The sequence below is a fragment of the Chenopodium album genome, chromosome 21, assembly GCF_948465745.1.
Source record: "Chenopodium album chromosome 21, dcCheAlbu1.1, whole genome shotgun sequence".
Classification (NCBI taxonomy): Eukaryota; Viridiplantae; Streptophyta; class Magnoliopsida; order Caryophyllales; family Amaranthaceae; genus Chenopodium; species Chenopodium album.
Window position 1 is genome coordinate 37,243,496 of NC_137854.1, and position 60,948 is coordinate 37,304,443.

The 60,948-nt window shown below is 33.6% G+C and overlaps 5 protein-coding genes and 1 non-coding gene across 7 annotated transcripts; 3 read left to right on the forward strand and 3 right to left on the reverse strand.

The window, feature by feature from the left end:
• Positions 1–6,135: 6,135 nt before the first annotated feature.
• Positions 6,136–9,387, reverse strand: LOC145600772 (protein terminal ear1-like). The gene is made up of 5 exons (XM_081656637.1): positions 8,715–9,387; positions 7,899–8,592; positions 7,662–7,784; positions 7,412–7,553; positions 6,136–6,582 (listed from the first exon to the last, which is right to left on the reverse strand). The coding sequence occupies exons 1-5, from the start codon at positions 9,385–9,387 to the stop codon at positions 6,136–6,138; spliced, it is 2,079 nt and encodes a 692-aa protein (XP_081512763.1).
• A 10,652-nt stretch (positions 9,388–20,039) lies between these two features.
• TRNAR-UCU (transfer RNA arginine (anticodon UCU)) lies at positions 20,040–20,112 on the forward strand. Its single transcript has one exon. It is a non-coding gene; the product is annotated as a tRNA-Arg (tRNA).
• Positions 20,113–21,358: 1,246 nt separating this feature from the next.
• LOC145602152 (D-cysteine desulfhydrase 2, mitochondrial-like) lies at positions 21,359–25,447 on the reverse strand. Its single transcript, XM_081658319.1, has 8 exons — positions 25,337–25,447; positions 25,045–25,182; positions 24,323–24,649; positions 23,932–23,974; positions 23,469–23,810; positions 22,315–22,444; positions 22,071–22,238; positions 21,359–21,844 (listed from the first exon to the last, which is right to left on the reverse strand). Exons 2-8 carry the CDS (start codon positions 25,135–25,137, stop codon positions 21,601–21,603), a joined length of 1,347 nt encoding a protein of 448 aa, XP_081514445.1. The 5' UTR covers positions 25,138–25,182; positions 25,337–25,447; the 3' UTR covers positions 21,359–21,600.
• A 745-nt stretch (positions 25,448–26,192) lies between these two features.
• LOC145600086 (oxysterol-binding protein-related protein 1D-like) lies at positions 26,193–35,114 on the reverse strand. Its single transcript, XM_081655936.1, has 8 exons — positions 34,102–35,114; positions 32,239–32,592; positions 31,433–31,520; positions 30,357–30,814; positions 29,656–29,811; positions 29,101–29,409; positions 27,440–27,784; positions 26,193–26,868 (listed from the first exon to the last, which is right to left on the reverse strand). Exons 1-8 carry the CDS (start codon positions 34,753–34,755, stop codon positions 26,683–26,685), a joined length of 2,550 nt encoding a protein of 849 aa, XP_081512062.1. The 5' UTR covers positions 34,756–35,114; the 3' UTR covers positions 26,193–26,682.
• Positions 35,115–39,857: 4,743 nt separating this feature from the next.
• On the forward strand, positions 39,858–48,979 carry LOC145601160 (actin-related protein 3). The gene is made up of 9 exons (XM_081657111.1): positions 39,858–40,358; positions 41,322–41,784; positions 43,150–43,296; positions 44,696–44,788; positions 44,879–44,998; positions 47,529–47,639; positions 47,822–47,947; positions 48,023–48,121; positions 48,590–48,979. The coding sequence occupies exons 1-9, from the start codon at positions 40,309–40,311 to the stop codon at positions 48,668–48,670; spliced, it is 1,290 nt and encodes a 429-aa protein (XP_081513237.1). The 5' UTR covers positions 39,858–40,308; the 3' UTR covers positions 48,671–48,979.
• A 7,390-nt stretch (positions 48,980–56,369) lies between these two features.
• LOC145600993 (uncharacterized) lies at positions 56,370–60,651 on the forward strand. Of its 2 annotated transcripts, XR_014104337.1 has the most exons (3): positions 56,370–56,541; positions 57,533–59,633; positions 60,232–60,651. XR_014104337.1 is itself a non-coding variant. In XM_081656891.1 (2 exons), exon 2 carries the CDS (start codon positions 57,578–57,580, stop codon positions 59,477–59,479), a length of 1,902 nt encoding a protein of 633 aa, XP_081513017.1. In that variant the 5' UTR covers positions 56,370–56,541; positions 57,533–57,577; the 3' UTR covers positions 59,480–59,856. The 2 variants fall into 2 exon arrangements, 1 of the variants encoding a protein (XP_081513017.1); XM_081656891.1 differs by lacking the exon at positions 60,232–60,651 and having other exon boundaries at positions 57,533–59,856.
• Positions 60,652–60,948: the final 297 nt, after the last annotated feature.

The window sequence follows — 60,948 nt, forward strand, 5'->3', positions numbered from 1 at the left end:
GCGCAAGCACAAACCCAACTTGATCAATAGGAATGTTAGGAACATCCTGGAAGGTCTTGGCATTACGCCACTTCCATAGCCACCAGCAGCTAATCGCAAAAATCTTAGGCCATTCACTTCCCATATCTGCTTTCTTGGCATCAAGATTGAGGAGCATCCATTCCTCGAGAGATAAATCGTCGAGCATATTGCTAGCTTTAATACCCAGCTTTGCCCATAACAAACTTTAATACTAAATTGTCGGTTAATAACATGTCACGATCAACTTTTGTGGTAGAATCTTGTCTAAGGCTAAACAAACTTTATGCAAATAAAACCCCTATTACTCTATGAATACGTACATTTTATTACCCTATCGGCCGATTTGGTACCCGGTTGTAAATAGGGGTAATAAGATTGAATTTTAAGTATAAATTAAAAAGAAAAATAAAATTGTACCCGTAATCCCCATGGTAATGCAAATTCATCAAGCATGTGTTTTCTTCACAAAAAATTTCCTTATCGTCTATTACCACTTGAGAGTTGAGAGAAAAGGTATTAAGGCTCTGTTTAGTTCACCTTATTTTTACTTATTTCAAGAAAAAATAAGTTCAGATCAGATCAGAAAAAATAAGTTCAAATCAGATCATCGTTTTATGTGCAGTTTTTTATCAAATATCTATAATTTCGTAATGAAAAAAATTATGAAAATTACATATTAATAAAATACATATTATTACGAATCTAACAAGATTCCACTAGATATATTTTTTCTTTATAGATTATCGTACACTTAAGGTCAAAGTTTGTTCAAATCAAACAATCAGATCAGGTTAGATCAGACCAAATCAGATAAGTTCAGATAAGCAAATATAAGGCGAACTAAACATGACCTAAATGGGAATAAAATTTATAAAGAGAAATGGACAATTTGGGGTGGTGAACAGTGAACTATGGGGTTCTTTCCTTTTCGGTCGCCAAATAAAGGAAAAAAAATTAAAATTTTGGGGTGAACTACCATTGCCATAGACTCATAGGAATAAAACCTTTATATTTCTTACAAATTTACTTACAAGCAAATTCTCATTACCATCATCTACAAACAAGACGTATGAGTACAATATTATACAAATGAATAAATAAATAAATCAATAATTCCTAAAAATAATAACTGACCCTGACCCCTACAACTAAACTAAATTATGGTAATAATATAGGATTATAGGTTAAACTCTTTAAATTAAAGATAAATGGAAAGGATAAGGATTCATCGTCAAAGAACCATAATACTCAACTTAATTTAATTCTCCAACTTCCAAGTTCCTAGTCAAGAGAGATGATCAATGAATGATGATAAAGTAGTATTCCATCCGTCCCATAATATAATTCTTGTTTTTCTATTTTGGAGATTTAAAATGTTATTCTTGTTTCCATTTTTGAATAGTATGTAAAGACTATTATGCCTTCATTTTTTTAACTATACTCATTGTACTTTCTAAATCACCCTTGAATTTTTCACATGTCTTATACTTTTTTTCACTTTATTTCCTTACCTTTTGTCTATAATTGTATTTTTCACTTTTATTAATGTACTTCATCCACTTTTTTTCTTCTTATTTCTTAAATATCGTGAAAAAAACACAAACAGGAACAACTCTGTATATTATATGGGACGGAGGGAGTATATATCTAATACGGTAGCTTTTGTTGCAACAACACCAATATACGTTTGTAATGATGTACCTCGAATACTTCGTATGAAACAAATAGGCCTAGGATTGATTTTCTCATGGCCCAAGCTCATCCATGACCATGTAAGTTCCGACAATAAGGAAATTAAATTAGTGTGGTAAGTTTTTTTTTATAATAATTCATCTATCAAGGTAAAACTAACCTAGGATGTATAGTACTCCAACTAAAGTAAGTTCAGTATTAAAGGAAGGGAAACATAAAAGCAACAAGGAAATTAATCAACTAACTTACGTGTAATTTTTTTTTTTTTTTTTTTTTTTTTGGACAACATAGTAAGCTAAACAAGATACAAAGAGTCAGAGACTACCACTTATCTGTAGCACATATGATAAACGCGGGTCTGGGCCGCACCCGCAAACCAAAAGAGAGAGTTCACTTCACAATTCCAAGGAGGTTCCATCCCAAAACCATATGGCGATAGGAGGAGTAGCCCCTTAGCCTTATAAAGTGTTTAATTCTCCCTTCTTCAACCAATGTGGGACACTTACATGTGGTGACACTTGAGAGGTTTATTCTTCAACACTCCCCCTCACATGTAAGGTCCCTTTAACTCAAGGATCACTTGATCCAATTTAATTTGGCCCTGAATACTTAATGTCATTAAATGTCCCAAATTTTGGGCCTGGCAATATACTCAAACCATTAGAGGTCCCATACCGTGAACCTGGCTCTTATATCATGATAAACGCGTGTCTGGGCCACACCCGCAAACCAAAAGAGAGAGTTCACTTCACAAGTCCAAGGAGGTTCCATCCCAAAACCATATGGCGATAGGAGGAGTAGCCCCTTAGCCTTATAAAATGTTTAATTCTCCCTTCTTCAACCAATGTGGGACACTTACATGTGGTGACACTTGAGAGGTTTATTCTTCAACAACATATGATAACCAAAAATCAGCCTAGATCAAGCTACTATTATTAAGCTAAATAGATAAATATGTAGATGAAATCCAACCCCAAACATTTAAAAGAACACACTACAAATATGTACATATGTACTACATCCGCTAATTATAATATGCAACTTTTGGGTATTATTTGTGAAATATAAAAAATTTAAAAGTTGTACATAATAGTGAATAATGAAGGTAATATTTAAAATTGGTTAACTAATTGAAAAAAAATAGAAAAGATTATATCTTTCAACCTTGAAATCGGGGTTTAATCTTCACTAGAGAAACTTTGAGGGTAGATAATTAGGAATCTATTACCCTTTCCTCTCATTTTCAGAATGTCTGACTCGTTGATAATTTAGAACAAAAAAACTTGTGTGTTGAAGTTTATTTATGATTTTCTCTTTACCATTAAAAAAACAAAATTACAAATTAGAAAAATCTTATTCAAATACTCCGTAGAGAGAGAAAAAAATTTGACAAGTAACATCCAAAAGAAAAACAGACAGTGTCATTCTAATACATAATTTGTGTTCAAATGTCCAAAATAAATTGCAAACCATTGGTCGACACAATTTATTAAATATAGGTCTAGGCCGCACCCTCATCAAGAGAGAGAGTCCTCTTTACAAAATCAAAAATGAGGTTTAATTTCAAAACCATATGACAATAAAAGGATTATCCCTTAGCCTTATAAAGTTGAATTTTATGTACATTTTACATGTGTTTGTTGGAAACTCTATTTCAAAAACACTTTTTATTTTGTATCCAATAAATGCATGTTGGTGTTGGCCGGACACGGGTACTCTTGCTATTTGAGCGCTTGTTCGTGTTTTAACTCAGTTATACACTGTGAATTATGTTATTATTACAATTTACAAATAACATTCAACCCTAAGTTATAATATTTAACGAACTAAACTAGTTAACGGAAAATAAAGACGATGATGGCAATAATGCAAGTGGGAATTAACAATAATATGAGGACAATAAAATGGAGATGCAAGTTGTGATGAAAAACCCTAGACAAAAACCAAGAAGAAGAAGAAGAAAAAGGTGAAAGCGAAGCGGTGGAAGGAGAGAAAAAGGAGGAGGCAATGCGCTTGAAATATGGATAGGCAAGCCATTTGTGCGCCAAAGAAAGGCCAGTTTAGGTTGGCTAAGTCTTTTAGCTTCTTTGTTTTCCTGTAACACCCCTTTACCTAGCCTACTACTATCAACTGTCTTTCTGTCTTTTCGAATGTTTCAACTTCTGTTTTTATTAATCTATTTATCCAAATTAAATGATTAGAAACTACTCTCCTCTCAATTAGATATTCTACAAGTATATAAAATCCTTTTTACTATTCATTCTAGATTCTTCAACTGTTTCCAACGCACATTTTTAGATTTTACCCGCTTTCCGGTTTTTATGCTTTGGATTTCCATCTACTGCTACCGTCACTTTTCTATACTTACATGACCTATTTTATTTTAAGACACTTGACAAAATATTTTTATATTAATAGGAAAATGTTATACATGTCTACATATAAACATTAAATTTACACTAAAAAATCGTAAAAAGTTAGGAATTCATGAAAATATAAACACTAATTTCACTGATTTACGAGTGTTTTTGTCATGTATTCCTAATTTTATACAATTTCCAAGAGTGTATTTAATGCTTCTATATAGCCCTTAGGGCTACATATAGCATTATCCATATTAATAATATACCCATATTTTATATTATGTGTAATAAATAACAGGGTATATTCTGATTTACTGATCTGAACTGAACTGAATTGAGCTGAAATGAATTGTTTATGAGAGAGGAAAGTTAGGAACTGAACTGAACTGAAATTAAGCTGAAAAGAACAAACCCAGATGGACTTTTTAAGTAAAATTTATGAGTTTTAAATAAAAAGAAAAAATATAGATACATATGATGAGAGAAGATGGGGAAAAAAAATAATTTGTGATTTCTTATTTTGTAAAGAAAAAAAAAGTTTTTCATCATTGAGATGTAAGAGTGTATTTTTGTTTTACATAAGTAAGTCAAAGAAAGTATACCATAAATAAATAAACCCTCCATTTCGTCTAGCCAGGCAACCCATTATAAATTTATAAAAGCCTCAAAATGTCCTATATTCCAAGTTAAATGCGAAATTTAAAATTGGACTTATCTAAAAGAAAATTGATTTTTGACTTGGAATTATACTCATTTCCCCTTTCATTTTCACTCGTAAATTCAAAGCTCGACTTAATTTCATACGGAGTAATTTCCAAATAGTGATCACCATTTCCCTATTTCCTACTCTCCTTCACTTCACTTCACTTGCATTGCTAGCTAGGGGTCGGCCCTACTATTAGATTCAATGTACTTAAAATAAATATAACATTCAATATACTTTTACTTCAACACTAAATTACTTCCATAAATATCCAACTTCCTTATTTGACTTTCTATTTCATCAATTTACAGCTATAGCAAACTTAATTCCTACGTGTTATATATGGAAACCTAGTCTATCAAACACATGCATCTTCATCAACCCTAATTAATCACTAGAAACACTAATATAATATAATCACATTATATATGAACGATAAGTAGTTGTTCAGAAATAATGGCGAGAGCGCGTATAATTTTATTTGGACCGCCTCTATCATTAGTGTCCAATTTGGCAAACGCTAATTCAATGTACAAAATCAGCCGAATTAATGATTAAACAGCAAGAATAAACTTATTAAACGAGGGCACTCGATGTAATAGATACTCCCTTCGTTTTTAAATACTTGCTCCATTTCTATTTTTTGCACTATTCATTTGTCCTACTTTGACTAATGTTTATGATTTATACATAAGAAAAAATATAGTCTTGTGGGTACTTGTTGGAATCATTTCAATGAATAATGGCCAAGGCGCGTATAATCTAATTTGGACAGTCTCCATCATTAGACTTCCAATTTGGCAAACACTAATTTAATGTACAAAATCGGTAAAATAAATAATTAAACAGCAAGAACCAACTTATTACAAACTTATAAAAGGAGGGCAATCCATATAATAAATCATCAAAAACAAATCTGACTATAAGTAATAACAACAGAGATCGATCATATACTTGTTAAAAAATAAATAAACCTTTAAAGCTTAATCAAAAGTTACAATTAAATTAATTAATTTCTTTTCCTAGGACAAATCATAACTAAAAACTACCCTAATTTAACACAATTACAACACAGTAACACTACTACAAGACAAGATTATACTTCATTAACAACAACAGAACATTAACATTAAAAAAGAAAAAATACAATAATAAATTATTTAAAACGCAAAATGAAAACAAAAAATTAGAGAGTTGAGTAAAGTATAGGAGGTGGCGTGCATGCGGATATAGGAGGCGGCGGTGCACTGCAAAACATGCAACCATTTCTCTATCCAGTCAACTCACTCAACACATTGTGATTTGTGAGTAAGATTTTTGGATTAGACAACTACACCTAAAAACCAGGGTTCAGTTTTAATCAGCTGTACTAGTACTACTCCCCATCATCATGCTACTATTGCTACTACCTCCTCCGCCGCCGTTTGATGACGACGAACAACTACGTTCGTCATCATCATTGTTGTCATTGTCATTGTCACACTCTACAATAGTAGATGGTAGGATGATGTGCTCTACACCGTCGATATGATCATATAGCTCGTCAGGGTGTGTGAGTGTTGTTGGGGAGGTTGTTGTAGTAGTACATGTTGATGTGGTTGTTGTGGAGGTAAAATCCGAGGCGTCGATGTCGGTGCTGAGGTGTTGATGGGTGGATGTTGTGGCGGTGTTGGAGAAGACGATGGGGAGCGGATCGGTCAAGTTCCGCCCGTCTCGAGGCGGGGTGAATACCACGGGAAGATACTCGTCGTTCTCGCACGCGAATTTTGAGTTCTTGAAATGCTCCTTCAATGCTTCCAAACCCTTGTTTTAAAAATTTTAATTTTTACATTTTCCAAAAATTAGAAAAATAATAATAGTGTTAGTGTGGAAATTAAATTAATTAATTATATGTACTATATTTCGCTGTCTTCAAAAAGACAGTAGAAAAAGATGTTTTTATGCTGGCTTTTTTCTTAATTTTTTTGTTTTTTTCTTTTTATGTGAAAATGTTCACGAAACACTAGGGGAGTTGAGATGTTGGAAAGAGTAGTAAATTGTGAATACCCAAGGAAAAAAATTAAATTAAATAGTTTTAAATGAATTTGTTAACAAGTACAGCAAAAGAATTCAACTTAAAATCTTTATGTACCCTACTCATTAAGCAAAATTAGCTAGCTAATTGGCCAATTGATACTATGACCAACCTATCACCATTCCATATTAGGCAAAATTAGCTAGCAAAAAGAAGATACACTCACATGAAATGTACGATAATCAAGTTCAATATATTCCCTCCGTTTCAAAATAAGACGCTCCAAAATAAGACGCTAGTGTTTTTGTACATTTGTTAGATTTTGAAAAGTAATTTTATAATGGTACTACCCCCACAACCAACCATGAATTAACCAAAAATGTGAATAAAAACTACGGCTTTATCTTTTTTTATCCACCAATGGGTTGTAGTCAAATATTGCAATTATTCACCAATACGTGAGCAGAAATTGTTTGTACGCAAAAAAAAGCAAAAGAACAAAAAATAAAGGAGAGAATATATGATTATTGATTAATAATACTCCCTCCTTCCTAGTCTCAATAGGATAAATCACGGTTTAAACAGGAAGAACTTTTAAATACGACTAAATATTAGTACCTGAACTCGAGCATAAGTGACTTCACAAATCTTGCGAGAATTGAAAACTTCCCAATGTTGATGATGAAATGACTTGTATAACCTCAAAGTAGCTTCTGGGGAGGTCATGTTTACAAACCCATATCCAACATTGCATTTGTTGCTGCATTTCAATTTTCTTATTTTAATACAATTCAATTCCTTTTTATTAATTAATTAAAAAACTGACAAGAAATAATTATGAATCACAGAGTAAAGAAGAAAATAATACTTGAAATCGATTGGAAGATAGACGAAATCGTAAGATGACAAGGGCTGATTATCTCCAGCAACTGCAATCTGCTCATTGCAGTGTATACAGTGGTTGTCTAACATATTCAACACCAGCTTCTGACTGCCACCAATCCATATACATATTCATTCATCAATATTATGTTAATTTTATAATTTTATTATCGGAAAATAATTTCATTAATAATAATAATAATAATAATATTGTATTACCTACCTATATTTGTTGGGAATGTTCTTGATCATAATAGTGGTCCTAGTATCTTTACATCCACTTTCATCGTCAACAATTGCCTCTTCTTTTATCAGAAACCTCGGATCAAAGTTCTTTTGTCTCCCTTTCCACGGCTTCGTCTTCGACCCACCCGTGGAAGATTGCCCTTGTTGGGGTTGTTGCTTAGTAGTGCTTGTTGTCGAACTCGAACAATTCCCATTCGAATTCCCATTTTTGCCTCCTTTTCTTATAGCACCACTATTACTGCTACTACCATTGGGTTTAGTATCACCCCCATTGCCCCGCAATGTAAGGCCAGTGATTGCAACATCGAGTGAATCCTCGCTGCTCATTGGGGAGCTTCTCCACCGACGAACATTCTGTTTAGGGGATGTTCGGCGGTTACGGAGAGGAAAAACAGACGATGGTGGTGGAGAAGGGATTGGTTTGATAATGTGTTGTTGTTGTTGTTGGTAATTGAGATTAGGAGATTGATTAAAATGGTGATTAAAATGGTGATTATTGAATTTCTTGTTTGAATGTCCACCAGGTCTACTGAATTCAATCATGACACTTCGACCGTTGATTTCTTTGCCATTCATCTCAATCAACGCTCTAGATGCATCTCGAACGTCGTAGAACTCCACGAATCTCTGCTGCCTCTTCATTGGCGTCTCCCTTAATTCCTTCACTGCCCCTACATTTATTACACACCATCATTTATTTATTTTTCTCAATTCATAATTTAACTCAATCTAATTTCACAAATAAATTAAATTAAAAACAAAAAAAAAAAAAAAAATTAAAATTTATACGTACCAAAAGATTGGAAGATGTTTTTGAGAGTGAGAGCAGAAACAGTGGGGTTGAGATTGAAAACGACGAGAGTGCCTTGATTTTGACCATCAGGGAAGGCGTTGGTGGCAGGGATAGTGAACTGGGCCCAGACGGCCCGGCCCGAGATGAGCCCAGGAGAGGGAGGTGGGGTCGGAGGTGGGCCCACAAAGGGCCCGGAGTTGGTTCGCGCCAAAATAGACGAGTAATAGAGTCGGAGGCGATTCTGATGCTGCATGTGCTGCTCACGTACGGCGTCGAGGGCTGCATGCGCAGCCCTCAGATCATAAAAATGGACGGTCACAATTCCTTCCGAGACTCGCCCCATCTGAACGGCTCTTACGTCACCGAATATCTCAAGCTCACGTCGTACGATTGATTCGCTGACGTCAGGGGGGACGGCGGTCAGGAGGAGGGCCCTCGTCGGAGTTGACGCCGGCGGTGGGATTGACGGCGGGAGTAACGCCGGTGTCATGTATGACATCGGCGGATGTTGCGGCGGCGGAGGAGGTGAGTAAAGAAACTCCGGGAAGAACGGCGGTTGTTGCGGCGGAGGTGGAGGAGGTGAGAAGGGGAAGTGGGGTATAAAAGTGGGGCGGAACTCTTGAGCAGAAGGGTCTAAATTACCGGGGAATCGAACGACGTCGTTTTCTGCCATTAGAAGGAAGTGATAGTAAAGTTGCCGGAAATTGTTAATTGAGGGGTTTAAGACGGTGGTTTTCCGGCGAGAGGAGGGGGGTTTATGCAGCCATGTACGACGGTGAGGAAGAAAAGAAGAGAGAGAAAATGAGTGAGAGAGGGAATGGAAGGGGGTGTTGTTTTTAGTGTTTTACACCTCTTTTTGAAGTCCAAAACATTACCAAAAATGCAAAATCCTATCTAATCTTTAGGTAACTTTTTGGTGAAGTGATTTTACGGAATTACCCCTTGAGAGGAGAAAAGGGAGTTAAGAGCCGTCACGTGGCATTGGGGCGAATGTTGGTCCTTTGGTTTGGGTTGGTTTTTCTTGTTTAAAAGGGTGATGCTCATGTTAAATTTACTGCTTTACTTGTACTATTGTTATGCCCTATCTTAATAAGTTACAGAGTACCTAATTAAGGTTGTGGTTTATTTGAGTTACTCTGTATCTTAAAATAAAATTAATGTTAGATGTAAAGATAAAAATAATAATAATAATAATAAACTAGGAACGATTTGCCCAATTGGTGTTAAAAAATAAATAAATTACAAAAATAGTGTTCACTTAAAAATATTTCTCAAAGTAGTGTTCATGTAGGTTCGGAAATTACAAAGCTAGGAATTAAAAAATAATGGCTAATATAATCCAAATATATATATGTATACCATTAAATCCTTTACGGTAATGTATATGAGTATATCTTTACGGTGTACTACTTAATCTTATCCCTGACAAAGACTTTTTAACAGATCAAATGGAGCTTCCAACTCTACTTCTTGGCCAACATGACTCTTCAAATTTTCATTTGAAGCATGAGCACACATCAGTACTTTGAAGGTTGTTCGATCATCATCTCCAAATTCATATAAAATGGTGCTAAATTGAATTTTTTATTTAGCTAGTATGACATGTTTTGAGCTATTTTGTAATAAAGTAATACCATCTCCGATCCAAATTGATTGCATTGTAGAACTAGCAGTTGGTTTCAAGAATGGTGATTGAGTTCCCTTTGATAATTTAAATCCGTCTAAATAATGCATTATATATCATGTTATATATAAGTTTTTTGACAAGGTTATGTCCATAACAAAAATGCTAGAATTTTTAAACATTTATATTACTTCGAAATTCATAATCCATACTCTGGTCAAGATACCGTAAGCGTTAAAAATAAAGAATTTAATGGTATACATATATATATTTGGATTGTATTAGCCATTAATTTTTAATTCCTAGCTTTGTAATTTCCGAACCTACATAAACACTACTTTGAGAAATATTTTTAAGTGAACACTATTTTAGAATTTATTTATTTTTTAACACCAATTGGGCAAATCATTCATAAACTAGTTGAGTAAGTAAAATTTAGTAAAATTTTACGGATAACAAAGTCTATTTAAAATTATAATGTGTTAACAAGGTGAGAAAAAGCCTTGTAATAGTCGATATCCTAATTGAGGAAAATTAAGATAAAGACTTCTAAATAATCCAAATCTGAGTTGCAACTTAAAGTGGGATGAATCAAAGAGTAATAAGATTAGCATTCTTAGTAAAAGTACTTTTGTAAATATCCAAACACATAATGACTTTGACCATTGAGATGGTAACTAAACAATGAAGGATATATAATTAACTAATTATGCTCAAGGTAAATAAATTTTCTTCAATTGGATTTTTTTTTTATTATTATAATTATATATATATTTATTTAAATTTAGTGGCATTTTTAATATTTTGATTTGACTATGTTCTAGGGTCTGTTCTTATTGACTGAACTGAGCTGAGCTGAACTGAACTGAAATGAATATTTTATAAGAGAAGGAAATTAGGAGCTAAACTAAATTGAATTGAACTGAGCTAAACTAAACTGAATTTCAACGTATGAGAATAGGCCCTAAGAGATAATTTTTTGGGGTAAGATTTGTCTATCTCCTATACTCGAATTGGTTAATACCCCATTCGTTTTTAAATACTTGCTTCATATTTCATTTTCGGTCGTTTTTAAATACTTTGCTTCATATATTTTTTTTTTTTCATTTTTGGCCGTTTTTAAATACCTGATTCATTTTCCTATTGAATAGGTTTTACAATATCTAATTCATTTCTCTCAAGTGTCAAGTAGTGGGCCTAACATAAATCATATTTATTACCAGTAATTTCATATTCTCTTTCATCTAACTCTCTTAATTACTTTTGTTTTTAGGAAAATGCTATACGTAGCCCTAAAGGCTCCACATAAGCATTTAATTTACTCTTGAAAATTGTTTAAATTTATAAAATCAGGATAAAAACACACTAATTACACTTATTTGAGCGTGTTTTTGTCATGAATTCTCAGCTTTATACATTTTTCAAGAGTGAATTCAATGCTTATATATATCCCTAAGGGCTATGTATAGCATTACCCTTGTTTTTAATACAAGTAATTTTTAATTTTTCCACCTACACCATTACCTCCATATTTTATTATCTACTCTAATTTCTTTAAAAACTTCGCGCATGGAGAAATGAAGCAAATATTTAAAAACGGAGGGAGTCTTTCATAATTCTGACTCTATATTCTAAAATATCATGAATTTCATAATTTGTGATAACAAAATTATTTGTGATATATTGTCTAACATGCTTATAATATATTATATTTAATAAAAAAATATAAAAAATAAAAATTAAAATAAAAAACAAAAACCTAAAAACAATGAAGGGTTTGCAAGAAAGTCAATAGAGACCAAGCTGGTAGAACAAATGAAGCAACATAAACACTAGTGACGAGATCAACAAGCTAAGATCGCCAATGACATTAGAGCATCTTCACATAAAGAACGACGAGATCAAGATTAGAAATGACGAGCAGAATACGAGGAAGTTGTATGAATAAGTTTACTTGCACATATGATACGAGTATATCTTACCATCCTCACATAAACAAAATCTTCTCCACATTAAAAGATTGGAGTAAACATAGTGGTGTCATTGGTGTAGACGTGTGGTAATATTAAAACTATATGCAATAATTGGGTATTCTTTGTAATGCTCTACATTTAAATTCAACTACTCCTATTATAAATAATTTAAAATAGATGTAGTATTATTAATTTTGATACAGAGTAGTGTATTAGGGTCTGTTATCTTACGTTGAAATTCAATTCAATTCAGTTCAGTTCAGTTCAGCTCAATTCAGTTCAGTTCAGTTCAGCTCCCAATTTCCTTCTCTTATAAAATATTCATTTCAGTTCAGTTCAGCTGAGTTCAGTTCAGTCAATGAGAACAGTCCCTTACTCTACATTCACAAATCACGATTGTAATATTAACAATAACAACCCAGTAATATTGGTAAAATAACAACCCAAGTAATAGTATAAGTGTATAACAAGGTAATACTAGGTGTGGTGAGTGTGGATAACAAAATGTAAAAAATTGGTAAATAAGGTAAGATTAATTAAGAAAAATAGGAGTATAATTAATTAAGAAAAGAGCGTGGAGTTCAATGGTCAAGTCCAACATGAAGTTTCCAACGTCACAAAAAACCACCATAACCAAGGTACAAGTACTGCCTTCTGGCGTAGTTAATTTTTATTAATCTCACCGTATCTTTTCTTTGTTGCTTTACATGCTCTATTTAGTACAGTACGAAGTATTTACTAATGCTGTTACATTACATACGTTTTTCATTCCTTTTAGCTTCTTATTTATTCCCATTTATTCCTACTACCATTTCTTCTCTTCCAACTTCCAAGCACCATTGTCCATTTATACGCACATAGCTTGACCATTACTGTACTTGCTGAAAAAAAATTGGAACAAGAAGAGTAAATAGGGGCGAAGGGAGTACCTCTTTTAAATACCGTTTTATTTATTGCACGTGACCTTATACAAGATGTTACTCTTAATCATACAAAAAATATTGTTAAGTCATGATATTTTCATTTGGTTCAAATAATATCGATAAGAAAAAAGTTTAGTTTAGTAAAAGTAAGTACATAAAATTCATCAGAATCACTTCAATTTAGTAAAAATGTGTGTTTTTAATCTATATAAAAAAATAATTTAAGTTAAGCAATTTCGCTTCTCAACTATCAATGCGATTATTAATTTTAGATGAAGGGTGTAAATCATTTCCCTTCTCAACTTTTGTCCACCAATTTGCCAATAGGGCAATAGGTAAGGGTTATTATAATTTAGTTCAGAATAAAAAAACACCTCCAAAACCAAACCCATACCCTTTCCCTTTCTATAAATTAAACCCTCAAATGAAGATAATCAAGGTATATATGCATAATTTACAAACCAATACCTCAACAGCTCAACTCCATATATTTCAAAACGAATAGATTGAGTATCTTAAGACTTAAGTAGTTGAAATATTTGTAATTTGGCATATGGTAGCTAGCACAAACTTAAGATTAAATATTGCCTATATTACGCCGTATTACATACTAGTAGTAAGGGCCTATTCACTTCAGCTTAATTCAATCAAGTTCAGTTCATTTCAGTTCAGTTCAGTTCAGTTCAGTTAAGCTCCAATCAGTTCAGTTAAGATCACTTCAGTTCCAATCAGTTTAGTTCGACTCAGCTCCTAATTTCCTTCTCTCATAAATTCATTTCGATTCAGCTCCTAATTTCCTTCTCTCATAAAATCATTTCAGTTCAGTTCAATTCAGTTTAGTTCAGTTCAGCTCCAATTAATTCAGTTTAGTTCATTTCAGCTCCAATCTGTTCAGTTCAGTTCAGCTCAATTCAGTAGATATGAACATGCTCTAACTGTTTTTACAAAAAAATAAAATTTAAATGAAGAAAGGGAAAAGAGCATGCATAATAATAATACAGTGACAACTTTCCAGTTTCCATCTGTGTTTTGGCGTATCATTAGGGGTGCGGGATGGGTGGTCCTTCCTAAGAACACACGTGTGTTCCAATTTGTTAATGAGTTCCCAAAATATTGATCAGGATAATTGCATTATTTTAATTTTAATTTGTACATATTTTATGCCACTAAGGTTACATGTCCAAGAGACATGCGAAGTAGTACATTACTATATTATATCCATAATTTTTTGTTTAAAAATGTATACTAGTATATGAATATAATATGTATGGTTCAACTTACATCATTATACACAACTACATAAGATTTATAGGAAAAAAATTTATGTTATCTCCTTGATAAACAACCGGTGATTGTTAAATGATAAAGCTGTAAATTAAATCAATGCGTAATATTTGCATTGTTCATAGGCAAAATCACTAGCTAGATAAGATAGCGAGTTTGCCCTAAAAGGCTAAAATCAATTAATCATGATAGATTTACCTCAAAATTGCTACTTGATATTATGATTTTGTCTCTTAATAAAAGAAATATGTTTATCAAGGATTTAAATTAGGGCTCCCTCTTTTATACAGTGCAACCCTATTGTTGCAATTAATTAAATCTAGTGTTTCTTCATTTCTAACTCATGTCTATGGACCATTTAATTTCTTGTTAGTTCATGTTATATTCTCTAATTTTTTCTATTACCTCATTGATCTATTCAAGAAGCGTTAATTAAAAGCACAATGAAATACGAGATAGTTATTTTGGATTAGAGAAGTAAATTATAATGCTAAAATTATCCATCTAAGCCTCTAAATAGTTATATATATTACATGCATGATAAACTACTTGTCTCAAGAAGCGTTAAAGCACAATGAAATGGAATAATGGACAAATTAACTTACAATAGTCCAATTAATTGGTGGGAAAACCACCTTTCAAAAAATTGGTAGGAAAACCAATGAAAAACAATATGTATAGGTTCTTGATAATCGAATAAATGCATTGAAATCAGAATATTTCGGGCACAAATTGAATCAAAGGTTCCATAGGATTCTTTAGGTGCTCAATATAAGTGATCATATATTATAAATTTTATACTCCATAACAATTATACGATTATTAATGTTGAAGATTATTGGAACATGCTAGTATGGAGAACCAAATTGCAAGGAAGAAAGCAAAAACTTGCTTGGAACCATGTGCTTCTTCTCATAATCAATCATATTTGGACTTTTTGGAGAACACATTCTCAAATTCGGGTGAGTGGCAATAAAAAAAACAAGTAATTTAAGTAAGTAAAAAAAAAAAAAATCAAAAATTGCAATGGAATAAATTTTGTCTCTTTTGTCTACTTCTGGGAGTTGAGGCAAAAAATTATTGGCTAGCATATAGATATATCTCTTAATTTTATGAAACCATAAATTAATTTGTTGAAAGTCACATGTATTTATTTGAATCTTACTAATACATGCATGTTACTAGTAAACTAAATCAAAAATAATTTGCCTAGCAATGCAACTAGCAATAGTTATTTTGTACTCCGTCCCTTTGTTTTTCTGAGTTCTACTCAAATATTAAAGCTACGAAAATATAAATGGATAGTGTAGACGGTTTTATTTATATAAATAAACCCTACAAAGTAGTGTTGTGTATATATGAAAAAAGATCAAAAAAAAAGTTGTTATAAAAGGAATAAAGTAAACTTGAGTAGAACTTAAAAAAAAATGAATAAAACAAAAATTGAGTAGAAAGTATATCAATTTCTATTTTTCTTGTTATTTTTATCGTCAAAAGGTTTTGTGTGACACCGGACTCACGTGAGACCGGGATCAAAAATCCAATAAAAAGGTGCGGGCTAACTAAACCCGATCGCGAGGCCCGCAACACCAAAAATATGATAGTGGACTCACGTGAGTCCGTCTCACCCAAAACTTTACCTTTTACCGTTGTTAGTACAACATTCGTGAAGGGCTCTACTGATAGGTATAACAGTAGGAACTCGAAAATTGATTTCGATTTGGTTTAAGTTATCATTAAAGGAAAGTTAATACTTCGTATATGTTTTCGTAGGGACACTTAATCAACAACATGGACAAACACAAACCACACTCAGAGTCATAGTTTATTAGCTTCACAGTACAGGTAATAAATTATTATTTAAATTTAATGAATTAAATAGGTACTCGTATATCTAACTTAGGCTAATACTTTTAATTAAGTCCCAATTGAGAAAGAAGGGAAGGGAAATAATTTGAAGGGAAAGAATTTGTTTATGGCTTTCCATATTTTAGCTAATTATACTACTCCAAATAAGATGCATGATTTTTGAAATAATTTTATTTAGAATACATGAACATAAAATTGAGACGTCAACGTAGTAACCTTATTTATAAGTTGGTTTTTTCAAATAAAAAAATAAAAATTATAAGTTGGTTTAAACGATCACACCTCAGTTAATGATGGATTTGTTCACATAAACACTAGAGATCTTCACCTTTATAGTCTTCTAGTAAGCAGTAGTTGCAGGAAACAATGATTTATGAACAGTCAATCCTTTGTAACTAAGCTCCACAGTTCACTTAGCTAGTTGGCATTAAATTATATGCTCCACTTCTTCAGTAACATTGAAAACACGTTCATCTCATGACTTCTTCAAACTGTATGTATGTATGTTGTTGTACCTCTTATGACAAGCATTTATGGTAAATGCCTTATAGTTCTATTACGGAGTAGTAAATTTCTTGATCTCTAAAGTTAATTACTCCATATATAGGTCATTGGTATATGATTATTGATACTCCGTAATGAGATGATTAATTTTACAAATATAATATATCCATGTATATTTGTGTTCATGTCTCCATCAGAAAAGTATTCGTTAATACAAAATTAGCTAGAGTCTCTCGTATTGGATCAATGGATCAAAAGACATAAGTCACGACACAAAATCTTGGGCATGAAGAGAATACTGATAGTATATATATATATATATTCCGTTGATGTCCTATATATATTTATAAATAGGACATTTTGTGAAAAACTACCTTATAAAACATTTTTTTTTGCGAGAAACTACCTAATAAAAAAAATGTTGTAAGAAACTACCTTATAAAAGGGTAAATGTTGTAAGAGACTACCCATGGTCAAAAAGTCATCATTGACTTTTATTTTCCGGCTTTGATCACGTGACGTGCCAATTAAGAAAAAAGGAGGGAAAGGGTGAATTAAAAGTCACGTGATGTGGTCAACGCCGGAAAATGAAAGTCAACGGTGACTTTCTGACCAATGGTAGTCTCTTACAACATTTACTCTTTTATAAGGTAGTTTCTTACAACAGTTTTTTTATTAGGTAGTTTCTCGCAAAAAAGTGCTTTATAAGGTAGTTTTTCACAAAATGTCCTTATAAATATAATATACTGTGTATATCCTCTATCAAATACGATTACGTACTCTATACTCTATTAGCCACCTCCATTCAATCAATTTAAAGGCATGACATTATTGCCTTACAACAGAATGTTTTACTAAGCTAGGTATCGGTGCATGCATGAAAAAACTACGTGCTTAAAGATTGGTGGACCATATAAGTAATCTAAAGTGATTGATATGATAAACGTACTAATCATGTTCCTAATTACTTGTTCATTTCCTGCACTTTGATCATTCTATGATAATTAAATTAGACCAGGAAGCAATATTATATGTTACAAGATTATAATACTTCATAATTTCATATATACTAAACCTAGTTGATTAAATTGATGAGCAAAAAGAAGAATTTGCATTAAATTTGTCCCCACTAATTGGAAGTGTTATTATTTCTCAAAATAGGGATTTAGGGTATACTGTTTAACTTATGTGAAGTCTCTTTAATTTATATATTATGGAGCATGAATCTATATAATATGATCAGTGGATTACTTTTTGGGAGGCATAAGGATAGCTTAGGTTAACTTTATGGTGGACAACTTACAAGTATCCGACCCCTTATATATTGGACTATTGATGATAGAAAGGAATGATTTTCAATTCTCTTTTTTTGAGGTGAAACTTTACACTATTGTTTGGAGTTTAGAGATTTACTATTGTTTTTGATTTTTTACGATACTTAAATAATAAAAAAAAAAAAAATCATTTAGCTGTAATCTAACCACATCAAAAGTGATCGAGTATGGAATAATAGATGATCGTCTTTCACAAGTGTTCTATCAAATTTTCAATATGTGATCAGATTGATAACTCATTACATTAATTTAAATGCTATCCGAATCAAATTGAATGACTCATCACTCAAATATGACCTAAACCAAACTGAATATGGTTTATTATATATCCAAACATGACGTGAGCTAAAGTTATCCGATACGACTGACTTGTCTGGTTGTTTGTTACCTCTAATTAAGAGTTAACATTTGAATTTGATAACTACTAGATTAGCAAGCTAATACATGAACAAAAAGGTGATAGTGGAGAAAGCATGCAATAATACAAACATAATATGTATACAAGCATGGACAAAATATAAATGGGGGACCATCCTTTATTGCCTCACCCTTGTTATCAGGAATGTTGCCAATTGCCAACTCTTTTGTTCTTCGTTTTTATTTGTAGTTTAAAAGTTATAAAATCTGCCTACTTTTTTTTTTCTTTTCAAAACGCAATATTCTTATTTTAAATATATTAATAAAAGTTATAATAATAAGAAGTGATATATTATTTGATATGGTCCATACTATACTCCCAGCATTGTGGCGAATCGTTTTTCATCTTCTACTTACATTATACTGTGTGTTGGGACTGGGGAACTGCCTCAATTCTGATCAAATTATATTCATTATTTATAAAGATATAAACAATATTTATGTATAATAATATAGTAGCATATATTATAAAATATAATAAGGTGGTATAATGTTAAAAAGGATGGCAATAATTGTGGTTTTTGTTTAGTTTTGGCAGTTAGAAAAGTACGAGAACTACTCTATGACCAAGAATTATGTTTGATGTTATGTTATAAAATTAGTTGCGGTTATTAAGCCCAATGTAGTGATTATTGTTTCACTTTTGTACTTCCTATATATTCCCATCTCCACTTCTAGCTTGGTGCACGTCCACTTTGCTTCTCTTTCGCTAGGATTTGTGTGTACAACTTTTCTCCATCATTCATAGTCTAGTCTCGAGTTTTTACCATTGATTGGAATATTTAAAGTGGATTTAACTTGTAATTTGAATTGTACAATTAATAAAAACGTCTTAATTATAGAACACTTTGGATATTCTTATTTAATATACATTTTTTATGTCATATATATTTGTGATCTATATTGTGGAAGAAATATAAGCTAAATATTATAACATGTATAATGAAATGGTGAAAATAATTTCTGCCGTAGCCTGTTTATGAGCCTCAAACTTAATTAGCTCAGATGTGATCGACTCATGAAATCCCAATCAATCATGTAACACTCACAAGCTTATTAGGGGTGCGATAAAGCGATTGATAATGATGATGAAGATGTGGAAATGATAACGTATAACATAACACATATTCCATTAATAGAGAGTATCATCTCTTCAAATTTCATACTAGTAATAATCTCTTAATAATTTTTTGCATGCTACGGTAATTTTTGCAATAGTCTAAAGCTAAAGGATCAATAATAATGTCTATAGTACGATTATCAAACCATTGATAGAAAAATACGTAGTAGCCATGTCATACGTCTTACAACTTACAAGGAAATGTTCTCTCTTGCAAAAAAGGGAAAAACAGGTTATAAATTATATAAACTAAAAAAGAGTAAGCCTTTCACAAGAAGCGCTCGTGGCCTAATGGATAAGGCATTTGACTTCTAATCAAAGGATTGTGGGTTCGAGTCCCACCGAGCGTGTGTTTTTTTTTTTTTAATTTTTTTTTGGTTGGTGGTTTTCAGTGTTTGCACCTTTTTATGTTTTAACTTTTAACCAACTATCTCCATTACCTCCCCTCCCTTTGCCAGTAACTTTTTTCTAGTCAATGCCAAAATTAAAAACTTTAGTTAATTAATTATCTTCTCTAATATCTCAGTTTCATTACAAGATCAAAGATAAGTGCTTGTTGGTTAACATATACAAATACATGGAAGTTAATTTTCCAAGGAAATAGATATGACATGAGCTCTTATTTGAATGACACTAATATGAGAAGTGAAACTTTTTAAGAATCCCTACTTCCTATAAAATAAAAGAATTTACTCATCATAACAAGCCATAAAAATAGAAATTCCCATGCCTAATTAAACAAAATTTGATGTAACCTAAAAAATAAAAATTAACGAACTTCAGAATATGCTAAAAAGAAATACTTTTTACATCTAACCAAACAAGCACTAAGTCATCAGCAAACCGTCTAAAGAGGGAATCGATGTAACTTTTTTATCTAAAAATTTTGACCCACATTCCTATTGCCAGTTTGCATGATAAATTTTGTAAAAAGACCCTGCAAAATATAGGTGGTGGAAAAAAAATGCAGGTGTACAATTAGAGTAGAGAGTAGTAGTAAGAGTAGCTAAGCAATAGACCCCAGCTGAAGCCTTTGAATGCCGTCAGGCTTAAGTCTTGTCCAAGTGTCGGTTTAGTGGTTCAAAAGATTGGCTTCCACTATTCAAATTCACTAATTAGCTCACCCCTGACATCTTCTGTAAAAAGAAACTGCCCCATCTTATTTACTGAAAATCCTTTCTTTTTTTAGTATTGCCAAATTACTGAGCAGTGGTGATCCACCATCAACTACAGCTTCAACATAAAAGAGAATTGAATTGGCCTACTAATTCTTAACTGTCCCTGGAACTAGGTGTACCCATGACTGTTTTTTATACATACGGCTCATTTTATCAGTTTTGCTCATTCAAAATAACCGCGCTTAGTCACTTACACCGAACTCTAACCACTCAGATGAAGGTGCTGAAGTAGTAAAATTGAGTCCCCCGGAACAAGGTAGAGGTGCTGAAACAGTGTAATAGATTCCCTGGGAACAAAATAGAGGTGCTGAAATATTGAAATAGATCCCCCTCTGGGCCCTGTCTCTAAAAATAAAAAAAAATAAAAAAAATTGTCATGCAACTCTGACCATTCAAACTTCAACCTGGGGACTACATGTACAGAAAAACCTGTATTCTTCTTGGCAAAATTTGAAATCAATTCAGGTCATAAATGAAGTGTCATTCTTAAAGTGAATGACTGTGAAATTGTCAATGAGGATCCTTTTTTCTGAGTGTTTGATATATATGCATAAAACAATGTACATACAGGCAGCACCTAGATGAACAAACACAGGTAGAGTAGAGTGTCGCACTGTCGTGCCATTCTACGAGCATCTAGCAAGTATCATGACGAGAGAATTATTGGGGCGGTCCGTCTTTCAGCGTACTAAAGTAGGATTTGTATCTTTGTGCTAGTCCAAACATGCCAAGGGTGCCCCCTGTATGCAGCATCACTACCTTTTCTTCTTTGTCTGATTGCTTCTGGCTTAACTGAACAGCTAGCTCCCATGCTGCCAATGTGTATATTGGATCAATAGGTACCCCTGTTTGATTAGCTACTTGTTGACATGCCTTTATTTCTCCCTCCAGGACATTGCCAAATCTGCAATGAGTGAGCCTCGTGGCTTAGCCAGCTAACAAATGTTGATAGTCGCGACAAGAAAGAGAGTGTAAAAAAGAGGGGACAAAAGTATGGAGGAGGGAATTATGAGAATGATACGGCTTTCACACTAATCAACAGAGAAAAGATGAGCAAAAATTAAATAGTGATGAAAAACTACTCAATTTGAGTAACTATTCACCAGAGTACTTGAATACTTGTAACTCACTTTCTCGGAGTTTCACGATTGACCCACTGAACAAGGTCATCCTTCAACTCATAATTGCTAAGATCGGCTGGTGCATATCTTTTAAAATCTGAAATTAGACGATTCTCCTGATTCTTGTATCCATCATAGGAATCAGCCAGCATTACAGCAGTTACCTTCCACGGCAGCCTGATTATTATCAGCATGATTCACATGTTTCTACAAGAAACAATGCAGTATCTTAAAACAGAAATTTGAACCATACCCAAGAATTAAGGCTCCAAGGGCAAAACCAATTGCTGTTGTCCCAGTACCCGCATCAATCACAAAGTTATATGGCCTCGTTTTCCCTAGTATATGGCTTTGGGATAAGTACCTCAGTAGGCGAATGATCCCTGCAAGAATCAAAATTTAAACAGATATAAGCAATCCTTATATCACTATTATCAAAAGGGAAAAAAAAAATGGACAATGACATTTTCATTCAAACAGATCAAGGTTCAAGTAGAAGGGTGACAAACATCGAGATGAGATTCATATAAATCATCCCGACTGAGTGCATGCTACAACTATACAATTTTTTCTTTAATATCTATGTTACCCAGACTTTGCACTTAACCTCAATTATCCCATGTTGGATCATCAACACTGCGACATGACTATGGACACTTAGCACTTTATTTTGGACCAAGAGCATGGATAATTTTCATCAATTAACAGAGTTTGACACTAAGACACACGAGTGGCGTGAAGGTTCATGGTCACTTGGAGTTGGAAGGATATTATCTCAAGCAGTGAGAAGATACGAACATACTCATTAGTCATTACATAGTATTAATCAACGGCAACAACTATAGTAGGCCAAATAAGGATCTGATAATTTAAGCTGTGCACAATAATTATACAGTTATGGCATGCCTGGATTGAGGGTAATATATTAAGGGAGTAAAAAAAGTCAAACCAAAGAAGATGAACATTGATTCAAGTAGTTGTGAGGAAAAATGAGGTAGTGATGGTGTGATTACAAGGATCATGATATACTGATATAGTGATGGTGAGATAATAAGGGAGGGGGGTGAAACTATTACCATCATTATGGGGGTATTTGTTATCCTAGTGTGGTGGTGGGTAACTATTACCTTATCATGAGGGTAATTGTATTCCCAACTTTCTCTTTTCCTCACATCATTACTAACATCTTTCTTTAATCAATACCTCATCCACTGAAGCATCATCTTCATTTGCATGGATTTTTCTTGGTTTGACCTTTTTTTTTTTTTTTTACTCCGCATGTCCTTAGAGTAGAATATTATGCATACATCAAGATATAAAAAGCATCTGACAAATCAAATTCAGCAACTTTATGTATTTAAAGGAATAGGACAATATGATATACCAAGTTATCAATGATATTCTCACCTAGTAATGCCACAGCATCCCCTGCACCCTCCTTAACAATTACAACTTTCCTCATTACATCCTCAGTACTTCCATCTGCCTTTGTTAGCGTACAGTACTTTCCACTTGCTAATTCAGTGAAATTATCAAGAATATCAGTGATCCACACCACAGAACCACTTGGACCTGCAATTACATTTGCATGCCTAAGAAGCATTTCTTCCCTCTTGGCATACAGGGATCTTGGCACATATATAACATTTCCGTATATAGATGATATCAGGTTGAATCCAGTCAGAATCTCTGGCTCTTCTCCTCGAAGAAGCAAATGTGACCTTAGTCCTCTTTCTGCACATGAGACAGCTGCAGAGAGCAAACAAAAAAATGAAGCCAACATTGCATCTCATGCCCTTAGATAAATCAGCAATTCCTAATTAAATACAGAATCATAGTATGTGGGAGAGCACCAATGCACATGACCTACCCACAGCAGCTGCATGTGCACTTTGACAACCTCCACAGGTAACCTAGAAAGCACACCAGTCGGGTATTACATGGTCACAAACATTGAAATGCAGAGATGGCCCCTATAGCTAGTATGATGTAATGATCATTAATGCTAAAACAATGATGCAATAAGAAAAAATATGATAAAGAACGTACAGAGTGAATGAAACCCACAATATAAAGAAAGATAAACACAAAGCATAGAGGTATTTATTCTTCTAACCTAACAGAATTCAGTAGCTCTTAGCGTAAACTGATTCATGTTCACGAGTACAGCAACAGATGACTATTAACAGTTTAGAATAGCTTTTAAAGTATCAATTTACTAAAATGCTATTGTGGATACAGGGAGCAAAGCAGCAACTCACCACATCAGTGCCTGAGCAATCTTCGATTATAGGAAGTAAAGCATCCAGTTTCCTTGCTTTGTTTCCATTGACAAATGGGTGTAAAAGGTCATCTCTTATAACGTAAAACGAAGGATCTTTGCATCTTTCATCCATCATAGCATCACCCAATTTAGGATTTGCATCCATTGAAAAGTTCACATTCCCAAAAACCCCACCCTTTGCTGGTGTTTCCTTCAATGAAATTGTGATCAGGTGAAGTTTGGTATCTGGATTTTCTAATGCCCATCTTCTGTCTAGCAATTTCGACACAGATTCCTCGGGACATAGCTTCAGTTGGGGAGCATTCTAAGGTTCAACATCACATTTCATGGTTTAATTGCCAATAAACACACAACCAAAACCCCAAAAAAACAATTACTACCCATGTTTTAAATTATTTGCAACAAATGAGTTTGCACGGACTCATACGGAAAATTTGTTAGCAGTTAAATGGAGAGGGAAAGATTGAGATGCATGTAATGATAAGAGCGATAATGTAAAATGACAATTTAAATACAAAAGAAAACATATGTTGCAAAAACAAGTTCCATAAATTGTAATAAGGGTTATCCAAGTTGAATTTACAACTACTATAAGTTCTAAATGGACCCTAAATTTAAGAAATTCACAAGAAAAATTAAACATAGTTTCAAAATGACAAAGCTAAAATATCATACACTGAGAAAGATAAAAGAAGATACCTGGTAATTATTCACAAAATTACGGGAGAGAAACCCATTTCTTTTAGCTGCAATTGCAATGACTGAATTTTTAGGCCAATGATGCAGCTTCATATTATGCGGCAAATGAATAACATTCTATAATTGATAATTTTGGGGCTGCAACAAAATTAATTCAAACACAATAATCGGCACTTAATAATAATATTGACAAAGATAAACAAAACCCAGATTCAAATTTCAAGGAAAAACCAACAAAATTGAAATTAATGTTAAAAATGAGAGTTTATAGCAAGAAGATAGGAGTATTTACCTTGATGAAATGAAGAAGTATAAATTCAGTTTAAGATGGATTTGAGGATAGAGCCCTTTTGTCTTGGCAAGCTGGGTTTTGAAAATTGATTCCAACGCACCTGGAGTCCTAGGGGAGCTCGTGAGTTGTGAATATAGGATAGGACAATAGCTCTTGAGTACTTTGAGCTCGGCTAAAGTTGACTTGACTTATTTTTGTAACGACTTGAGTTTGAGCTAAAATTAAGATTTCAATTGAACTCAGTAAACTTACATATCTTTGATTTTTTTTTATAAAATTTTAGTAATATGAATGTTTTTATCCTAAATTATAAACTTCTCGTACAATTAAATGGTTAGGTTATTGCCAAGTACTAATTTCAAGGATGATTTGTTTGAGTCAAAACACTACCAAGTAAACTTGAACTCAAAATTTTCACTAACGACAAGCTCGAGCTACAGAGTAACTACTAGCTAGTACGAGACTACGAGTATCGTTCAAGTTAAGTTCTGTATAATTATATTGTGTTTCTGCCCAAAAAAAATATATTTTTTGTGCTAACCCTTGAATATCAAATACAGGCTGGCTGGCTAGTTTTTTTTTTTGGTCCGAGTATGGAGTTCATAGGCTGCTTATAAACAAATACGAAGTATGTATTAATGTATAACGTGGCACTACATTTATCTTTTCAATTGCACCAGCCAAGAATCGAACCAGGGTAACTGGGTAATAGACTCCACACAATGTAGCACTGCTAATTCATTTTTTTCAACATGTATTTGCAACAGCCGAGAATCAAACTGCAGTCATAGACTGCATACAATATAGATGTAATAAACTAATAACACTGCATTTTTTTTTTTCAGCGTGTATTTGCACCAGCCAAGGATTGAACCTGTGTCTAATGCAGCACTTCTATTATCATATCATACAAAATCTGCATCCAACTCTGAAGGAAAACATAGATGGCAAGTAGAACTGTTTAGATGTGTACAAATGACTACAGCTTCAACTTCACATCTTTTTTCTTTCTGAATTTTTTCTTGGGAAAAATATTCATACGAGTAGAGAATACCAGCCTTGATATTGGCCATACAATCTGCTGCATTGGATAGCAGCGAGAAGGCCAGAAGCACCAACATGTAGACATGTAGTACTCAGTTAAAGCGGGGTAAAAAACTGAGGACCTACAACAAATGATCTAATGCAACTTACACTAACTAGTAGCTACACCTACACCTAACAACAATGGTGGTACAATTACTTGAGGAATTCCAAGATATCCCACAATTCCACGTAAAGCTAATGTGGAACAGGAAAAAGACTTTCTGGAGAGAAAAATGATAGTTCAGTTCAGCCCAGATCACTCATTCTTCTTCTGGTATACTGTTACAGGATTGGAGTATATCGCTCCTCTGTCCAAATATATCAGAAATTCCTTCCCAGCTACCTTTTTCCCTTGTTTCCCAGTAACCACCAATGTAACGGTAACATCCATCCTCATCTCTCTGGAACCATCTTGGTTGCCATCCACTCTCTTGGATCCTCCTTGCCTGCAGCAGGTTTAAAAAAGTTAAAACTAGTTTTAAGAATCTGTATCTGCTTTGTGCCTTGGTGACAGACAAGCTAAGAAGAATATGCTCAAAACTAATGCCAATGAATCAGAAATCTAAGTCTATTTAAATAATTTCCGACACAGGTAAGGCATGTGCAAAACCCTTTAACCTGACAAAGATATGTGAGCAAGTTACTGATGTCAGCAGAAAGAAATTTCAATAAAAAGCCAGCTTTGATACAAATCAGACAAACCCGAAATCTAGATGTCAAGAATCTGAGGGCAACATCTAATACTTGTGCTGCATACAGTTGGCTTAAGCAGGAGGCCAGGATATTACCCTATTGAGCTTCATGTTATATGAGTTAAAATTACGATATTTATAAGTTCTAGCACAATTATTACTATTACTCATACAATTATTATTACCCAAGAGACATTCATCTCTGGACTAGCATAATTAACTATTAATCTGTAGAACATTCTTAGGTATTGTAGGTGGGGTGGGTAAGTGGATGTCCTACTGTAACGAGTATTAGTTAATGAGCTTTACTCAGGCAAACACATACCTGTCTTTGCAACTGTTCAAGTCTGAGTTTCTCTGCATTTGCCAGCTCATATTCACCATTTTCCAAGTGTCTCTGATCTGGCCTAAGCCTTGAGTCAGTTGGTGGCAGCTTCTCTTGCAAACCAGGAGTCAATTCATTCAAAGATATTGCAAAAGGCGTGAGGTTGTATCTAGTCTTTGTAGCAGTTTTTTCTCTCTCCCAGAGCAAGACAGCTTCCGTCATCGGATCATAGCCCTTTGGCTTTGTGGTTGGATCCCCTAACACATAGTACATCGCCTCATCCCATTTTCCTACCAACATTGCAACCTTCTCACCAGTTCTGTTGTCTTGTACAAAACCATGAACCTGCAAGCCATAGGAAATAACAGACGACATAAGATCATGTATATAAACAACATAGATTGATACTAAAGCAACACAATTTGTGACCGCCCTAGCAATAGCTCCGGGAAACAACTCAAATGCCATTTGGTTCAAGAAGAGGCATGAAAATAAATCAGTTATAAGTTGCAGGGGTTTGGGGTTCAGTTATCAAGCAATTGTAGCTTCATTGAGAAAAAGGTTTCCAATTACACAAGTTATTGCATGTATAGGTTAAGAATGAATAGGTTAACAAGATTATACATCCCTTTTCCAAATAAATTTCTTGGATTGGAGAATAAGTAAACAAAACCGTTACAGTTTGAAAAACCAACTCAAGTTAGCAAAAACAAAGCCTAAAAAAACATAATTCTGTAAGGGAAAATGTAAAATAAATCAGCAATTATAAAAATTTGGGGGAACAAGATCATTGTTTCCCCTTCAAACTATACATTAATGAATTCATGCTAAACTTCCTCTAGCATAAATGCATATTTTGAGACAAGAAGATAACCAGCAACAAAAATTGAACATTGGGAACTGTGACAGCTCAAGTAAAAAAATTGGTTTTTGGTCCCTCTCAAACCCCAGTAAATGGAGGAACAAATAAAGTGAAATATCACTGAAACCCTGTAATGTAATAAACTTAAACAAAATGGGGAGCTAGTGTTTCACAACCTGATACTTTGGGGTTTTAGACTTATTGTGTATCAGACTAGACCAAAAAAATACGAGGCAAAAGCAAACAGCAGGAATGATATTTCATATTTCCAACCTTTTTCCTAATATTTGAAACCAAACAAGGCTTATTCTTGGAAAAAAAAAACTCATGTCTCATCCCACGGCATGAACTGAATTGCTAAATCCTAACATTGATACCAATTCATTACAAATAAATTTGTAACTAATCTCTTAATCACATTGAATTAAATTTTGGTAAGAAGATTTAGAGAACTGTAGCTTAAGTTCCTTAAAGATAATGATACTCAAGCAACAGAGAAGCAACCTCGTTTTTCATGAGCTTCTAGATGATAAAAAGATTCAGCCTAGTATAAAGTATCCCACAAATTATTAGAAAGTAGATTTCATCAAGAGGTACTGATAGAATGCTGAAATTAATCCAATTCATGGAGAGTTAGAAAACTCCTGAATCAGGCTGTTCTCAAACTAAATTTTGTTAGTGCGCCATAACAAATTACCTAAATGCAGGAACGCTGATATGATACTTTTTTTTTGACAGGAACATCAATCTGCTTCTTGACATCCATAATCAAGTGACATAGCTAGTTCAAAAGGGTTACCTGATGTGGATTCCGTTCTATAATAGATTGCTCTTTGAATTTCAGCTTGCAGGAATAATTTCCACTGCCTTTGATGCGCATGGTTCCATAATGATCACAGTAAATTTTACCAATTATGATGTTGTAAATGGAAGTTGTCACCTTGCTCCACTGAAATGTCTCACCATCCTCAAACTGAAGAGTAAGGGCACCAACAGGATCCAGTTGGATGGAGCGACCCCAGAATTTACCCTTGAGATTAGAGTCAGCCCAGAATCTCCAGCCTTTGCCCTCACAATGACAAGCAACAACCATAGGATGGTGGCTGACCTGCAGCTTCCACAAGTTCTGGTTAGCATATGAAAGTGATACAATAACTGATCCAATTATATCGGCTTTTGGGGGTAGCAGCAAATTATATCTCAATCCACAAAAGACAAAACAGTAAAACACTATAACCATCTACGAAAAACTTTACAAAAGAAAAGAATTCAATCTAAATACTATTAAGTCTTGAATTGAAACTGGTTGTAAATCACACTAACTATAAAGATTCAGCATATAAGAAAGCAAAACCTTTTCAGAGAAGAAACGAAGGCCTTTGTCTGGGTAGTCAGCCTCATAAGTCTCTCCAAGAAGGGGATTAAAAGGTTTGCATTGGCGACCTTCAGTTGAAGCATAGCCAGATACTGCGAACGCAGCTACATGCAAGATTCTCATCAAGTCATTTCCCTGCAATAATGCAATCATTCTCTTAGTCAATCAATCAAAGCCTTAATCCCAAAAGTGGGGTCGGCTACATGAACCAAAAGTGATTATTCCGAACAAAAAGCCTTAACCATTCTCTTAGTATAGAGCTCAAAATTAAAGAAGTAGAGGACTTGAGAGCATCATAGATAATCAAGAAAGATTGAAAGTGAAAGCAAAGTCAATTAAGAGAATTAGTGTACAAGAGAGCACCCATCGCCCCATTATTCTTATATCTAGACAATTATAAAGAGCATACACGTTTCTTCCAAGAATGCAGATTTATAATATAAAATTAGGCTAGCCATTCGAAACTCAATAATTTGAAATATTAAGGTACTATTTTAAAACATTTACATGAATGTCATACTATTCTCTAAGTTGGGAAAGAATAAATAAATAAACAAATAAATAAAACAGCAGAATGCCTACATCAGTTTTAAGGAAAAAAAAAAACAATTTTAATTAGTACATAGTAATCACCACAAGGAACTTTCAAGCAAGACCAAGAAACTGGTAAATAATCTTACCAGCTTCCCCCATTCAAGAGCTCGATCCACCAGGTTTGAATATTCCAAGTCTTCAAAGCATTTCTGCAGTGAAGATAGGGGTTCATTGAAGTAAACAGGAAGACAAACTCCAGAGAGATCCTTCCCAATATTGTCCTTGATAATTGACCACAAGCCCATGGGTTTTTCCTTTTCCTTCGGCTCTGGAAAACTATCCCTTCTTTTTATGTAAGGGTATTCCACAGGTCTGATGCCCATATGAAGCTCCTGTGAACAATCCTGCCCCAGTGAACTGCAAGCATCTGCAAAGGATTCCCTTCCCCGGCAAGAGGCACTTCTTAAAAACTCCGAAGCCAAGTAATCATTTGTATCAAAATATGCGCCATCTTCTTCATCTGATTCAGCATCCCCACCGTCTTGACTCTCGTTCTCAACATCAGAATCAGATCCACTACCCTCAGACATGACAGAATAGAAATCTGCAAGGTTTGAAAGAGCTCGGATTATAATCAGACTTCATCAACAAACCAGAGTAAGAAACACTCAAGCACGCATAGCTCAATAATTTGGGCTTTGAGGAAAAGACCAAATTAGTACTCTGTATATTTTTAATAAATACAATTAATATGTATCCATAGCTCATTTTTCTTGCATCAAATTTCTAGAGAACTCCTGGTCCTCTTAAAGCAAACCTTTTTTAAATAGGTAATGAAACTTGAAACTCTATGCAACAATATTAACAAGTTCTGAAAGATATATAAGAATATTTAGTGAACTTAAAAGTCTACGCGATATCAAAAACAAATTTAGAAAGAGATGAAGTATAAGAACATAAGAAGGCGTGACGTACAGAGCATAAAACTGTAGGTGTAAGTGTGTAACAGACAACAGTTCCCATAATAGATGGTTTGGGAAGATATTTCCCAAGAACAAGAGATAACAGCAATGGTTACAGGGTTAATAAGAATCCAATTTCCAATACAGTTACTGCTGGCTGTTCCAACTCTCACCAGCAGGTGTCACAGATGAAACTGAAGAAAAAGAATAATGAACGCAAAGGGGGCAGAATAAAGTAATGAAACAAGTGCACCACTAACCGCTAAATCTTCTATTTCCTTGCCCACAACAAGAATCTCTTCTTTTTGTTTCATCTACCACAGTAGTCTCCAATTCTATCTTCTCGCTCTGAAATTCAAGGAAAGTCACAAATGATCTCACCATAAGATGCAATATAACAAAATAAATATCAACTTGGAACATGGATTAACTATATCAAAATGGAGACAAAAATTAGATTATATTCAAATTTAAGCACTTTCCATTCCACATGAATCCATCAATCAGTACAAACATATCCTATATGCCTGGGTGGTCTTTGGCAGGAAACACGGATATCAGATTCAGGGATTAGTGATGAGTGATGACTGAGAAAGTAACCGCTATAAAAGTTTAATCGCCCTAGATGTCCAATGTGCCATAGAAATGTATCCGGAGATTAAATCCCAATAAATGGAATCCACGTTGTAAAAAGGCAAGCAAGGAAACAGAAGTCACAGATTAAACTCTCTACAACTCAAAATCAAGATAACATGCAAAGAAATAATGTAAACAGTATATATGTGAATTAAATGTCAAACGAGGACCTCAAAGGAAAGTATATTCTGGTAGGTTGATCCACAAAAGAAAAACAAAAATTATATGTAAAATTCTTATAGGCAGCAAAGAAAAGGTATAAATCTTATCGGTTACTTGTACACATTAACAGTTATCAGGTCATGTCATAGCACCCAGGCACCACCATTTAATTTTATAGAATTGCAAAAAATAAATTCTACTACTTCAACACTCAGACTGCTTTATATTAGTCAAAAAATGTGCGAATTCTAGTGAAATTGGGTGATACCTCTAACCGTCTCAGCGTCTCCAACAATGAGAGATGTTTTTGTTGAAGAGCTTTAAACTGATTCTTCAGCTCAGAGACTTCTATGAGCACAATAGACTCACAATCATCAATCACTGGCTCAGCAATGCCTTCCTGCAACATCCTTCGTCGAAGCTTATCTGTTGACACAACAATGTCTTCAGTAGCAAATTCATTGCTTGTCAGCACCCGGGGAAATTGATCTTTTGCAGCTAAGAGTGCCTCAATCCATGCTGCTCTGTCTTCTTTGGACACACATCGTAAGTGAAGAGTTTTTGTTCCCGTATATATACTCAGTCTTTTATCATCTGACTTGCTTGCGCGAATGGAAGAAACCTGTAATGCACCAACAACAATAAATGAGCCATCTCTGGGGAGAATAACAGCTAATCAACTATCACAACTAATAGCATATTTGCAGGAAACTACAGTTTCTATACAGAAAGGTCATGCCAACTTCATTTCTATAATTGCCAGTTCCAATACAGAACGAATAACAGACAGATGTCAACTATAATATTAGTAACAGAACCCTTTCCCCAATAGGGAATAATTAATAACGATAAATGACTAAATGAGCACGTCTCATCAAAATTGGAAAAGCTGGTAGTATGTGAGTGGAAGGATCATGAATGCAAAAACTTCAGACTAAACAGCGGCACAACAAATCAGAGCTCTACCAAAGGAAAAATGTAATTAAGGGACTATCATTCAATAATAGACAGAAAAGATACGGTAGACCTCAGGAAAATAGTATTTCAGATATAAGACTGTCTCGTAAAGTCATATATTGTAGTACATTGTTTTGTTCAAAAACTTCAAACCTTCCCTCAAACATACTCTATACAATGCAGTCTTTAGTGCTTGACCACACAAATGGTCCCAAGAAACTTATCAAAAAGAGGGATAATCTTGAGTGTAGCAAAAATATTCAAAATTTAGTAGTTAAACATGATACAAAAAGTTCCACTACACCTCTCAAAAGAAGAATCTTCCCAAACCGATATTTGAGAGACATCCATAAGAAAATGCAGACCAATCACTGCCCGTGTCAAAGAAGTTTCAGCTCGTCAAAAACTGGATGACCCTTGTGTTCGATGTATTCAAGCATCCAACCATGCAAAAATTAAGGGTTACAAAGGATTCAAAAACATACAGTTCCTGCAATTGCAAATCAGCAATGCAACAACGTTTCAAGGTGCTGTCAAAATAATGAATTTTCACTTCAGAACACAAAGCCAACTAACCTTCCCCCTCCAACCTGCATGCACTGCAATGCTTCAACAATACTTCCACATATAACTTACCACACGTTTTGATTCAACCAACCAGACAAACCTTACTCTTGCACTGAACCAATCTAAATTTTCTGAAACTAAACTTAAATTCAAAATGTGTTTACATTCTACACACTACTTATCTTTCCCAGCCAAAGTGCCTAATTCTAACCAATGGAATCAATCTCTATGGATCCAAACCAACATTAGTCACACCCGATTTCTTATAGTTTTATTCTTTATACTCTATCCAATGCAAAGTTTTAGCAGATGAACCAGTAGATCCAATCACACTACAAACTCCCTTCCCCCCCCCCCCCCCCCCAAAGCTAAGATTCCATTATTAGTCTAGAAAGGTCCAGATGTACGCAATCTTACGGCCTAACCCGAAACCGGCCTTAAAAAACACAAGATATCTAACAAAACAAACACATAACAATCACTCTCACTACACCAAACACATAAATACAAACAACAGCAACAAAAATAACACAACAACAACAACAAGAAAAGCTAACATTTTACCACAAATGTAAAGGCAAAGACAAAGTCAAAATCAAAATCACACCTTCAAATGTACTTCCCCATAAGGCTTCCATTGCTTATTATAAGTTGACAAATTACTAAAACTATTACTAATCCTAAAACCATTACTATTATTAGTACTAATTCCACTACCATTATTAGTACCATTCTTCCCCCAACTATTATTCTTCTTCATATACTTGACAGATTCTTCCCCAATCACTCTCACCCCTACCTTCTCCCTCCTCGGACTCGAACCCGAACCCGAACTTGAAACCGTAATCTTATCCGGACCATGCAATTTATAATATGATAACACCCCATCTTCCAACACAAACCATCTTGACCTCCACCCTTTCCCATAATTCACCCATTTGTAAAGAATCCCAGCAATCGCACCCCCACCATTACTACCATACACCCTCGAATCTCTACCACTCATCACCATCACATCCTCTGCTTCATGATGATGCACCTGATCCAACGCTGCAGTGCTGCTACTCACCGACGACACTTGCGCAGAGTAACTATGCCGTGAAAAACCCAGATTGATTCCGCCATTGTTGGCGGTGATTTGAGTGTGATTCTGGTTTTTAAGGGATTCAAACCCGATTTCCGGCGGTTTTCCGATGACATTACCGGTGGGTGGTTTTTCACGATCGACGGAAACAGGAGCAATGCAGCAGAGAGGATTCATGGGGGTATTTGGAGGAGAGAGAAAAAGGGTATGTTATGATTCTGCTGCTGCTTCTACATTGAAGGAGAGAGAAAATGGTGGGTTGAGGAGAGAGAAAATAGTGGGTTGCAGATCCATTAAATTGACACTGATGAAGTGCAGCAGAGCATCAGAATTTATTCAATAAAATAATAATGAAATGAAATCAAATTAAGGAGAGAGATTATTAAGAATAATAAATGAAATTTGGTGAAAATTGAAATTGAATGAGAATCAGAAAAAAGAAATTGAATCGAAATTTGTTGGGGTTGAAGAAGAACAAGTAGAGAAAGAAGAGTGAGAGAAAATGAGAAAGGGGGCAGGTAATGATTGTGAGAGGGAGACAGGTAACATGAGCATAAATTGGGCATTTCTATCTTGGCCTTAACTTAAACCCATTACATTTTTGTGATTAGTCATTTTTGTGGGCTCTACCTTTGCCTATTCTTAGTAATTTTTTCAACCAAACTAAAATTGTTGAGTCAATTTTATCATTGGTCTAATTAGTAAAGTAAAATTTTATTTTAACCTTCTTTTTAATAAATTTACACACTTTATGTAGTAATGTAGAATCTTGTTGTTTTAAATTACAAAGTATGGTGTAATTATCGTCTAAAGATAATCGACCTTACCCGCCAATGAGAAGTTAGCTTTTACATGTAACCTGTTTGTGAGAACTCTTTTTTTTTTTTGACAAAATTGTGAGAACTGATTTAACTAGTTGGTTGAACTAGTTGTTTGTATTAATTACCAATGTAAAAATGTTTGATAAATTATTGTGGACTAATAGCTATGAGTACTTTATTACACTAGTGACCAATAACTCAATAAGGGTATTTGCATCATTGGTTATTAGAAATAAAAGACTTGGGGCCTGTTTTCTTACGTTGAAATTCAGTTCAATTCAGTTCAGCTCAGTTTAGTTCAGCTCCTAATTTCCTTCTCTTATTAAATATTCAGTTCAGTTCAGTTTAGTTCAGCTCAGTTCAGTTAATGAGAACAGGCCCTTGGTAAATATAGTAATATATGTGACAAATATTGTGAAACAAAGGATATACTTTGTACTAAGTAATCAAAGTTGATGCATGAGTAGTGCAATATTATACCATATATAAGTGATTTAGATATCATCTCATATTAGAGTATAAGATTTTTTTTTTTCATTATACATTACTTAAAAAGTTAAAAGATATACAAGTATATTAAGCATTCATACCCCTTTTATTTTATCGGCAATTTTAATTTGCATATGAAAAATATCACACAGTGAAATGGTTATAAGTTATTGAAATTCTATATTGGTTTTTGAACATCTCAACTTTTGAGATTTGCATATAAGTTTTTTGAAAATTCCAATAAGTTATTGGACATATCAATTATTGGAATTATATGTATAAGGTGGGTAGACTAACAGTGAATAGACCTAATAAGTTTGTGTTTGCGTATTATGCTGACTAGTTATACAAATGCATTATTGTTATAAAAAAATTTGTCTTTAAAGAGAATTTAAATTAATTATCGAAGCAATATTTTTTTTTTCTTTTGTTGATTGGTAATTGTAATTTTCATTTCATCCTAGCTAGATATATACATTATAAATTATAATCAAATAAATTTTTATTCTTTAAGAAATTTTGAAATAGTTACCGAAGTTTAATAATGGCTTGGCTATAGACTTGTCAATTACTTTATATTTTTGGGGTATTGCATATACTCCCTCTGTCTCTTTATTAATGTCCACGTTCTCTTTATTATGTGAGTAATAAATGATCGAAAGTGGACATTAATAAAGAGACGGAGGGAGTATAATTGAGTTACTTGTGCATAACACATTTCCATTTCATTGCAACTAATGGAGGGATATTGACAATGATTTTCGACTATTAGATCAACAATATATCCAAATACTGAATCTTGAAGGATTTATGTTTTTGTCAAGTGCAATTACTAGATATATAATGGATCAAATTATGAAGATTGAAGATAATTAAGTTCATTTTTTTGAGTCGTCGTTATATCATAGTTAGAGATACTAATGATCTTTGGGCTAGTAAAATAGTCTAAAAGGTCACACAAAGGGCCAAGACTGAGCATGAGAGGAATAGACCCATGTTGAGACTCGTCCCTCTAGGTGGCCGACCATATAAAGGATTTTAGAGGGTTTGGGCTTTGCTTCCTAGTTTAATTAAAAATTAATTTATTTAGATTAGGTGCCTAGGGTTGAACAACACAATTCAACGATCTATTGATCAAAACCCTAATTAGAAAACACAAACCCTAACCTCTCTCACTCACACGTCTCTCTCCCATCCTTACGTCGGTGTCCGTGCGTGGTGGTAGTGGTGGTGGTCGGTTGTCCATAAAGGTGATGATCGTGGTGTTTTCCCCTCACTCGACCAATCTAGTATTGGTGGATGACTCATTCGAATCCTGTGGACTTAGTAGAGGAGTAACGTTTAGGGCTCTATTCTCTCTAAATTGTAAATCATCTTGCTACGTGGAGATCACGCTTCAAAGGTATACTTATGTGACTTTGTGTGTTATGCACTTATGCATGCGATCTTGTTTTAGATGCGTATGAATATGATATATGAAATTCCTCTTAGAATACTTAAATCCTTACAAGTCTTTCTTCTTGATCCCAACCTCGTGCTTATTGTTTATTTTGTTTGCGTGTTCAATAAAAATTGTCTGGTTTTAAAAATTAGCGGTAATGAATCAAAATAATTTTTTATATCATATTCATACTATATATATAAAGGCGTTTCAAACAAAGTATATGTGCCACGTGGCGCTCTCCTCCATATGTTTTCATTACATGTCAAATGTCTTCAATGCATGATAAAAAAAGTTACTCACGAGATTCGAACATACAACCTCTAATGGTAAAACTAAGTGTCTTACCATCAAGCTACGTCACACTTATGTTATTTTTTTAATGCAAAATGTTAATATGTAGTGAATGTTAAACTTTACTCATAAATTAAGTGTCTTACCATCAAGCTACTTCACACTTACAGAAACTTTACTCATAAATTAAAACGTACTTTAATGCAATACCATGTAATGATCAGGGGCATTGCCTGAGCCCAAATACTAGTTTTATATATTAAAAAAAAGGACTTTTGATTAAATGTCAATCACATTATCTTCCCTCTCATCAAAGCTTAAGACAAAGTATAACTTGATCTCACTTCCATGCCACTTTAGAACCTAAATAGTCAAAGCAAACCCTTATTTTCTCCCTTGTTGGTATTCTTTCTAACAATTAACCTATCCTCCTCCTCTCTTACAAGTTACAACCATATGGAAATGGCAACTTGCATGGCCAATCATGTTCAATATGTCAAACAATGTATAAATGTATGTTAACTATATGTAGTTTGAGAGTGAGGGATAGCTTAGGTGGTTAGAGCTCCCCTTCCGACGTGAGGTGATTCTGGGATCGATTTTCATTACTCGGCCTTGTGGCTCTTTAACATACCAAAAAACTTTTGATTATAGTTTGATGATTTTGTGAAAGTAAGTTGATATGGGCTAGTGATGGAGATTGGAGAGCATTTTCTCACGTGCATTCAAAACTGATAATTTTTTGTCATATATCACATTGCAACTTTAGCTTAGGCCCCGTGTTAATAAAATAAATATTAATTCAATGGCATTATTCTATCTTGCATGCACAAACCATGTGTGTTTAGATATATTTGATGGAGATTTACAAGCTTAAACTAAAATTTCATGAAAGAATTTTTTATCTTTTATTCTCCTAACAAGAATCAAAATCTATCCAAAATTTATTAAAAACTTTAGAATTAGTAAAAAAAATTGATTTAGAGAAGTACAATGTATCTCAAATGTTGGACTAAGGGGAAAAATTACTTGAAATAGTATGCATCAATTATGCCATGTATACATTATAGAAGGTGTCAGACCATAGAGAAACAAGGTCAAATAAGGTTTTTTTTAAAAAAATTATTTGACAAAGTGGAAAAAGAAAGCTAGCTCCCAACTGACTCGAAATTAAAAACATAGCAATGAGAAAGTTTAACTCTCTTAACTGCCTTAACACAAGAAAATAACAGGGGGTGGGGTAGGTTAAACTTTCATGTCCTACTCCTACTAAGGAGTACAAATATGGGTTTTGACAATTTCTTTTATGGATGTTTGTCATTAGAAGATCAAAGCTTGTTCTTTTATGCTACTTGGACCTGAAAAACAATACATGGGATGCATTTTATTATCGCCATCTCCAGGTATGGAAATGTTAAAATAAGTAGATCTCATGCAAGTAATGGGCATGTTTGACGGAGGCTAGCAATGAATATGGCATATATTTTCACAGTCAAGAAACACTAAACGAGAATCTCAAAGCTAAAGATATTGGTGCTCTATACAATTTTATCTAAAGAGTAGAGGGCCATTTGCTTCTCTAGTACTTTTGCCTATTATCAATAGTATTAGAGGTCTTTCTACATCATCAACTTATTACTTAAGACTTATCCCAGGATTGAACATTACAAATGCTAATGAAAAGGACTTAACATTACAATCCACTATAAGTAACTCTTCTTTTCATTCACTCAATTGTAAAACCATGTACTCTATTTAATATGAGAGCACCAAAAAAAATATCTTTAGCTTGAGGCTCTTGTTAAATGTTAAGCGCATGTTACTATAAAATCTGGCATATTAGTTGTTTGGCTCCGTCAAATTAAAATGAAACATTACCTCTATTGAACGAGCGTACGTTCAATTCAAATCACTTAACTAAGATGCCCATTACTTATACTCAATTGAAATCTTACATTTATCAACAATTTCATGGAGATGGTGATAATAATAATAATAATAATAATAATAATAATAATAATAATAATAATAATAATAATAAAAAAGTAGAAAAAACAAAAACTTGTGTTTATTTATAGTGTATTGACACAAATTTTTCCCACCTTTTTTTTTCATGTTTGATGAGGGAGAATTGGGCTTAAATCTTTAAACTCAAAACACAAAGAAAAGAAAGAAGAGGCCCATAAAAAAACTACTGTTTGTTTAATTAATTACACAACAATCTCATAAACCAAGAAAGAAACAGACACACACACAGTCAGAAAGAAGAGAGAGAAGAGAAGAAAGAGAGAGTCGTTGGGTTGTTGCTGTTTTTGTTTAGCTGCTAAGGTAAGATTAATCATCCAACCTTCAAACATAAATTCACTCATTCAACAAACAATCAAACAATTTTCCCAAATCATGTTGAATTCAAACCCTTATTAGCCAATTTGGGGGAAAATCATAATTCAATTGAAATGTTTGGAGATTACTATACTGGTGTCAACCCATCATCAATAACAGAAGGTCATCATCAACATCATTATACAATCAAAGTAGCAGTAAAATCGAATTCATTGGTGCCCTTTTTGTGGCGCTTTCAATGACCATGATCATTTCCCTTCAATCAACCTTCTCTCGGATCTCAGTTGCAGGTCCTTCTTTGAAATCATCATTTTCTCTCTGCTTTTGCTTTCTTTCTCTCTCATGGATGCCTCTTCTTATCGCCCTGCTGTCGTGATCGACAATGGCACCGGGTATTTCTCTCTTACCCTTTTCTCTTTCTGTAAGTCTGTATATATTGATATATGTGATTGGGTGTTATGTGAAACTGGGATTTATTGTTATTTGAGCTCTATGATGAATTGGGTCGATGTTAGATTTTTCATACGTTTTTCATACGTTTTGTTGGTGTGTGGGAAATGGGGATTGTCGAAACATAGCTTGCGCACCAAGTGTTTGATGAAATACCTTTTATTGTTATTTGATATTTGATTGGATTGGGGTTGATGGTGTGTGGCGTTTGACCGTGGAAAATCTTGAAAGCTACGATCCTACCAAATGTTTGATGAAATGTGTTAATTAAAGAAAGCTGGTGTTGTTTATCTGAAGCTTGAGAGCTTTGAGTTGATGGTTAGATGATTTTATTTGCATTGTGTCGCTTTATGAAAAAAATGATTTTTTTAAGGACCAAGTGATTGATGAATTGCGTCAATGGTCAAACAGGCATTTGCCATCATCTTGAATATTATTTTGGAATTGGGTTGATCACAAGTTTTTATGTACTATGGGGATTTCGGGGAACATTGGATTTTAGCTAGTGCAACTAATTTGTTGATGAATTGCGCTAATGATGAATGTGGTCTAAGTTCTTGAGTGTGTGTTAAAACGTATGGATGCTTATTAGGAGTTAGGAAGGTGTTGAATGCGGATTGACACTAGGTAGGTCTGCCATTCTGGTTACACGAGGTGTTGGTGATTTGACATTTTGACAACGTCTAGTTTCAGTAGTAATGTGCACAAGGTGCTCTATGGAAATACTTCTATAATAGTGTGAGTGTGGTGACTGAGGTCTGCTTAAATGCGTGTAAATTTTGAATTCTTCTGTTCTGCTTCAGAATGTAGAAGTCATTGAATTCTAACTTCACATCTTGAGTAAATGAAATTTCCCGGCAACAATGTGTTTTTTAATTTAATACCTTGTCCACCAATCACTGCAGGTATACTAAAATGGGTTTTTCTGGGAATGTGGAGCCTTGCTTCATTGTCCCAACAACTGTTGCTGTGAATGATTCTTTTGTAAACCAACCGAGAACATCGAATAAGAGTAGTAATTGGTTGACTCAATATAATGCTGGTGTTATGGCTGATTTGGATTTTTTCATCGGGGACGAGGCTTTAGCGAGATCTAAGTCTAGTAGTACGTATAGTTTGAACTATCCCATTAAGAATGGACAGGTAGAGAACTGGGATGCTATGGAAAGGTTTTGGCAACATTGTATTTTTAACTATCTACGCTGTGATCCTGAGGATCATCACTTCCTGCTGACAGAAAGTCCTCTGACACCTCCTGAAAGCCGGGAATATACAGGTGAAATCATGTTCGAGACTTTCAATGTTCCGGGGCTTTACATAGCGGTGCAGCCTGTGCTAGCTTTAGCTGCTGGTTACACTACATCTAAGGTTGGTTATTTCTTCATTTACGAGTTTCAATTTAGTATTGACTATTGAGTGATATTTTCTGCATTTGTATATTGAATTATGAACTTTACACCTGCTTACCCTGAGTCCAGTCAGTTATGGGGTGACTGAATGATTGTTGCAGTTTAGCTATTTGATTTTGATGTTTGGATTTCATCAAAATGGATTTGTAGCACATTTGATAGCCTAATATGACTTTGGACTATTTATGGTGTTTCAAGTCAGTTCAATGCATTATGAACTTGAACACTAGCTACTGCTGTACTTGTTTGGCACTAAATAGAATTATTTCATGGTGATGTCTTTATCCACATTCAGCTTTCTTTATCATAAAGTATGAAAGCAACCTTACTCTATACTTAAACATAACATACCCTATTTACTTCATTTATTTAGACATTTTGAATAGTCTATGGCTTTGCTTCTATGGCAATGTAACTATTAGCCTTCCCTGATTCATCAGTGGTGCTGGGACATATGTTAGGGATTGGGTCATCCACATTTTTGGAATTTGATAAATGTAGTGGTGATGCTGTCCTTTTTTCCTTTCATGGCCTCCCCAGCATCATTTCAGAGGTTTGGGGAATTGGTGATGACTGTTGGATGTATCGGTACAATGTTGAACTTGCAGAGAGCGGTAGATCCGTAGATGTAATGGTGTTGAGGATTTTTTGTAATTTCTGTATAAATATTCAAGTGACATCCATCTAGTGTAAAAAATAGTCTGAATTCTTTCTGTTAATTTGCTGCCTTTCCAGCAAAACATGCTTCTGGCTCCAGGAAGCTTGGTCTTTATTTGTCCTATAGTTAGTTCCTTTATTACTGAAACTAGGCTATTCTCTGAACTGAAAGGAACCACCAATTCATACATCCATTTATTTTGGACAGTATGTGAGGGCTCATCCATGAAAAAGCTAATTCAAATGGATTTTGTTTTAGAAGAATGTGAATCAGCAACTATAATTTTCCTGAAAATTTACTTTTAAGAATTAGGGATTCTCGAAGTCACATGTATCATCTCATGGAAGGCACCTATTCGCTCCTGCTCTGTCTGTTATTTTAAGATGGCCAATAATTAGGAATGATTTACTCTCGTGGATGTACACTAACTGTCAAAACATCATCGTAAGGCAAATATTATTTAGATGCTATACATGTGGCTGCATATGGAGAATACACATATAGAGTTGCTGTTAAACTTGGTCGTTTAATATGAAGAGAAGATTCAGTGTTACTTATGCATGTGGCCATATTATATATATGGATTTCCAAAGTCTTCTTTCTTTCACGTCATTTGATTTGTGTTTAGTGCATAACATTGATTTTATTGATGATATTTTTCATTAGTGTGAGATGACAGGGGTTGTAGTAGATGTTGGAGATGGGGGTACGCATGTTGTACCTGTTGCAGAAGGCTATGTTATTGGGAGCAGTATCAAGTCAATTCCCATTTCTGGAAAAGATGTTACCCTTTTCGTCCAACAGCTTATGCGGGTAATTTTCCATTAATTTTTTTCAATTTATTTATTTATTTATATATGTACTTATAACTTATAATGATTAAAAGCACTGTCTGCCAGAATTTTAGATTTGGTATGCACAACTATAAAAAATTATTATTCAAAAATGTTTCAGTAAGTTTATACACATCCTTAAGACTGCTTTTTCATTCCTTTTTTGGAAATTTGAGCTTCCACACTATTCACTCACTACCCTTTGACCATCTACCTTGATTTTTACACAAGATAAAATATAGCTATGTGGAGTCTTTTTAGGTTTGTCTTGCTGTAAACTTTCAGAATATAAACTATTTTTTTAAATATATACTTCCTCCGTTCTTTTAATATTGCACCATAAGGGTTTTGCACAATTTTTTGGTAGTGGGAAAAAGGAAGAGAGAGAAAGGTAAATGTACAAAATTGTCCATGTGATTGTAAATATAAATTAAAGAGTAAAGTATTAAAAAGTAAGGGTATATAGGGTATTTGTAGTGTGAAGTTGTGAACATAAATATTTCTTTTCCTAAAATGGATATGGCGCGATATTTGTGAAACTTCCTTACAAGGCAAGTGGTGCGATAATTGAAGATATTTAAGTCAAGCATTGGGATGCATGAAACTTCAGTTGTTGTGATATATAAATAGTGGAGGAAATACATTTATTTAGTAAAATTTCAATTCTTAATTCTTGGGTATAATATGAAAGCAATATTTAAGGAAAAAAATGTTGAAGGAGAAAATGGATGAAATAATATGTTGAAGAAAGAAAACTAGTGGAATGAAAAAAAAAAAAAAAATCATAATACAATGTTTGAACAAGCTAGAGCCTAGGACCCATGATTTTGTATTTATTTATTTTAATAAAAAAAGAATGTTATAAGGCAGAGGAATTCATTTTGAACCGGGAACCAGCGGAATATGTCAAAGCATGTGATACGAAGTATATTCCTACAAAGTTAGAGCCTTACTTTAGTTTCTCATACGTGATAAATTGTTTATCAATTCCTGCCTAATCGCTCTATGTGGATTTATCAACGGTCTGATGCTCATATAATCTGTCCTGGATGCTTTTAGCTCAGAGTGGATTATAAGATGATGCTAGCTACCATTTATGTTTCCACCTTTGGTCATTTTCTAATCATGTGGTGTGGCCATTATTTATCCTTAATTTTTGGTCTGAAATGCGTACTTTGTGTTCTCTGCTCTTGTGTACATGCAGGATTATGTTTCCTTATCTTTAACTTGTCTTTTCTTTGGAATGAAATTTACCTCCCTTCATTATCATGGATGTTGTAATGTGTTTACTTTGCTATGGATGGGCTTTTTCCTATCTGTTCAAATTTCTGCAGTAGTTCAACTGTGTTCTTTCTGCATTTTTTTGTTATTTATTGTAGGAAAGAGGAGAGAATGTACCACCAGAAGACTCCTTTGAAGTTGCTCGACAAGTGAAGGAGATGTATTGCTACACTTCTTCAGATATTGTCAAGGTACTACTTCAATTGATCTGAATCTAGTACAGTTTAATTGTACATAGTTGCTGAGTTGATATACTTGTCACCTAACTTTTGGAATGTCAGGAGTACAACAAACATGACAAGGAGCCTTCTAAATATATCAAGCAATGGAGAGGAATAAAACCAAAGACTGGAGCTCCATACAGTTGTGACATTGGCTATGAGCGGTTCCTTGGTCCTGAGGTTCTTTCTTATGCCTTGTCATTTCACAGTAACGATTTACATATATAAATTGACCTTGTATATGGTGGAGTACTGGAGTTATCTTGTTATAATTAGGGCTGAGCACAAATCTGATAATCAATATAAAATTTCTGTGTCTGATCCAAAACTTTGAATATTGGATAGGTATTTGATACCCAAATTTTGTTTCAGTGCCTTGCCTAGTCTTCATTGTTACATACTTAGATATATTAAATTCAATACAAAATTTCTGTGCTGAATACTACTGTTGTACTATCAATTTACCATGAACGAGCTAAAGATGATTTTAGATTTTTAGGGACAATAAAACACAAAGTATTAGAAGAAGAACTAATAAAAACACACATAAGAGCGATTGAGTGAATAATTGATTTATTACCTTACAATAAAAACAATTGATCTATCAATTAGATTACCACGCATGAATCATTAGATCAATGAATCTATGTTAGGCACTAGTTCTTGGCATTATGGTTTTACTGAAGTTTTTGTCCTTGTGGCGGACATGACCTTACCTAGTTTGACATCTAATCACTCTGGAATTGGTTAGGTTTTTGCTTCACTAGCAAATTTGCTTTGGCTTTGAAATCTTGGCTTTGATTAGAGGAGGATGATGAGAAGAGAGGAAGGGGGTAGATGACATGAGAAACGATAGCATAGATGAGGACTTTAGGAGGAATATAAGTAGGTTATAGGAATTTGGAGAGTGAGAAAGGGTAATGACTAATGAGGAATGAAGATGGTTGGAAAGTGGGGAAAAGGATGTGAGAAAATTGAGGAAGGATTGTGATCCAACTAGGAATCAAGCTTGATCTTTTCATGTTTTACAAAAGAGCCCTATATATCAGATATCGGATACCCGAAAATGCTAAAATACATATCTGAATTGGAATTCATTATCCGAATTCTCTGATATCTGAGTCAAATTCATTTTTTGGATCGATTATCCAGAAAATTGGATATAAAGGATTGGTTTTTCGGATTTTAATATAGTTTTGCTCTGTCAAAGTTATAATGGTATGTAACGGTTGATTTTAAATAACTCATTAGGTAAGCTAAAATGAAACACACACCTTTGACTGTGCTTAACTTTGGTTTTGCAATGTAAATAATCACAACAGGCTGATATTTTGAATATATACATTGTGTCTCATGACTCTCATCTAAACCTAACGTGATTATATCTCTTCGTATATAATAGTAGAAAAAAAAAATCTCAAAGTTCATAATGTTTGACTATGAAAAGACAATGGTGCTGCTCAAACAGAGGAAGTATTTTTTGACCGTGATGCTTTCCTTACATTACAAAGTTACACACTAATCCACCATCATTACTTCCTACCAAATGGTCTGTGAAAAATTACTATATATTCTTGGAAGCTGGAATTTTTTAGTCCAAAGGACTTTTCAACTGAATTTCTTTCTGTTTGGTTTGGTTGGCTTTCTGATGCATATAGAATGATAGGAGAAAACAGTTTTATCTATCACTTTTCTTGATTGTCAATGGCCTCAAAATTTCAAATCTCAATTTGCTTATACATATCTTCTTTGTCCGCATCACAGTGTTATAATTGTTTCTTTATTGGCTTCAATTTTATTGCTAAGGGGACTTTTTTAACTTTAAGGTTCTGTTTATTTCAATGGAAAACAATATTCGAAAAAATAATTTTTCAAAGAAAACAATTTTAAAGGGAAAAAATAATTGTAAAAACAATTTTCCTTTGTTCGATTCCTTACAAGAAAGATAATGGAAAAAGAGGAAAAGGAAAATTTGAGTGTAAGGGAGGAGAGGAAAAGAATGTTAGGAGTATGGAGGAAAATGTGATATACCTTCTTTTTGAAAGGAAAAGGTTTTCAATTCTTGGAAAAACTATTTTCCACCTTGGGATATTTTTTTTCCACCCTTTACAAACCAAACAACAAAAGGGAGGAAAATATTTTTCCTAGAAAATGTTTTTCTTCAAACAGACTGAGTTCAAATAGGACTAGATCTGATTATGCCATATAGTGCTAATTGTGTTGCTTCAAGGTCGTTATCGACTTATCCTGGAACAGAAAACTTGACTTCTGCAATTTATTAAATCTTATACCCTTTAATTATGCCACCTTTTAGGTGCTTACCTTTATATTTTCTTATCTGACGGGTGATAATCATTTTAGGGAAGAGGGAGTTTGATATAAGGTAGCAATCTGGTTTGATGTAGTAATCTTAAGGCTGATTTAATGTTTAGTGTTATATGAGATGGATCAGTGGCTGTAGTTGAAACCCAATTCCTGTGGACAAATTAAGATTGTCTGGTATCATTGAGAAGAAACATTGTAAATTTTTATTTTTTGGATTTGATATATAGCATCAGTCCTGCAAGCAAAGAATAAATCCAAGTATGTGTTTTAAGATTAATGGCCTCAGAGATTCTGTTTATTATTGTGTCTAATATGCCTGTATGCCTTTTTACCCTCACGCCTTTTGAAGCTACGATGTGCTTATCATTGGCTGTATGGTTCACAGGTTTTTTTCAACCCAGAGATCTACAACAGTGATTACACCACTCCTTTACCGGCTGTGATTGACAAGTGTATCCAGTCTGCACCAATTGACACCAGACGAGCACTGTACAAGGTAGAGTGTTATATGCTCTGGTTGAAAGGTCGATATGAAGTATTTAAGATTTTAATTCATTCCTTAAAAGAAAACACTTTTTGGCTATATTTATGTGTCATTCTGCTCTAGGTGTATTTGGCTGTACTGTTGTAGCTTGGAATTTTACTTTTGGGCCTAACTAATTATGTGGAATGTGCCAGAATATAGTGTTGTCTGGTGGCTCAACCATGTTCAAGGACTTCCACCGTAGGTTGCAAAGGGATATAAAGAAGATTGTTGATGCTCGAGTTCTTGCATCTGAGGCACGGCTTACTGGAGGAATGAAGGTAAGAAAACCAATAATATATGTCAGTACTTAGCAAATTCAGCATTATGTGCCTGATCTCTCAATTTGTTGGCAGTCACAACCGGTGGAAGTCAACGTAGTGAGCCATCCTATCCAGAGATATGCAGTATGGTTTGGGGGATCCGTACTTGCTTCAACTCCTGAGTTTTTTGGAGTATGTTGCCTCCCTTTTAATTTAAAGTTGCTATTCAACTTGGTGTTGCTTTTATCTTAATTATCATGCTACTGCCAGACCCTATTGCTATTTGCCAATGTTATCATGTTACATACAAAAAATTTTGCGTAACTCTACCACTATTTGTCCTTCATGACTCCATTTCAAGAAATAAATGCTTGTCCTTGGGGCTTGGAGAATAGCTTCCTCTTAAATTAAACTGTACTAGATATTGGTAAGGGTAAAGGCTGCATAGACTTTGACGGTTTGACCTCCCAAATTCCTATCTATGGAAATATCCCAGATTCCTACTGTATATATGGAAAGATCCATACACAAATTGATCTATGTTGCTATTGCTATCCATTAGTGTTTCTGGGTTAATTTCATGCTCTCAAGATGGTCGTCTACTTGTTTTTACTCACCAAAATGTATAACTGTATAAGCAAACTCTATTATTATGTGCAGGCTTGCCATACCAAAGCTGAGTATGAAGAATATGGGGCAAGTATATGTCGCACAAATCCTGTTTTCAAGGGGATGTACTGATGCAAGGAGCACTGCAGCGAAATACTCTCAGTTGCATTGTATCAAATGGCAATTTTGGCTTAGGGATTTCCACTTCCAACATTAGGACTCTGGTTTATGCATGCACATGATTCATCAAGGTGGTGTATGTGTTTTTGGGTAGCTGGAAAGTGGTGTAAATTAGAAATTTACGAAGTATTTAGTAAGAAAGCTTGGATTTCTCTTGTAGTAATTCTTTTGTTAGGAAGCTGTACATTGCAACTCCACATTGCCACTGGATGCTTTTTATAGAAATTTTGCTACCAATTGATTTGTCTATTGGTTATACCTTATACCTATACGTTTTGATCGCAATGATTGGCTTTTCGATCTTCTACTGTTAGATTTTTTTCCGTTCTGATTTTTGGTATGTATAATCTATAATGACAGTAAAATCTAAGTAAGAAATTTTCAGGATCCAAAAAATTGGAACTTTTGAAGTCTCCTATTACAATTGAAGAAAATTCAATTCTCTACAGTTCATCTAATAACCATTTATCACTGAACCTGCTATAAGTATGTTTATTCCTGTTATAATATCACAATATTTTGATTTTTAGTTTTTTACGGTTCTTTTTGGAAAGAGTTTTGACTTTAATGCTTAATATTGCACAATTTTGAATTATATTAATTTTTTAGTGGTCAATTAATACAAAATTATTATCTTGATATTGTTGGGACTCCCTCCTTAACTATGTGATTTGGAATGCGTAATTTCATCCTTGTTTTGCAATATTATTAGAACGGAAGAAGAATAAACTAGATACGAAGTATAATTTAAAACCATATCAAATGTATCACATCATACTTGCATAAATTTGCGGTATTTCTGAGACTAAACTACCTTATATAATGTACAAGTTTTGCAAATAACTATCTTTTAATTTTTTGTTTTTTTTTTTTTTTTTTTTTTTTGTTGAAATATAACTACCCTTATGGCTTTATATATAAATTATATAATTTGTGTTTTTAGCACTACCTTTAAGCAGAAATCATCTAAATTTCCATTAACATTGTGAAGTTTAGTAATGGGCCTCACTAACTACACCAAGGGAAGCTAAGGCTAGGGTGGGCCATGGCCTCACCTGTGATTTAGATTGTCTACAAATTTTTGCCTAGACTCTAGGCTAGTCAGCTTTTCCTACACCCCATGATACTACGTCGTTTTATATTGCACTGTTCTGCCATTTTTGTTTTTTTTTTTTTTTCTTTCTTCATTTTTCATTTTTGTTAACTTTCTATTCAAGCAACTATATAATGATTTTCTTAACCTGATTTCCATTTTATTTCTCTCTTATTATACTGATTTCATTTTCTCTCTCCTGCATTTTTTATTTTTCCCCCAATTTTTCTCTCTCTTCTTCCATGGAAATTTCTAGCTCAATTGCGTTTGATCGTGACTGTGATTCTAGCTTAATTGCTTTTGATCGTGATTGTGATTGTACGATTATAATGTTTTGATTTCATAGTTTTTGTTCTACTGATTTTAATTTTGATTATAATGCTCTGGTTTTGGTATTGGTTTTTGTTATTAGTAGTTGATTCAAAATTTTGGTTGTATTATTCTTCTAATTTGATTCTTATTTGTGTAATTGTTTTTATTTTGTAATTATGATTGTAATCTTATTATTTGATTGTTGCTTTTCCAGTTTTGTGCGTCTTATATGAACATCTATAGTTGTTATTGTTTTGCCAAATCGATTATTTTTATCACATTGGTGTATCGTGTAAAAATAATTTTAGTAAAAAAAATGATCACTTGTGTAATAGTAAATGTTCATTTATGTTTAATGTATGTTTCTGTAGTAAACTATAGGTTTATTGTAGTCGTATACGAAAATATATGTTGTACATGTAAATTTGAATGATTTTCATTCTTTTAAAGATGCTCATGTAAATTTTAACTAGTGAACATATTTTAATATTTATTCCCTCCAAAAAAATAATTTAACATTTTGTTATTCTATTTTGTTGTAATAATGTTCAATTATGCAATTATAAATGTTCATTTATATATACACTTGTGTTTATGGAATTATAAGTTGTACATGCAACTTTTAATGATTATCACTGTTTTGTAGTTTCATTAATAATGTTCAGTTATGTAACTATAGATAATCATATATATTTTTACATATGGTAATTTTACTGTAATTGATCAAATGCATTATTGTAATTGACCATTATTGCTACTGTATTTGTTCATTTATTACATGTTTAATTATTGCAGTGGGAATAGAGGATGCTGTTATTTTTTAAGAAGCAAGTCACTTTGATTTTTGGAGGAAACAATTTCCTTCGATAGATGATGCTTATGAAATGTATAATGAGTATGCTTTTATGAAAGGTTTGGGATCAGAGTTAGGAGGAGTAAAAGGCGAAAGGATGGCTCATTTTTTATGAAAGGATTTATTTGTTCTAATAAGGGGTTATAAAGATAATAAGTGTAGAAATATTATTTCCTATGAGTGACTTGATACAAGAACTGAATGTTTAACTTTTGTACAGTTTCCTATTGATCGTTAAGGTGTGTTTATGAACATATTCTAATATAGTTAGTGAATGATGGTTCAAAGTCGTCAAAAAAATATTAGTATTATATATATACTATTTAAATGTTTGCTTTTGAACGATGTGATTTGTAATAATACTTTGGGAAACAAAAAGTTTATATCCTTCTTATTAAAATCAAATAGAAATTGTATATCACCAAAAATTAAACTATTGAATATTAAATATACAATTCAATTCTACACATATTGATGTTGCGCGAATCCATGCATTCTTGATTTCCTTATTTTTGTCGTCTGATCTTCCTTTTTCTTCCTTGCTAAATATCCACGATTCTTTGTTTAACTAATAGACAAAAACAAGATTTTTTTAGTTAGATTTGAGCAAGAATAAGTGTTGAAATGAACCAATTTTCATATGAATATGAAAATATAACAATTGAAATGATCGATATGGAAATGAACATATATTAATATATAAATGAACAAATATATTTGTAGAATTGATCATCTATTAATATGGAATGAACAACTATTAATACAATAATGACCATATTTACATAATTGAATATGAAAATGTACATCTATTAATATATAAATGAACATGCATTAGTTTAAAAATGTCTATGAAAGATATCAATCAATGAACATGAAATATATACGTAAATAACACTTGAAGCTATCAATATGTGATTTATCATACATCCATCTGAAAAAAAGACATATGTTGAAACTCAAAATTTAACCGAGCATGAAATATTTGAAGAAGATGACCAAAATATAAATATTTATCAAAATTCTAGTAATCGTATATTAATATGTGAAAACCATATACTTTTATGCGATTGAACATCTACCAAAATACAAATGAATATTCATCTCAAATAACTTTCCCCTCCAAACTATGAAAAAGAATGAACATTTATATATACAATGACTATGTAGTAATAATTTTCCACTCCAAACTATGAAAAAGAATGAACATTAATACAATGACTATGTTGCAATATATAAATGTAGCAATATATTTATATTAATCATCTATTAACATGTGAATGATTGTATACTAGTATATAAATGAACATTTATTGAAACGGAAATGAACATTCAGTAAAAAAGAAACGCTACGAACTAATTCAATTAATGCTTACTTTTCTCCAGATTCTTTGATGTTTTTCTCTGAAACTATTTCCTTCAACTGCCCCCCCCCCCCCCAAAAAAAAAGAGAATACTTCATAGTTCATACCCAAAAATCAAAAGCTACTTGTTCAGATTACTAGATTTTAAACGAAAATTAGTAAAAATTATTTGTTCCCTAACTAGTGAACGTATTTTAACATTTGTTCCCTAAAAAAAAAAAAAAATCTTAACATTTGTTATTCTGTTTGGTTGTAATAATGTTCAATTATGCAATTATAAATGTTCACTTATATATATATTTGTGTTTATGGAATTATAAGTTGTATATGTGACTTTTAATGATTATCAATGTTTTGTAATTTCATAAATAATATTCAGTTATGTAACTACATAGATGATCATTTATATTTTTACATATAGTAATTTAACTGTAAGTGATCAAATGCATTATTGTAATTGACCAAAAATGCTACTATATGTGTTCATCTGTTACATGTTTATTTATTGCAGTGGAAAAGAGGATGCTATTATTTTTCAAGCAAATCAGTTTGATTTTTGGGGGGAAACAATTTCCTTCCGAAGATGATGCTTATGAAATGTATAATGAGTATACTTTTATGAAAGGTTTTTGAATTAGAGTTTGGAGGAGTAAGAGGCGAAGGGATGACTCATTTTCTATGAAAAGATTTATTTGTTTTGATGAGGATTATAAAGATAATAAATGTAGAAATATTAGGTCCTATGAGAGACTTGATACAAGAACTGAATGTTTAGCTTTTGTACAGTTTTCTATTGATCGTTCAGGTGTGATTATGAACATGTATATTCTAATATAGTTAGTGAATGATGGTTCAAAGTCAACAATTGTAAATGCTCAACCACAAATACAAGTTCTTATGAATATTTAGTTTTTTATTTATGAACATGTTGTTTCCCTAATATGAACATTATATAAGTCGTCAAAAAATATGAACATATATATATATATATATATATATATATATATATATATATATATATATATATATATATATATATATATATGTTGTTTCCCTAATATGAACATTATATAAGTCGTCAAATAGAAATTGTATGTCCCCAAAAATTAAAATATTGAATATATAAATATACAACACAATTCCACACATGCATATTATTATACACAATGAATTCTCGATCCAAAATCGAAAAATTCAAGCTCGTGTTATTGGTCCGTGTAGTGCGAATCCATGCCTTCTTGCTTTCCTTATTTTTGTCTTCTTCCTTTTTTTTCATTGCTATTGTGTGGTGTAGCTCACTATATCCACGATTCTTTGTTAAACTAATAGACAAAAATAAATGAATTTTTCGTTAGATTTGAGCAAGAATAAGTGTTGAAATGAACCAATTTACATATGAATATGAATAGTATAACAATTGAAATGATCAATACGGAAATGAACATATATTAATATATAAATGAACATATATTAGTGTATAAATGATCATCCATTAATATGAAAATGAACAACTATTAATAAATAATGAACATTTTTGCATAATTCAATATGAAAATGAACATCTATTAATATATAAATGAACATGCATTGGTTTAAAAATGCCTATGAAAGATATCAATCAATGAACATGAAATATATACGTGAATAACTCTTGAAGCTATCAATATGTGATTTACCATACATCCATATGAAAAAGACATATATTGAAACTCAAAATTGAACCGAGCATGAAATATTTGAAGAGGATGACCAAAATATAAATATTTATCAATATTCTAATAATCGTATACTAATATATGTGAAAAATCATATACTTTTATGTGATTGAACATACATCTGTCAAAATACAAATGAACACTCATCAAAATAATTTTCCACTCCAAACTATGAAAAAGAATGAATATTAATACAATGACTACGTAGTAATATGTAAATGAACAATTATATTAATCAGTTATTAACATGTGAATGACTGTATACTAATATATAAATGAACATTTATCAAAATGAAAATGAACATTCATTACAAAAAAAACCACTACGAACTAATTTAATTAGTGCTTACTTTTCTCCAGATTCTTTGATATTCTTCTCTGAAACTGTTTCCTTTGTACTGCAAAAAAAAAAAAAAAAAAAAGACTTCATACCCAAAAATCAAAATGTATTTATTCAGCTTGCTAATATTTAAATGAAAATTAGTAAAAATTATTAAAAAGCAATAGTCAATACTCTTTTTTCCATGTTTTACACTTTGATGTTATTCCTGTAACACTATTGCAACAAAAATTTATTAAAACTAGTGTTTATACTCTTTTTCGAACTAAATATGAACAAAATCACTTGCTCCTTTGAATTTCGACCTTGATTTGGTAGTAATTGAACAATTTTTTTGATAATTTGTCACAAATTCGTAGAAATATTCGGATTTAAAAATGCGAAAAATGGGTGTAGAGAGAGAAAATGCAGAAAATGGGTAAGGAGAGAGAAAGTGAAATGAGAATGATGGTTTGATTTTTTTTTTTTTTTTTTTTTTTTTTTTTGTATATATATGGTGGGGAGGGGGACAGTGTGTTTATGCAGTGAAAGTGAGTATTTGAGGAAAGGGGTGTAGGGTAAGATGCCTAGACTAGAGTCTAGCCATAAATAATTATAGATTGTCTATTAATTGTTGCACATATTTATGTTAGTTGTATTGATGAGAGTCATTTTCAAGATCTCAAGTTCAAAACCCATCCCTTACATTTTTTTTTTTTAATAGTATTGGACTCCTTACGTATTAAGGGTCTGTTCTCGTTGACTGAAACTTGGCTGAGCTGAGCTGAACTGAAATGAAATAAATATTTTATAAGAGAATGAAATTAGGAGCTGAACTGAACTAAACTGAGCTGAGCTGAGCTGAGCTGAGCTGAATTGAACTGAATTTCAACGTAAGAGAACAGACCCTAAGATTGATGACTTGTAGCCATTATAAACCCAACCTAAAATTAATTAGCAACTAATAATCAATTATCCAAACCGATCATACACTTGACTTGAACATGATTCATAACGAGCTTACTAATTAAAAAATCAACAATGAACCGACATTATACTCAAAGGATCTACAAATATTTTATCACTATCTTCTATTCATCATTCTCTTTATCATCCCAACAGATTGTTTAAGTAATGATGGCAAGTTGGCAACAGTAAAATGAAATCTCATTGATTATGTTCATACATATAAACTGCAACAAATTGCTATAAAATGGAAAGAAATTAGAGTACATCCCAACAGATTGTTTAAGTAATTATAGCTTCATTTTTTCAAATAAAAGTATTATAATTATACAGAAATAATCATAACAAAATCAAAGGAATCTATTGAACTTTTGTTTTATCTACTTACCCATTCAAATACTTCGTATTGATCTTCTGAATTCATGGTGTGACAATTTGTTGTAAGTTTGTAACTACATTTTCTTCTCTTGCTCCAATCCCATAGAATAGAGTTTACCCCATTTACTTTCCTCTACAAAACCAAATTACTATTTCAGATTGCATGTTTAAAGAGAAGTGAATGGGTTTTCATTTTGTTTAGGTCTTTTGAATACAAGTATTTTCAATACTAGGTCTATATGTTGTTGTGTAGAGCAAATAAAACTCAACATAGCTGTTTACCAAATGTTAGTTCTCCCTTTCTTTTGAATAGTGCCTCGTATTCTATATTGTGATGCCTGTTTGAGTTAGTCGTGTATTTTTTTGACATGTTTTCCCACTTGTTCGGACTCTTTCGATCTCCTCATGTACATAACTTCATCAACCTACGTGTACAACTTTATCCAAAATTTAATAAAATTAAAATAGAAACTTCATGTGAAAAAAAAAAAAACTTGAAAAATCTTCAAAAGACAGAGAGAATACACTGTATACCAAGTATCGAATGAATTTATTTACGGAGTATGAATCTACGTATCCTCATACGGATTAATCTTATCTTTTTAGGCCCCGTAGAAAGACAAAGACAAAATGTAAAGAGATTTGACTGTAGATATTTTCCAAAAAAAAAGAAAAAATAAAGAAGACCCGTAAAAATTAGGAAGAAACTAGCGTAAGGGAAAGCCCACCAATTGATTTGTCTGACTCAGGGAGCTGCTCAGAGCCTGACTACCGGAGACACCCAATAACATATAGAAAACGAGAACATTAATTGATTGATCAAAAGGTATAATCTTTCCTTTTGATTTCTTGTATTGATAATCCTTTTCAATCATAATTGGTTAGTAAATCATCTTAATTTTTTATTAAAGTTTTGATTTTTTTTTTTCCTAATATATATAAAGTTGCTTCCTGTTTCTAAATTTATTTAATGGATTGAGTTTTGTGTATTTCTTTGGATCTGTGTTTAAATTGGTTGAAATTATGACTTGATTTGTGGAGTGGTAGGTTATTTTGATGATTATGTGACCTGGGTATGATGTTGTTACTTATGATTTGTGATCTGAAGAAGTGGGTAGTTGTTAGATTTGTTTGAGATGCTATATGTTATGGTGGGTCGATCAGATTTTGGCTATTGTTTGAGGGTTTTGGTTTGGATGAAGAAATTTCTTGTTTTGCTATATCGATGTATGTATCTCTACTTGTTTCATGAGTTTTGACTGTAATTGTTGTGGATTTGAGTTAGATCTCAATGATTTTCTGTCTAGTTGATGATTTAAGAGTTGGATTTGCTTGATTTTGCTCCTTTTTAAGATTTATTCACACAATTACACATGCTTGTTTGTTTGTATGATATTTGGGATTACGTTACTCTATTGGCCATGAATGGTTGATTGAATTTGTGATTTGCTTTAAGCTTTGATTGCTAGAAAAGGAATATATGCCAAATTGAAATGCATGGCTCACTTTTCTGATTTTACTTGTGCTGATACTAGTGGAGTTTGCTGAAATGGAGCCTCATTTCCCTTAGACTTTCAGTTCCTTTATCTTGTGAAGCAGTGATTTGTGTGTTTTTGTTTTTAATTGATGCTCGCCTTAATGTATAACAAGTGCGAGCGATTCACGTTCTTCATTGGTTTGGTATAGATAGAGCATCGCATGTGTGGTTTCAGTCATGTCGAACCTATGAGAGAACATATTGCTTTTCTATGTGGATAGTAAGTTAATATTGTGATAGTCTAATTAAATCTTCACTGTATTTTTATTTGAAAATTTAGGTGGGAGGATACCATCTTAGCTTTGTCACTATAATTTAGACTTAGATGGATCCAGCTGCTGAAGAACAAATAGATTATGGTGATGAGGAATATGGAGGTGCTCAAAAGCTACAATATCAGGGTAGTGGAGCTATTCCAGCTCTAGCAGACGAGGAGATGATAGGAGAAGATGATGATTATGAGGATCTTTATGATGGGGTCAATGTTGGAGAGGGTTTCTTGCAATATCATCGGTCTGAGGCACAAGGCCCTCCTAATAATAATGTAGGAAATGGTGGTATCCAAACTCAAACCTTTAATACCCCTCAACCTAGACAAGAAGCTGGTGTATCTCATAATCTGGGAAACTCCGGGGTTGCTTCTGATGGGAGACTCCAAAATGCAAGTCTTGGTGTTAAAGATCTAGAAATGGGATCTTCTAATCACATTAGTGGGGCTCTAGGGCCAGAAAAGAGAATTCATGATACTGCTTCTGGGAATATGGAGTTCCAAGGTTCGGCCCCTATTGCTCAAAATACTACAGGTAGTGTTCCAGACATTAGTAAAGCTACTAATCACGTAAGTGGGGGTCCAAGTGCTTCCCAAGGGATTGCATATAATCAGATGTCGGCAAATGCAAACATGAATATGGACCATATGATGGTCAATGACAATATCATCAGGCCACAAATGGATAACGGTCCAACCATGTTGTTTGTGGGTGAGTTACATTGGTGGACCACTGATGCAGAGCTTGAAAGTGTACTGTCTCATTATGGAAAGGTCAAGGACATAAAATTTTTTGACGAAAGAGCAAGTGGAAAATCAAAAGGTTACTGCCAAGTTGAGTTTTATGATGCTTCTGCTGCTGCTGCATGCAAAGAGGGGATGAATGGACACAATTTCAATGGACGGGCATGTGTAGTGGCTTTTGCTTCACCCCAAACTTTGAAGCAGATGGGAGCTGCCTATGCAAGCAAGAACCCACAGCAGCCTCAGTCTCAGCCTCAGGGAAGAAGAAATGTAACTGAGGGTGCTGGAAGAGGTGGTGGGATGAACTTATCAGCTGGTGAGGGAGGAAGAGGTTTTGGAAGAGGTGGATGGGGAAGAGGAGGACAGGGTGCTGCTGCTAGGGGTCCTGGTGGTTCAGGGCCGAGGGGAAGAGGACCAATGGGCCCCAAGAATGGCCTTGGGAATGTTGGTGGAATGGGTGGTGCTGCTATGGGCAATTTTGGGCAAGGTCTTGGAAACCCTGGATTTGGAGGTCCAGGTGGAGGAATGATGCATCCTCAAGCCATGATGGGTCCTGGATTTGATCCATCATATATGGGCCGAGGAGCTGGGTATGGAGGCTTTTCTGGCCCTGCATTTCCTGGAATGATGCCTCCCTTTCAATCTGTTAATCCTATGGGCATTTCTGGTGTGGCTCCTCATGTTAACCCTGCCTTTTTTGGCCGTGGTATGACACCAAATGGAATGGGCATGATGGGTAGCACTGGAATGGAAGGACATCCCGGGGGGATGTGGGCTGATCCTGGTATGGGTGGATGGGCTGGGGAAGAACATGGGCAGAAGACAAGAGAGTCAAGTTATGGTGGTGATGATGGTGCTTCTGACTATAGATATGGGGAGGAAAACCCTGAAAAGAGTTCTAGGACAAATGCTGCCCCTCGAGAAAAGGAAAGAGCTTCTGAGCGCGACTGGTCTGGAAACTCTGAGAGGAGATACCGTGATGAGAGAGAGCAAGATTATGATAGATCTGATAGAGAACGCAGACATAGAGAAGACAAGGATGGCTATAGAGATCATCGTCGAAAGGAACGTGATTCGGGTTATGAGGATGATTGGGACAGGGGACAGTCTTCTTCAAGATCTAGGAGCAGGTCCCGGGCTATTCCAGAAGATGGTCACAGGTCCAGGTCAAGGGATGTTGATTACGGGAAGAGGAGACGTGCTCCATCAGAGTAATTGGTTATCTTCACATGTATGTACTGTCAAATGTGGCCATCTTCGATCTTCATGTTTGCTTCACATGGTCTCCTCCTTACTGCAGTTTCCTGATTTTGGCCAAGCTTTCTAGGTTCCTGCTTGTTGCAGCGGTTCTGGATTTTCACTACCAAAAGTAAGTATGGTATTAACTTAAGGCAGATTAAGGGAAAAGAAATTATTCCTTCCCATTTTGCTCACTAATGGACATCACTAGATGCCGTATGCCTGTGTCTAATATACTTCTGAATTTGAACATTTAGCTTGATTAGTGTAACAGTGTGAATCTTATTTGCTGGTTGGTCTCTAAACTCACCAGCCAAATTATTATGATTTTGTCTCATTCAGTTTGCTCAAGATATCACATCTTTTAGTGAGACTATAGAATCCTTCATGACTACCTGGGAGTCATCACGTGTTGTGATGACTTATGAGTGGACTACCTTGTCATCAGTTTCAGCTGTTGTCTGAATTCCACTACATGTGTTCAAAATCTGTGCATACCACTTTTTTGTGCTTCTGCCATTTTGTGGTTGTGGATGAAATTATGTGTGGTCTAATATAATTCCTATTGTATCAAGTTCAGTGTTGGTTTATGTTATGATTCTAATTCTTCTTATAAGTTATTTGGTGCAATGGTTGATGCTTAAGCATGCTGAATGTTGGTGGTGGATTACAGTATGCTGTGTTTCTTTGACATGTTTTGACTTAAAAATTTTGGTCATATTATTCAGGGAGCACTCTTTGCTTCGTGATTGAGTCAGCCTATGTTGATTATCCAGAGAAAGATGTTTTATGGCTGCCTGCAGTAAATTCCTCTATAATGGCCTTCCATGTTTTCAGAGGAGCTTTTATGATAGTACTTGAAGAATGTGTCTTTAAGAGAAAATATTGTTAACTGTTTATAACTAAAATGCAACAGATTTGCAATCAAATTTGTGAAGTGTAATCATTTTCTTGTAACTTTTAATGTACTCTTGTATGGCTGCTATTAGTGCATGTCACTTTGTATCTGTAGATATAACTTAGGAGAGTCATAGCTTTTTGTTGTAAATGATTCCTGTAAGGCTTAACAACTTGTTTCTGTAAACAAGGGTGGCTATTTTTCAAGAACCACCCTTCTGATGTATACTGGTGCTTCTAAATTTTGTAAACTTGGGTGACACCAGTACACATTGATGACCAAATTCGAGATAGCAGCATATTCCAGAGGCATTGTAGCTTGCATGGGTTAATTTTTCATTTTACCCATGTAAAGAAGTCTGGTTCTTGGCTTTTAGTCTGACCTGCCTTTCTTGCGCTTGGAGCCAGTCTTATGCGTATTAATTGTAGTTTCTCATTTTTCTTTATAGGATAGAGTGATAGACTAGCTTGTAAATTCACTGATGCAGTTTGGTGAGATTTTTTTTTTTTTTTTTTAATACCCTCTCTTCAGCTGTTAGCAGTTTATC

Excerpts from the sequence above, each read along its gene's own strand:
- LOC145600772 (XM_081656637.1), bottom strand. The coding sequence starts at position 9,387 with ATGGCAGAAAACGACGTCGTTCGATTCCCCGGTAATTTAGACCCTTCT. Across the intron at positions 8,593-8,714 it reads AAACATCTTCCAATCTTTTG|GGGCAGTGAAGGAATTAAGG; the intron begins GTACGTATAAAT and ends TAATAAATGTAG. Across the intron at positions 7,554-7,661 it reads TATCTTCCAATCGATTTCAA|CAACAAATGCAATGTTGGAT; the intron begins GTATTATTTTCT and ends ATTGAAATGCAG.
- LOC145602152 (XM_081658319.1), bottom strand. The coding sequence starts at position 25,137 with ATGAAGCTGCATCATTGGCCTAAAAATTCAGTCATTGCAATTGCAGCT. Across the intron at positions 24,650-25,044 it reads ATTTTGTGAATAATTACCAG|AATGCTCCCCAACTGAAGCT; the intron begins GTATCTTCTTTT and ends GTTGAACCTTAG. Across the intron at positions 22,239-22,314 it reads CTTGGAGCCTTAATTCTTGG|GCTGCCGTGGAAGGTAACTG; the intron begins GTATGGTTCAAA and ends GATAATAATCAG.
- LOC145600086 (XM_081655936.1), bottom strand. The coding sequence starts at position 34,755 with ATGAATCCTCTCTGCTGCATTGCTCCTGTTTCCGTCGATCGTGAAAAA. Across the intron at positions 31,521-32,238 it reads AGACGCTGAGACGGTTAGAG|AGCGAGAAGATAGAATTGGA; the intron begins GTATCACCCAAT and ends CTTGAATTTCAG. Across the intron at positions 29,812-30,356 it reads CTCTTGAATGGGGGAAGCTG|GGAAATGACTTGATGAGAAT; the intron begins GTAAGATTATTT and ends GCATTATTGCAG.
- LOC145601160 (XM_081657111.1), top strand. The coding sequence starts at position 40,309 with ATGGATGCCTCTTCTTATCGCCCTGCTGTCGTGATCGACAATGGCACC. Across the intron at positions 41,785-43,149 it reads CTGGTTACACTACATCTAAG|TGTGAGATGACAGGGGTTGT; the intron begins GTTGGTTATTTC and ends ATTTTTCATTAG. Across the intron at positions 47,948-48,022 it reads GGCTTACTGGAGGAATGAAG|TCACAACCGGTGGAAGTCAA; the intron begins GTAAGAAAACCA and ends ATTTGTTGGCAG.
- LOC145600993 (XM_081656891.1), top strand. The coding sequence starts at position 57,578 with ATGGATCCAGCTGCTGAAGAACAAATAGATTATGGTGATGAGGAATAT.